Below are 72,089 nucleotides of genomic sequence, written 5' to 3' on the forward strand. Positions count from 1 at the left end.
ATGAAAATATACCCTCTGTGCATACATTGGGAGAATTATTGTTCAAATGTTTGTTCTACGTGAAGCTATCTATAGATTAAATGCAGTCTCTATCAAAATTTCAATAGTCTGTTTTTCACAAGTACAAAAACATTTAAAAATTCACCCAAAACCACAAAAATGCCAAACAGCTAAAGCAATCTTGGGGAAAAAGAACAAAGATGAAGATATCATCCTTCCAATCTCATAATACACTGCAAAGCTATAATAGTCCAAAAAACATGACACAGACCTAGAATCAGACATATCAAACCACAAAGCAGAATACAGAGCCCAGAAGTAAATCTACACATTTATGATCAAACAATAGTCTATAAAGTTGCCAAGAACACATGAGGAAAGAGCAGAGTCTTCCAAAAATGATGTAAGGACACTGAATATCCACATATAGGAGAATGAAATTGGGTCCCTATCTCACCCCATATACAAAACGTACCTCAAAGTGAATTAAAGATGTAAACATTAATCTCTGAAATTAAAAAACAGAAGAAAAGTTTCTTGATATTGGTCTCAGAAGAGATAGGGACTGGAAATATGTTTGTCAAAGGATATAAAATTCAGTTAGATGGGCTGGGGATTTAGCTCAGTGGTGTAAGTGCCTGCCTGGCAAGCATGAGGTTGTTGTGAGTTTGATCTCCAGCACAAAAAAAAAAAAAAAAATTCAGTTAGATGGCATCATTAGGAGCTCTTTTGAGCAGCATGTGGAGACAGATAATGCAGTGTATCTTTGAAAATTGCCAAGAGAGTAGATTAAATGTTCTTACCAACAAAGAATGATAAATACATGGTGTGATAGATCTGTGAACTAGTTTTATTCAATAATTTCACAAAGTGTACGTATATCAAAACATCACATTTTATACCATGGGTCTATATATAATTTTTATTTGCCAACTTACAAACATAAAGATTTAAGAAAGTTCTTAATTCCAAAGGATTTGAGGGTATAATCTTATGCATACTCCTTTTAATGCCAAATAACAGGAATGATCACTTATTAAAGTTTGAAGAAAATTACTCCTATATCTGCTATTCCATTGTCCAATACACTCTATTAAGAAATAACCCTTAAATTAGAATATGAGTAACTCGGCTCAAACTGAAAATGTGCTTACAGCTATCACAGAATGTTTTCTAAAATGTTTTTTAAAAATGATATTCTAGTCTTCCAGACATAAGCCAAGACAGAAAAAATAGGAATGACTCATTAAATAATCATGTGCTTAACAAGTGGTTATTGAGTTGTTACTTAGTACCCTAAATTAAGTCAGAATCTAGGGGTCTAACAACAATAGGAAAGTAAAAAAAGAAAGGAAAGGAAAAGAAGGGAGGGGAAGGAAGAAGAGGGGAGAGGAGGAAAGAAGAAGGGAAAAGAAGGAGAGAGGAGGGAAGGAAAGGCAGAATCACTGTAACACTGCTCCTATCCATGTGCAGTTTATAGTCTACTGACAAGTGTCAGCCTCAGCAGCATTTGTTACAATCTGATTTTTAGGTTATGGTCATGCTTTCCGGGATAAGATGCATTTGTCTCATCATCAGAGATGCCGAGCATCTTCATGTAGTATTTATTGGCCATTTGTACTTCTTCTCTGGTAACAGGAAGTAGGGAGCTAGAGCCTTGTTAGAGGGGAAGAGCATCAAGAGATGGAGGAAGCGAGGGAAAGAGGTAAGGAAAGGGACTGAGATGTTTTCTGTGCAGGTACCAACTCCCCACAAGGAATGGAAAGATTACATACTACAAACGTGTTAATAAAAATAAATCGGATGACAAATGCTGGCCACGCTATAGGGAAAAAGGAACCTTTCTATAAGGTTGGTAGGAGTGTAGACCAGTAAAGCCATCATGGAAATCAGCATGGAGCTTCCTCAGAACAACAACAAAACCTGAAATCAGAAATCCTATGTAGCCCAGCTTTTCCTCTTCTAGGTGTCTTCCCAAAAGAATTACAGACATCATGTTACACTCAGTGATATGTGCATACCCATGTTTATAGCAGCTCAGTTTAGGATAGCTAAATCTTGGAAGCAGCCTGTATGTACATCAGTGGATGAATGGATAAAGAAAAGGTGGTATTTACACAGAATGGAGTACTATACTGCCATAAGGAAATATAATTTCAGTCATTTTTTGGGAAAACAAATACACTTGGAGATCATAATGTTAAGTAAAATAAATTAGACACACAAGATTAAACATTGCGTGGGTTCTCCTCATGGTCTCTCTTATATGAGAAACCCAAAATATAAGTAAAGAGCAAAACAAAAACATGTCAGATGTTCCATTGTCCAGAACTATAAAAGACTAGATCTCTGTTGTTTAAAGGGGCCTAGAAAACAGATGTAGCCTCTACGCTTATGTATGATTGGATCTGGGTCATGGGCATTTTTCTTAATATCACGGGGCACCAGCAGGCCCCTGTGGTCAACAAATCCTGAACAATCTGTGATTTCTAACTAGAAATTAGACATTTTCATTCTTTGTGTTGTTTGTGATCCTCTCTATTCAGTGACATGGTGATTCGACACACTTTTATTACTAAGTGAAGGTAGCCAAAGGCAAGCTCAGCCCATAGGAAAAGAACAATCTTTAGTTTTTAGACGAGAATCAGTCAGAGAGGCAGAATAGCCAGTGTTTACTCTATTTTCATCCTGGAAGTCAGCACTCTTTTCTGGTGACAGAACGTGCCCATTCTGTGTACCAGAGGCTTTCTCCTTCGCACAGTGGTGTTGACACACCATGATTTAATGTTCCCATCCCCACTGATTGACTTGGCACAATCAGGACATTTAAGTGCCAATGAGTAAGACACAGCTACGTGACCCCTTTCACACATGGAGAAAACAAAATGTATCATTGTTGGGTACATGAACAAATATTAAGAATAATATTTTAATCAATCAATTACTTACTACCTCACTTTGTTACCCTAAAGACTCAGTGTCAGGGTATTCTTCTCGGCTTCATGAAAGTGATAGATTTTCAGTGGCCTTCAATTTTTGTTAGGTTTCAAGTTTACACAAATTATTTAAAATTCAAAGTCACACACAGTTTGTATATGTCATGAAAACCCTCAAGAGCTGGGGAGGTGATGAAAAGGCGTAGTGGGCCAGACTGTGTTCATGGGGTGTTATATTCACCCAGTAAATACACAGCTTCACGTTTACTGAGAATGTGTTTACTCCCACTTTTCTTGAAACAGAAGCCCCTGTTGAGTTTGTCTGTTTCTGATCTTTGTAACGACCTGGCTACACAATTATTTCACCAATAGACTAATTCTGAAAAATCAAGCAACAGGGCAGGCACCAGGACGACATGCAAAAACAGTGAAATGGTAGGAGGCACCTGTTCTATCTAGAGGTGGCTGTCCAGTTCCAGGTGATCAAGTCCAAGCAGAGAAGTGGGCTCCAGGTTACTAGGCAGTCTGGGGTTGATTTTTGTTTTAGCGTTTTCCGCCCCCAGTACTAGGGATTGGACCCAGGGCCTACACACTGAGCTATAACCTTTCATTTTGAGACAGGATCTGGCTAAGTTGCCTGGCTGGGTTCAAGCTTAACCACCCTACCCCTCCTGCTTCCCAGTATGTTGAATTGCAGCTGGCCTGTCCAGGTTTTTTCAAGGGATCTTTTCCTTTTTCTTTAAAAAAAAAAAAAAAAAAGTGATGCCCAAAGCAGTTTGAGGGCAAAACATGTCTGAGAAGGCATTCTGCCAATGAATTACTGCCTTACAGCCTTTGCTAACCACTTTTTTTTTTTTTTTTTGTCTTTTTCCTTTTTATCGGTACCGGGGATCGAACTCACAACTGCCTGCTTACAAGGCAGGCGCTTATGCCGCTGAGCTAAATCCCCAGCCCCAACCACCATATTTTGTAAGAATTGTGGTAAATCCAAAGTTACCATTTGTTATGGTCTAAATGTTGCCCCCTCTTCACACGTGGAAAGCTGATCAGCAATGTGAAGGGCAAGGAGGTGGGGACTTTAGGAAGTGATTAAGTTATAAGAGTGAGGCCCTCAAGGGCTGGGGATTTAGCTCAGCGGCATAAGCGCCTGCCTTGCAAATGCGCGATCTGAGTTTCATTCCCCTTGCGGATTTAAAACAAAAACGAACAAACAAAAAAAATAAAGGAGGGAGGCCCTCATGTAGGGATTAGGGGCCTTGTAAAAGAGACCCTGTGTTACAGAAAGGAAGGGGCTGGGGGAGGGGAGGCATGGGGCCAAGGTATTAGGGGCTGAAGATAAAATATGTTATATGCGTGTACCAGCAAAATGAAACGCCTCACTTTGTATTATAATATGCACTAAATAAGTAAAGAAGACCCCAGACTGCTCCCTCAGCGCTTCCCTCCTGTGAGGATGCAACAAGAGGCGCCATCTACAAAGCAGGAAATGGTTTCTCACCAGACCCAAAGCTGCTGTGCCTTAATTCCAGACTTCCAGCACGGTGAGAAATGAATGCCTATCGTTTAGAGACCTCCGGGCCCATATATGTCGCTACAGCAGGTAAAGCAGACCAAGGGAGCCTCTTCACCACTTCTCAGCATGTAACCCAGCACCACTGAATGCATTCACCACTCTGGGCTGTCATCACCACTGTCCAGTCCCGCAGCGTTCATCGCCCCAAACAGAAGCCTTGTATTCATTCATTTGTTCAGTACTAGTATCACCAATTTTAAGATGAAAAGACAAGTTTACAAATGGAAAATGTTTCCAAAAGTTACTGTAGTTATAGTTCAAAAAAAACCCCAAAACTTTAAGACTTAGTGTTAGGCCAAGTACTCACCTGCTTCCTAAAGCCCGTTGGGAGTAAACTCTCCGCCAGGCATCAGTCCTCCCAGAAATCCCCTATCCTGTCAACCTTCAGCCCAACCTACTTATCACACCCATCACTCACCTCAGATTTGGTAGTCAGGTCTCCGTTCGCCCACTTTCAGACATGTAATCTGCGTCTTGTAAATATTCCCTGTCCCTGAAGACTCATACCGTTCAGCTGAATCATACCTTCCTCCTCCTTATGGCTGTCATCAGCTGTCACCTCTCTTCATTTGTCTGAGTTTTCAGCACCTGTTTGGCAATCTTCCAGTGTACCGTAACTCCTGTCATCTTCTGGGGCAACATTAACACATCTTGAATGACCCATCGCAAACACAAAGCTGTTAGTGCATTGAACTCTCCACCTCTGATTCTGTGATTTATGGAAATCACAAAATCAGATGTCTTCAAAGTTACCTGACTCAAGCACGCTACTCGCCCACCACGTTTCCATCCTGTTAAGGTTACCAAGGCACCGCCCCATGCCCATCGGCCCTGTTTGCCTTCCATCCCTATTTACGCACATCCTGTCCCTCAGTGTAACTCCTGTGTGAACAGTACAGTAATTACCTTGCTTCTGTCTCCTCTGCCAAACATACCAAGCTCCAGCCCTCCGTGAACCCAGCCATCTGCTCGGGCTGGAGGACACACGCAGCTGAGCTGATTGGTTATTGTTGAAAATTCAACATCACTAACTCAGACATTGCTGGGCAACTGAATTGTGTGTCTCTAGTAAACTTGGTTAATCACGTTCCTCAATCATTATTTTGTAATTCTCACTGTTCGCAAATCGCTCTCTTTCTCTCACCAACCTAAAAGAGAATTCATTACTAGTTCTATAAATTTTACCCCAAATCTATCTCCTAACCTTTGTCTTCTCTCCCAAGCCACTGTCACCATTAGACTGGGTAACATTTATAGTCTTCTAAGAATGTTCGCTGTCATCTCACTGCTCCTGCCACAGATTCTCCACATAATGGCTGGAGTTAAGCATGTTATACTATTCACCTATTTTAAAATAAGTCCATGGCTTCACATTACATTTTAGGAGAGAAAAGCCCACCCTCCTTAATGAGACCCCATCCCATGTGTGGTCTGAGCCTATAACACTATGCTATTTTTATTTTCATTGTTCATTACACTCCAGGTACTAGTTTCACGGGCCAAGCCTTCCTGTCTCCTTCAGGCACATGCTTTTCCCTCTGCTTGGTACGAGTGCTGGCTCTCACACTCTCCCTGCCAGTCTGCAACTAGTCAGCTTCTATTTGTTCTTGCAGGCTCACATTTAATGACCCAGTCTCCAAGTCTTCCCCGACTAACCCCACCTTATTAAGTTGTATCACCTAATTACTTTGATCTTGTTACTAGCACCTTGTTGTGTTTTTATCAAAAATAAACTCACAGTCTACCTTCAGTACGTTAAAAACAATCACACTGTATCTGGACTGGAAGATGCCTTACAGCTATTACCACAAATTAACAGAAGAAATCATTTTATTTCCAGAGTTGAAGAGTTGTGAAAGAGAATACAGTTTGCAAGCCTAAAAGATTTACTACTGGACCCTTCACTGAACATATCCGCTGATTCCTGCTTTGAAGTATTGAAAAGTGGGGTTCTGTTGTGGTTTGAATGTGGTTGAATGCGTTCCCCAATGGTCTTAAGCTAGAGCTTGGGCCCTACATTGGTGGTGCTGAGCAAAGGTGCAAGCTTTAAGCAGTAGACCTAAGAAGATGCGGTTGGGTCAAAGGTGTACCTCCCTCAAAGGGGATTTTGTGCAGCTCTTGCAGTTAGTTCCCAAAACAGCACCTTGTTAGGTAATAAGTGTGCCTGGCCCTGAGTGTCTCTGGCTTCCTCTCTCACCATGTAATTACTCTCTCTGGCACTCTCACCACTGTGATGTTATGTCCTGTGGGACCCTCACCAGAGGCCAAAAGACGAGGTGGTGCAATCTTAGGCTTTTGGCCTCCAAAACTATGAGCTAAGTAGATCTCTTTATTTATAAAATACTCAGTCAAAATGTCTTGTTATAGCAGCAGAAAATGGACTAACACAAAATTTTAAAAATATCCTCATCTTTCTCTGATACGCTTTGTTTTTTGTAGACTAAAGACATAACAGCACTGCTCTTTAATGTACTGCTTGATAAATTTCTACTGAATATTTTAAATGTTTCAGAAGATTTTTTCATACCTATCTCCAGCCAACGTCTCATGGACAGATAACTACTATTGTAACTTCAAGCATAACAATTAGATTTGCCTGTTCTTGAGTTTCAAACGAAAAGAATCATAAAACACATACTCCTTTTGTGCTAGCTTCTTTTGCTGAATATACTTTATGTTCTTTAATTTCTGTGTAGCATTCCACTATAGGAAAATGCTGCAATTTATTTATCTACTCTTCTTAATGGACATTTGGATCGTCTCCAGGTTGGGGCATGAACATTCTTGCATGTGCCTTTGGGTGGAGATATACACTCATGTCTTTGGAGCACAACTTAGGGGTGAGGTTGCTGGATATATTAGCTCAGTAAGTAATGACAGTCTGCCACTGTGCTCCACCAACGCACAAGCCCACCACATGCTTAGAATTCCAGACACTCCCTATGTGTGCCAATGTTTTATTTTATATTATTACTCTTTTAATTTTAGCTATCCTTTTGGTGCATTTTGTGTTTCCCCAGTACATATATTTTTGTATGACTAATGGGCTTTTGAATAGCTTTTCTTTTGAGGTTCCTGTTAAGACTTTTGCCTATTTTTTCCAATGGAAAAATGTCTTTCATCAGATACAAGTATGTATTATGAAGGTTTTATAGTAGGTGGTTTCTTTGATGCTTAATGTTTTTGTGTGCTGTAAGAAACCTTTGCAACTCCAAGATCATAAAGATAACCTAGTATGTTTTCCAAGCTCATTTAAGGCTGTGATATATGGTGAATTATTTTCCATATATGGCGTAAGTAGAGGTTAAGGCTCATTTTTTTCTCAATGTGAATATACAGTTGCTCCAGGATTATATATTAGAAAAAAAAAAAAACGCTCTATAGTTTCCCCCACAAAATTGCAGTCATGTTTCTGTTACTAATGAAGTAACTCTATAAGCCTATTTCTTTTTTTTTTTTTTTTTTTTTTTTTTTTTGTCATTTTTCGTTTTTGTCAGTACCAGGGATCGAACTCACGACTGCCTGCTTGCAAGGCAGGTGCTTATGCTGCTGAGCTAAATCCCCAGCCCTATAAGCCTATTTCTGACCATCCCTTTCTATTTGCTTGATCTATAAATTAGTCTTATACCAATATCACCCCATGTTAGTTACTGTAGCTCTGTTAGGTCTTTTTTTTTTTTTTTTTTTTTATTATTTTTTTACTCCTCCCTCCTCCATCACCAGGTCTTATATCCAAATATTTCCCAAGATCCTCCTGTGCTCAGAAGCAGCCTTCCGGAAGGTGACAGATCCTGGAAGCACTTCAGTATATCTGAATTGCTTTTAGGAGGTGGCATCTGGTGGGAAGAGGTGACTAGCTGGGGACATGGCCAGGAAATGTATATCTCCCTTTCCTTGCTGTCATGACATGAAGAGTTTTCCTCTGCTCGGGCCCTTCCACCTTTTGGTTGCTATGTTTGAGCCTGCTGAATATGGACTGAAACTTCTAAAATGTGAGCCAAAATAAACTTCTCCTCCTTTATGTTGTGGCTGTTGGGGATTGTGTTCCCAGCAACGAGAAACTAAGATAAGCTCTTAGAATTCAGTAATGTAAAAAATTTTCCACCTTTTTTCTTCTCCAGAATTATTTTTACTATTTTAGGTTCATTGGATTTTTATTTGATTTTATAATCAGCTTGAATATTTCCAACAAAACAATGCAAATGAACAATCTGTGGATCAGTGGAGAGGTATCACATCACGATAGGAATACTGCTCATCTAATAGCCAGGATATAGAGAGGAAGAAGAATCTTGTGTCCCACAATTCCCTCTGAGGGCCTTTCCCCCAATGACCTAAAGACCTCCCACTATGCTCCACCTCTATAATGTCCTACCACCTACCAATAGTGCCAACCTAGAGACCAACCCTTCAACACATGGAACTGTGAATGACGTTTCAAATCTAAGCTATCATGTAGATTCTTTAGATTTTCCTTTGTGTACAATCGTATCACCTATAAATAAAAGCAATTATATTCTTTCTAGTCTTATATTTTATTACTGCTTCTTGCCTTCTTATATAGAGTAGGATCTTCAATTCAATAACTGAATGTAGGTGGCAAGAGTGTACAACCTTGCATTATTCTCCACTTGGACCAAAAAATGATCCAACTTCCACTAGATGGAATATTCTAGGTTGTCAGATTTGTTGAGAATTTTTACTCTAATTGAATGTGTCTTTTATCAAATGCTTTTTATTAGTCTACTGAGATAGCCATATGGCTTTCCTCTCTTATTCTGTTAATGTGATGAATTATATTGATTTATTTTTTGGTGTTCAATCAGTTTTGCATTCCTGGAGGGAACTTTACTTGATCATGATATATTATGCTTTCACATACTGTTAGATTTCATTTATTAATGTTTTGTTTGAAGTTTTGCATCAATGTACACGAGTAATTTTCTCTTTCCATAATATTTTTTACCAATTTGGATTTGAAATTATGTGGCCTAAAAATGAATTTTGAAGCATCTCCTTTTTCTCTAGTCTTTAAATTGTTTCTTGTAAAAACTGAAATTATTTCTCCCTTAAATTTTTGGATAATGAACCAAGAAAGTCAGATGAGGTCTAGGAAAGATTTTAAGTTATATATTCCAACTAAATAAATACAGAGTAACTGGGGCTGGGGATTTAGCTCAGCGGCATAAGCACCTGCCTTGCAAGCAGGTGGTTGTGAGTTTGATCCCTGGTACCGATAAAAATTTAAAAAAAAATTTTTAAATAGAAAAAAAAAATATACAGAGTAATTTATATTTTCTCCCTTTTTTGTAAACTGAGTTTTCTAGGGATTTGGTACATAGATAATTATCATATTTTGTCATCTTTTTAATGTCTATATAATCTATTTGGAAGCACTCTTTCCAGTCATGATACTGGCAATTTTGTGCTGTGTGTATATGTGTTTTCTTAATTTGTCTCGCTAAGGATATTAATCACGTTCAAGAAGCAACGTACTTTTCTCTGTACTACGTCTGCTCTTTCACTGATTTCTACACTTACCTCTTTATAATTGTTCTTTTCATTTTCATTGGGTTTAACTTGCTCTTTTTAGTTTCTTCAGTTAGAACTTGAGATTTAAAAAGAATTTTTTCTCATATACATGCAAAGCTGTTTAGGTACATATATGTTGCTATATCATATTTTGTTTTAAATTGTTTGAAATAATTTCTAATGTGAGTTCTCCTTTGAAGTGTATGTTAAAGTATGTTGCTTCATTTTAAAACGTTATGGGATGTTTTGATAATCTTTTAATTGTTGATTTTTAATTTAATTCTATTATGACTAGAAATATATTTTATGAAATACTAGTCTTTTAAAATTTACTAACATTCAATTTAAGACACAAAGTCTGCTAAGAACTTTGTTGCTGCAATATTGGGAATATTATTTTATCCATGTCCATTAGGCCAAATTAGTATTTTTCAAATCTTTTGTATCCTTCATGGTGTTTTGTTTCTGGTTTTGTTTGTTTTGCAGTACTGGGATTAAACCTGGGGCCTGCACAGTTGTCTTAGTTTAGGCTGATATAACAGAATACCTTAAGCCAGATGATTTATAAACAGAAATTTATTTTCTACAGTTCTGGGGACTAGGAAGTCCCAGATCAAGGTGTCACCAGACCCCTTACCTGCTGAAGGCACATTTTTTTTTTTTCCTTTTTTATCAGTACCGGGGATCGAACTCATAACCACCACTTGCAAGGCAGGCGCTTATGCCACTGAGCTAAATCCCCAGCCCCTGAAGGCACATTTCTTACTGAGTCCTGACAAGACAGAAGGTGGAGGACAGGCAAACAGCCCCTCTCCAGCCCTTCCCCAGGCAGTAATTCCATTCTTGTGGGTGGAGCCTGCCTGACCTGATCATCTCCCATCTGCCTTTTGATTTCCATAGTTTCTGTTGAAAAGTTCTCTGAAGTCTAACATTTTCTTCTATGACTTGGTAACAACTTTAATTACTTTTATTGGTACACTTTAGAAATACATAACGATCACACTCATCATAGGGAATTTGTACCTGTACATGATATATCTGGATTCTTCTCTTTGCCCCATTCCTTTCCCCTCCCTTCAACCTCTCTTCCCCTCCTGATTTACAAAAGCTTTCTTTCCATTTTTTCCTTTCTGTTCTCTTTTTTTCTATTCTGTTTCTTCCTTTCCCCCTCGTCCCATATTTTCTTCTTTTTTTAAGTTTCTTGTACTTAACGTACTAAACTGGAGTTATGTATTTCTCTCTGTTGGCAGTTTACAACATTTTCCCTCTCATATTGAATATCAGAAATGTACCAAGGAATAATTTTCTTTGATTGTTAGTTAATCCCATTTTATTAAGACTCTTGAGCCTATACTATACTTAGTAATACTCTTGATTAGTTTTATAAAGTTATTAGCAGCCACATCACCACACTCTGCTTCCGATTCATTCTCTCCTCTCTGTACCATGTGGCAGCGGCACAGGTGTCAGCTATGTGTTTGTATGGAACAGGCCTCTTGTGCTCTGCTTTAGTCTTTCCATTTCCTCCCCTACACTTAAATTTGATATTTCCTATTTGCTATCTTTAGATTCACTTGTCTTTTCCTTTTTCTAGTTTTTCTTTTTTTTTCTTTCTTTTTTTTTTGAAAAGCTCATTCAATGAGTTTAAGATGCCGTTCTATTTATGGAATGCCTTTTTCTCCTTTTCTCCTGGGGTTTGAACCCTGGGGTGTGTATATGCTAAGAAAGCACTCCACACTGGAGACTTTCTTAGTTTTCATTTTGAGACATGTTCTTACTTAATCGACCAGGCTGGCCTCAAATTTGTGACCCTCCTGCCTCAACCATCACAACCAGCTTCTCTTCATTTTTTTTTTTTTATTACGATGGCAGAGAATTAGAAAATCGAAATCCAGGGCTGGAGATTTAGCTCAGTGGCATGAGCGCCTGCCAGATAAGCACAAGGTCATGAGTGTGATCCCCGGTACCAAAAAGAAAAAGAAAATCAAAATCTATCCAAACCAATAAATGCTAAGAAAAACAAAACAAAGCCATGTGACCACATCTTCCCTCTTAACTGTCATATTTTCTGCAAGTTCTCCAATCTTTCCACATGCACCTGTGAATTGTCTTTGGTTTGCTGTCCAAGTCGCTAGGGAAGTTTTGTGGGGCTTTTATTTTTTAATTAAATTTGGGCCAGGGATATAGCTCAGTGGTGCAGCACCTGCCTGGCAAGCGTGAGGTCCTGAGTTTGATTACTAGTACCAAAAGTTAATTAATTAAAGTTAATGAGTTAAGTTTACTGCATCTGGTTTATCTGTCCTGTGACAAGCAATGGGCTACACAGCAGTAGTACTCAACATATACGCTGCAGGGACTTTTTTTCTTGGTACCAGGGATCAAACTCATGACCTCACACTTGCCAAGCAGGTGCTGTGCCACTGGGCTATATCCCTGGCCCTCTTGTAAGTATCATCTGATGAAGCTATAGATCACCATTTGTCCATAGCAGCCCACACTGCCTAAAAGATTCTGTATTTCCCCTTTATTCTAGTTGCCAGCTCAATCTATGAAAAACTTGTGCTCAGAATCAGCCAGTGGGCATGGGAAACAAAATGGCCAGCAGCCTCAACTCAGGTAGCAAATCTTTGTCTCTAGAAGCTGTTTTAGTCTCATGTGCTTCTACAGATCTTTACTATCTTTAGAAATGATTTTTTAATCTGTGATTTTTCTGTGATCATTTTCCGCTACTAGCACAGCATTCTAAGAAGTAACCTGGCATTGTGGCACATGCTGGGGGTGCTAGCATCCAGGAGGCTGAGGCAAGAGCCTCACTGAGTCCAGCCTGAGGTACTAGTGAACTTAAGGCTGGCTGGAACGACCTAGCAAGACCTTATCCAAAAAAGAAAAAAAAGTGACAGTGTTCGTGTCTGTAGTGGTTTTTAAAATAAGTAATATTCTAAGATATTAGTCTATAAAAAGAATTTTCCTGGAAGAGCAAAAGTTTGGCTTTTATATTACAGCTAAGAAGAGAATAGTCTTTACTTAAATTCACTTATATTTCAGCAAAACTATTTATGTATCTATTCCATAGGTAATGTGGAATGAATTTCTAGTATTTACCAATACTCATTTCTCTCTTTCTTGGGACACAGAAGTGAATCATATTTCAAAGTCTTTGGGTAGGCAATGAGTCTTATTATGATGTGTGATTGAAATGAATATTTAAATTTTTAGAAAAATTTTACAGTAAAAGACCCAGTGCATTAATTCCCCTTGAAATATTTCCCCTCTTTGAAAACTTGTCTGTCATTCTGGTCACTTGCTCAACAGTTCTGGAAGTCCTCTCTTGTCTATATGCTACCATGGCTGCCTCAGTGTCCTGAATCAATTCAAAATATTTACCTCTCATGGGCATTTTGACTTTGGGGAAGAGCCAGGTGTCACACGGTGTCAGATTCAGGGGATAGGGTGGATGAAGACACACCGTGATGTTTTTATGACCCTGACTCTGTGCTGGATGACACTTGGCAGCAGCATTCAGTGTATTTCCACCATGCTTCACTATACTCTTTTGAAAGACACTCACAAAAGGATGCTTCCAGAACTGCTTTGGAAAGCGGCAACCACGATGGGGTCGGTATGTTCAAAGCAACAGGGATGATTAACAGTTATCTTTTACTATTCTGAGGATGATTAATAGTAAGTTATCTTTTACTCTATGTGTCTTTGAACATTCTTTGTATATTTTGATTAGCCCTTGTATGTCCAGCAGGTATGAATATAAATAATATGTTACTACCAACAAGAGGCATTTAAGGGTGACAGTGGAGATAGAGGTGTGGGTTAGTGTGTGTGTCCCGGGATTCTATCTCCAGAGAATGGCAGGATGAGAGTTCTCTACATCTTCTTCATGACAACGAAAGTTACATGCTTAACTATGGAGCCACTGCTGGGAAAGGGATCAATCTGAAGACCTGCAAGGGCATCAGTGTGATGCTTTCAATCTAAAAAGTCCCTCAAAGCCTCAGGAGTTTGGAAGGTGACTTGACTATGGGGGTTTACAGCTGACTTGCTGTTAAGAGGCAAGATCTGTTCAAAAGAGGCCGCTGTGGGTGTGACCTGGAAGGTTTATCTCCCTCTGGGCTCCCCCCTGGACTTTCTGCTTCCAGGCTACTGAGATGTGAGCACTGCTCCTTTGCCAGACCCTCCCACCATGCCTTCCAAACCACTCAATTCTGGACTAAAAATGTGAGCTAAAATAAATCTCCCTTCCTTTAAACTGGGTATTATGTCCCAGTGAGGGGAAAGTGACTAAGACAGTCATTAAGAAATACTTTACACGGGGGCTGGGGATTTAGCTCAGTGGCATAAGCGTCTGCCTTGCAAGCAGGCAGTCATGAGTTCGATCCCTGGTACCGAAAAAGACCAAAAAAAAAAAAAAAGAAATACTTTACACATGTTGAGTCCCTGAGCTCTGAGGCCATGGCCAGAGTCCATCCCATCCAGGCACATATAACGGAGAAGACCTGAACCAACACAGAGACATTGTGTTTTCTCCAATTAATCTTTTACTTTTAAAGCTCCAAATTCTACTAATATAGAAACTGTTATTTGAACTACTAGATATAACAAGCAATAGCCATCATCATAAAATTATGAAAAGTTGGTGAAAAATAACTTTAAATCTCTTTGCTTGGTGTTTCCTAAAGAGTCTTTTTTCCCCCTTTTTTCTTTTTTTCTCTTTTTCCCTTTGAGGCATATACATGAAAAGGAAAGCTGTATCTATTCTGAGTTAAGCTATAACATACCTTAAACCCTAAGTAATTTTAATGATACTATCTTGCATATTTACATCAGGGACTTTCCAGGTTCAAGAAATGAAAGCTATATGTTTAAAGAGGACAGAAAATTTTAATCCTTGGTTCTGCCTTTTCTCATCCGTCTTATAGTATCTTTCAGCTCAGAGCACGATACTTACATGACCCCTTGTCAAAATGAGCTTCTCTCTTTACCAGTGTGACCTGGTGTGACTCTCATTCACACCAACGCACTCTTGAACCTACTGGAAAGGTTATAAAGAACTGCACTGTGGGCTACTATGGAGTAATGGTAACACAACAGAGTAACCTGGATCACATACATTGCCTGGCACCCACAATGCTTAACTCCCACCTTGACAGTAGCACTCCTTGGGGGAGAATCTTGGAATGTTTAGACGTTTTGGGTGTTCTACTGAAATATGCACCTACCATGCACATTTGAAATGTGTAGTTTCATTACAGATTGTGTAGAGTGTACGTCTCCATTGTACTGTAGTTTAAGCACCGCTTGTTTTATTATGTGCATGTTGTATCTCCCATGAATTTTATTAAAGTTTTTATCATGATATCTGTTGTAAGAGAGTAGTAGTTCGGGTCTCAGGTTTGTGAGAGTTACGAGGACGATCTTTAAGTTATTTGTCCTGAGAGCCACATAAAGTATCACTAACTTACTTTTTAACCTACTTTAAGTTTTGAGCTGTGTTTCGTCAAGAGTGTGAAACAGGAAACATTGAGTTTCGTGCTTTAGGAAGCAGTAAAAAAAATAATAAATCAAAAACCTTCATCGGCTCCTCTGCCAGACTCAACACTCCAAAGCCCCAACTGTCTCAGTCACTCTGGCTGGCATGGTGAATTTGCTTATGCATTATAATTCGAGGTTTCAACTTATTTTACAATATACACAGAATTCGTTTCCAGTTTGCGGGATAGCAGAACAGATGGTGCAGTTCCTGCTCCCAGCAGCTGGAGGGGCACACAGCAGGAGCACGATCAACGCGGCTTGACTGGGTTCACTGTGGCAGTTGACGCGAGTCGTCCACACCCGCGCCGCGCTCTTATCTGTCTCCAGGCCCACGCCCAGGGCCCCTGGGCGGGAGCTCAGCAGATGGCGAGTCCAGGCGCCAGGTGCGCCGCGCGCCCTCCGCGGTGTGGGGCGCTGAGTTCTTTGGTTCCTGCCCCGCCCGGCCCCGAGAGCACCCTCTGCACGGCCTGCACCCCGAGTGACGCTGGCCCGCGGCGGCAGCGGGGGAGGAAAGGGCGGGAGAAACGCGCCGGCGCCGCGGAGCTAGCTGCCCGCCACACGCGCGCCTTCTCCCCCTGGCCGCGTCCCCTGGCGGCCCGCGCCGTCTCCGAGCGAGCCTCCGTCTCCGCAATCCCGCGCCCCTCGTCTCCGTGCCCCCGGCCTCCCCCTCCCACCCCCGGCAGGTTTCCCTCCCGGACCGCCCCTCCCCGCCACCTCCACGGCAGGGCCGTGCCTTGGCTTTGCTAACGCTGCTGGGCTCGCGCACGTTTCAGCGTTTTCTCTTAAGTGACATCAGCCTCTGCTCTCGCCGGACCGCCACAATAACTGCCTCTCTCTGGCTGTCGGGCTGGGGGCGGGGCGCCCAAGAGACGTGTCGCACCCACGCGGTGCGTGGGGCGGCGGATTGAGCTGTGCGAGCTAACAGGCACCGGGCCCAGCGGGTCCCGGGGGACAAAGCGAGCCCTGCGGCGGGGCCTGGCCTCCGAGCTCAGGGTCTCCAAGCCACGTGCTTGCTAGCCCAGACCCGCCTCCGCCTCCTCCAGGTGCAGGGGCCGGGTGCCCCGGGAAGGGGGCGCGACTTTGGCAAGGGCTCCCAGCCCGCGGGGGCAGCTTTCCCAAGCGAGCACTGAATGAGAGCGGGCGCCTAGGCAGGCTCTCAGGTGCCCGAGGAAGGGACGCTTGAGAATTCGGGTGCAAACTGTCAGCCTCCCCGCGGCTCTAAGCCTTTTTCCTCCCGCTGCGCACACCCCACCCCCCGCGGTGCCTCCTGATGGAGACCCCACAGCCGCGTGCCACGGGGGGCTCAGCCTGCAGGCCGGGGGGGGGGGCGTCGGACCAGGCACGGAGGTCAAGTGCAGGCCGACTCGTGCCCCCCGGCACGCAAGGCGAGCATCGAGTGGTCCCAGTGCGGCACACAGGGCGCGTGGGTGTCTGCGGCCAGGGGTGCTGGGCACCACGGAGGCGGCGGCCAAGTGGCCGTCAGTTCCGGTCAGTGGCGGAACTGGGCACCAGCGCCAAGGGCCGAGTTGGCTCGGAATGGGGGTGGGAAAGGAGGAGCCGATCGCTCGCGAAGCGACCCCTGGCTGGCCGCGGAGGGTGGCGACTCCAAAAGCGGTCGGGGACCCGGCGGAGGCAGCATGGGCGCGTGCGCGTGCGCGCGCGGCCTCAACTCCTTCCCTGGCCGTAAAACCTACACCGAAGACGAGTGTTAAAATGCTGCTGACAGGATCGCCTGAAACATGTTTACAGCAGGAAAGACGATCCTCCAATAGCACAGCCTGAGTCGATTGCAGTTTATTTCCTCCCGGGAACTCGACGCACAGGCGAGGCTGAGCACCCTGGACTCTGGGCAGGCGGAGTGCCCGAGGCGCTGCGCTTGGTTCGGTGCGCGCTCAGGTCCGGGAAAACTTGTCTTTGAGTTTAGTTTTTATTTTTATTATTTTGAATAAGGGCGGCCTTGGGTAGTAACTTAGTAAGGGGCGTCTTTTCTCTGCCACCGCTCTCGGAAGCCGGGAGAAGCTGGTGGAGAAACTGCATGCTAACTCACGCCCGCCTCCGCAGGATGACACTCGCACGGGAATGGGTCACCTCCGGCGAAGGGGCGTGAGTGCTGGCTTCCCAGACACCGAGAGCTTCCGACCAGAGACCAGGAGGTGGAGGGTTGTGACCCTACACTTAGTCATGAAAAAAAAAAAAAAAAACCGATCAGAATTACAGCCGATTACCCGCCGGCCCTTAAGCCGCTACCTATAGAAGGTGAAGGGGAGGGTGGGAGCGGCTCGGGAGAGGGAGGCGGGAGAGAAAGGAGTTTGACCAACCCCACGCTGTCCCGTCTCCTCGCCCGCGAAGGGAGGCTCAGCGCTGCCACCTGGCGGCCACTTCTTCCCACATTGGGCCGGCCGCAGGGCAAATCCAGGCGCTGGGTGGGTGTGTCTTGCCCCGCCTGCAAAAAGACAGCAGGAGCCATACTTAGGATTCAATCTTAGGGGGCCCGTGCACATACTGGCCTTTTGCTTGTCCTCCCGGGAAAACCAATCGAGCAGAAAGGAATGCTGAATTGGCATTGATTGCCTTTGGTTTGAATAGCTTACCTGAGCCTACTATGTGCTAGTGAGTGGTAACAAGGGAAGAAAAAGTGGGACAAATTACCAGACAGGTAGGGTTTTTATTATCCTAAGAGTAAAAATGAATCACAGATTTCACTTATTCCAGAAGACTGTTTTGCTATTTTGCAGATAACAATTACATATTTTTCCCCTCCCCTGGTCCAGTTCTGATACCTCAGCAGCCTGCGTTTGTCAGTCTTAGCTAGAGGGTCTTTATTCGTGAAATGTGGAACCAAAAGCCCGAGGCCTTTCAGCTGATAAAGGAATGACACTGTATTTCCCGGGGGCTTCGGGCCTGTCAACTAAAGTAACCACAATAAGGTTTCCCCTTGTCTTTATTTGAACTGAGTCCCCAGTAAGGTCAGACTAGCTCCTACAAATCAGTTTCCACAACCAAGGCAAGGCAAAAATCTTGCAAATCAGTGCAAATTTAGGCGATTTGTTAAACTAATTTCCATTGAGGCTTTCCTCTCCTCTATGCTTTAAGGACATATTAAGCAGTGGAATGCAATCTTACAGTCCACCTCTACCCATACCATTTCATGCATGTGAGGTTTTATGTTGGGCAGGTGTGTAAGAAGCAGGAGAAATCCCTGAGCAGAGATTACACTCGCAGTGCAAATGGCTTCCATTATTTAATGAAATCAAGTAAGATAAAATATTTACCTTAATTCAAAATTTGGAATGCCTAACGTCATTGCTGGTAAGGCTAATTTATTATTCTGAAACAAGATTCTTTTGTTGTTGTTGCAAAATTATCTTAGCTTTTTGCTAATACAGCTAAAAGAGTGGCATTAAGAATTACTTCATGTACTGTAGAGCCAGCAGAGGGATCACTGAGTACTGCTTTACTAGGGGCCACCACAGAGCTGTATTTGGGGGAAATGTTAGTAATGGAGAACTGATTACAAAATATATGAAGTTAGGTAATCAAAACATAAAAATATTTTCTCATTATTTGATTTTGAAGCACAATACGTTCCAATATGCTTACTCACAGTTTACTCATTTGAAAGATGACTTTAATAAATGGGCATTTGTCACATTTTCTTCCCTTCTACAAGATCTAACTCCTAAGAGCTGACCTATTTCAGAAGACAAACCACTCCTATATGTATTATTATCTTCTACTACCGTCATTGAAAGTTACTAATACCTTATTTCATCAATTCTAATGCAAACATTTTCCTTTCAACATCTCTGAGACAAGGAAGGATCTTACAATAAGAAAGATGGAAAGGGGTTTTTTAATTGGCATTTTTCTTAGCTAGCAATGTGTAATATAATGATGTATCTTAAAATGTGTTGGATTAGCCTGGCGTGGAGGTGCATGCTTATAATCTCAGCCCTTGGGAGGTTAAGGCAGGAGGATTGCTGTGAGTTCGAGACCAGCCTGGGCTACAAACTGAGTTCAAGGCCAGCCTGAACTGCATAGTTCAGTGAAAGCCTATCTCAAAAAAAAAAAAAAAAAAAAAAAGTGTTGAAATTTTTGAAATACAGGGACATAGGGATTACACATTAGTATACTTTTTTAAAAAAATGTATGCTTTAAGCATAAACATAATTACTATGACTACCTTAATTAACTTCTACTTTCCCCCATCATACTCAGTGGTAGAAGCATAAATGTTGATATAATCAATTATATTTATACACACTTTGTATTATCAAAGTATCCTCCGGACACTAGCATTGGTATAAATCCCAAAATGAATATATTTCTTCTTTTATCCTATAGAAAATACTGATATCATAAATAACTGCTTGGAAAAAAATTGCATCAGGTTGTTTCTATTTAGGGCAAGTGGGGCCAGGGATATACCTCAGTGGCACAATGCCTGTGTGGCAAGCACAAGGTCCTGAGTTCAATTCTTAGTCCCCCCCCCCAAAAAAAAGAAAACAAATTTACATTTAGGGCAAGTTTCTATGCATACTGGAAAAAATGAAATGTATGATGTCACACTGACTATTTTTTTACACTAACTTTATTATTATAACAAAAAAATGTGTTTGTGTTTTTGTTTTATAGGGTTTCTGGTTTTGCTTTAGGTTTGTACCTTCTAGGAAAAAAGAAGTAAATAACTTGAGTAGCTAATAGTAAAAAAAATGCTTTCACCTATGAAAAAATTCTGGCTTATGCATGATCCAATCAGCTGTCTCCATAGGGTGTTCTTTGCAGTGAAATTCTACATCCCATAACTTGGGTCTGTCTCCAACCTACACACTATAACAGTTCGACAGAATAAAAGAAATATACTACTTATAGTACTAGTCTGAAAGCTGATTTTATGCTGGACTGGTCCTATCTACCTATCACTGGCCTGTAAAAAACCAGTTTCCTGTTACAGTGTAAAAGGACAGCTTTTACTAAAGTAATTTTCAAAAAGAGGTGACCTGTGTGGCCACATTCGTATATTCTGAATTCTTTGCCACACTGTTCACAGTATTCTTCAGGAAGTTCCTTCTTTTAAAATCATTAGAATAGCAGAGTTGCCACTAGCGTCCCTGGATGGGTTGCATCTATGACCTGTAATTTCTTTTTCACACCATGGGCCATCCTCAGTGTCAGCAGCCTCTTGAAGCCCCTGCTTGTACTAGAATGGACATTTGGGTTACCAAGGAAAGGGAAGTGGCATTCCTGGAGTGCTTGTCTGTCACAGACTCCTGGGACTCTCACAACAATCCTCTGGAAAGGAGATCCCATATCCCAGATGAGGACAGCGGAGACTTAGTCACACCCCACAGTTACAAAACCACTAAGCAGAACTAGCAGCTGGTCTCAAGATAATTCAAAGACTTCATTCTCTTCGGTCCCCAGTTAATCGCCTCCCTTTTGCCTTGGTCTTTCAGTCCCACTTGAACCAAGCAACACACACATAGGAATATAAGGCAAAGAGGAAGACTTTGGGAGGCGGACTTTGGAAAATGTGGGAAACAAATGTTTAAAAAGTAAAGTTGGTTTCCATCCTGTGACCACCACCTCATCCTGTACAAAACTCTAGGGAGAATTTTCCTACCTGAGTAATTATGGAGTGCTTCCTAAGGTGTTTCAAGGGAAAGCTGCTCTGTTTAGGCTGTTCCGGATTCATAAAGGAGTTTCAATCATTAAATAACCATAGTTAACACTTGTTTGGTTAAGAGAGTAAGCGATTACTGCAAAAAGTCCTTTTTTCTGCCTTCCACAAACAGCGCAGAAATTATTCTGAGGGATTTACACAATACACCAACATCTGCGCTGTACCTAGAGTTGTTAAAATAATTGTGATGACAGGTGTCTAGGTACCACTTTCTTAATGGTTTTCAATATCCATTGATTTATTGTTGTGGCTTTACCTCCCCTTTACATCGCTGGCTTTAAGAAGGGGCCGAGGAACAGATTTTGCACTAGAGGCTGATTCTTTATTCCAATGTTGAAAAGAACTAATAAAAATAATCACTTGGCTTTTAAGCAGAAAGCTTCCATTTACAGTGTTTCACCCTTACTCCCCCTCCAAGCCCCTTGTTATCTAACATAATGGTTAGAATACATTTCCGTCTCTCCCCTTCATAATTTCAGGCATTAACATTCTCTTCACACAAATACACACACGCGCGCACACGCACACACTGAGCAAAAGGAAAAAAGAAGCAGCAGAAATCTCAGCTGTACTTCTAGCCCTTTTAAAAAGTTTGCTCTGTAAATTGGAATGAGGTCAGATTTGGAGCTTCTCATTGCACGCGGAGATTATTATTGCATCGGGTTCCAAGCCAATAGGAAGGGCGGGGGCGGGGCTTGGCACGAGGAAGCGTTAGTTACAGCGGCTGATTGGCTGCGGCCAAAGGATAAAGAGGCGCGAGGCGGAATTGGGGTCTGCTCTAAGCTGCAGCAAGAGAAACAGTGTGTGCGGGAAAGAGGCCTATCTCACTCCCAGGTCTCTAGTTCTTGCACGCTCTTTAAGAGTCTGCACTAGAGGAACTCTGCCATTACCAGCTCCCTTCTTGCAGAGGGGAGGGAGAAACATACATTTATTCATGCCAGTCTGTTGCATGCAGGCTTTCTGGCTTCCTACCTTGCAACAAATTGCACAAACTCCTCAGTGCCGATTCCGCCCACAGAGAGTCCTGGAGCCAGACTCGCATTTGCTTTGCATGGTAGGAAAGGGACTAAGTGATAGAGACGATGTCGCTTTCCTGAGCTACGGAGAGTGCTCGTGAACTGGAACCAACTGCTTCAGGGTGGGGGGGAAGAAAAAAAAGCAAAAAAGACTTGCCCAGGAGACGGCGAGAAACTTGCACTGGAAGACAGGCGAGCAGCAGCAGCAGCAGCACTGAAGAAACTCCTCTCCACCTCACTTAGCGCGGTCCCCTCTGGACTCTGCCGACGGCCAGAGCAGGCTGCAGCGCGGTGAGAGGCCGAGCGCGGGGCAGGCAGGCGCTCCAGCCTGGGAACTACAACTCCTCGCCCGCGTCTCCCGGGGACCTCACCCCCAGCGCCCTCCTCCACCCGGCCGCCAGTGGAGGGGCCCGCCCGGCGTGTGCTTGGCCCGAGGAGCCGGCAGGGCCCGGCGATCGCGCCGCGGCCGCCGCGAGCGAGGGGGTGAGCGCGCGTGGGCGCCCGCCGTGCCGGGGCCATGGTGCAGCAGACCAACAACGCGGAGAACACGGAAGCGCTGCTGGCCGGCGAGAGCTCAGACTCGGGCGCCGGCCTGGAGCTGGGCATCGCCTCCTCGCCTACGCCCGGCTCCACCGCGTCCACGGGCGGCAAGGCCGACGACCCGAGCTGGTGCAAGACGCCGAGCGGGCACATCAAGCGGCCCATGAATGCCTTCATGGTGTGGTCGCAGATCGAGCGGCGCAAGATCATGGAGCAGTCGCCCGACATGCACAACGCCGAGATCTCCAAGCGGCTGGGCAAACGCTGGAAGCTGCTCAAGGACAGCGACAAGATCCCTTTCATTCGGGAGGCGGAGCGGCTGCGGCTCAAGCACATGGCTGACTACCCCGACTACAAGTACCGGCCCAGGAAGAAGGTGAAGTCGGGCAACGCCGGCTCGGGCTCCTCGGCTGCCGCCACCGCCGCCGCCTCCAAGCCCGGGGACAAGGGCGACAAAGTCGGTGGCGGCAGCGGGGGAAGCGGCGGCGGGAGTACGACCTCCGGGGGCGGCGGCGGCAGCAGCGCCAAGCCCGCGCCCAAGAAGAGCTGCGGTTCCAAGGTGGCAGGCGGCACCGGGGTCCCCAAGCCCCACGCCAAGCTCGTGCTGGCCGGGGGCGGCGGGAAGGCTGCGGCGGCGGCGGCCTCGTCGTCCTTCGCGGCCGAGCAGGCAGGAGCGGCCGCGCTGCTGCCTCTGGGCGCCGCCGCGGACCCCCACGCGCTGTTCAAGGCGCGGACTCCGGGCGCGCCCGCCGCCGCCGCCGCCCTGGCCAAGCACCCGGCCGAGAAGAAGGCGAAGCGCGTGTACCTGTTCGGGGGCCTGGGTGCGCCCGCCTCGCCCGCCGACCCCAGCGACCCCCTGGGGCTGTACGAGGATGCGGGCGCCGGCCGATCGCCCGCCGCGCCCAGCCTGAGCGCGCGCAGCAGCCCCGCGTCCTCGCCAGCGCCCGCGCGCTCGCCCGCCGGCCCCCGCGCCCCCGCCGGCCTGCGCGCCGCCTCGCCCGCGCCCTCCTGCGCGCCCTCGTCCGCCTCGTCCCTGCACTCCTCGTCCGCCTGCTCCTCCGCCTCCTCGTCCTCAGGCTCAGCGTCCTCCGACGACGAATTCGACGACGACCTGCTCGACCTGCACCCCAGCGCAAACTTTGAGAGCATGTCGCTGGGCAGCTTGAGCTCGTCGTCGGCGCTGGACCGGGACCTGGATTTTAACTTCGAGCCTGGTTCCGGCTCGCACTTCGAGTTCCCGGACTACTGCACGCCCGAGGTGAGCGAGATGATCTCGGGAGACTGGCTAGAGTCCAGTATCTCCAACTTAGTCTTCACCTACTGAGGGGCGCGCGGGGCGTGGGAGGCGAGAAGAGAAGAAGACGGAGAAAGAGAAAAGAAAAGAAAGAAAAAAGAAAAAAAAAAAGCAAGAACACATGAAGAGTTGGAAGAGAAAAGGGAAAAAAAAAAAAAAGAGAAAATTCGAAAAAAAAAGTGAACAGGGCTGGCTTGGGCCGCATCCGGTTGCAGAGGAGCGCGGGGGCGTCTGGATGCACCGGCCAGCCCGGGGGACGCGCAGGATAGACAGGGGCGACCTTTTATTGTTGTGATTGGTGTTGTTGTTGATGGCAAAAAAAGCTATTTGAGTTTCCTCCCCTTTGCTTGAAGAGGCCCCCCTCCCTTCCCAACGAGCTTCCGGACTGGGGTGCGCCCCGATCCCCCCCACCCCCCAGCAAGTTAGAAACCAGGTCTGTGCCAGAGACTGATGGAATCCGCCCTCGCGCGCTGCCACCTTGCTGGGCTTTTTAGTTTATTTTGCTTCTTGGTTGTGGGGTGGGCGATCCAGCAGCACCGCTCCCTCTCATGCCTACTGAAGACACAAGGCTCCGGATGCTGAGTGTGGACGACGGCAGATGTTTTGGGGGAGCGCTGGGACTGAGAAACTCCATGCTGGCGAATTCCAGTTTTGGGTTTGGTTTGGTTTGGTTTTGTTCCCCTTCCCTCCCCTTTTTCTCCTTGTTTCCTTGCCCCTGCAGTCATAGGAGGAGATGTGGAGGGGAGGAGGCCAGCCAGAGTGACCGGCGCTAGGAAGTGACCTGAGGACCTCGTTGGAAGCCGCGGCGCCCGGGCGAGGGGCGGGGGTGGAGGAGGACGCGCGCCTGGAAGGCGCACTGATCAAACTGCAGAGGGTTTGCAAGCTCGCTGGCCTCCGCCGTCAGGCTGTGAAATCAGCGAGGTGAGACTCCCCAGACCCGGAGGCGCGGAGGAGAGGAGACTTTTGATGTGGTCTAGGGGCCGTGGAGGGCGAGTGGTTTGGGGGGGAAAAAAGGTTTTTTCTTCTCTTAATTGGAATCGTGATGGTGTTGGATTATTTCACTGGTGGGGTTAATATAGCATGTTATCCTGTCTATCTTTTAAAGATTTCTGTATAAGACTGTTGAGCAGTTTTGAAAATAGTGTAGGATAATATAAAAAGCAGATAGATGGCGCTATGTTTGATTCCTACAACAAAATTATCACCAGCTTCTTTTCATTCTTAACTCTTTAAAAGGATTCAAACGCAACTCAAATCTGTGCTGGACTTTTAAAAAACAATTCAGGACCAAATTTTTCCTCCGTGTGTATGTGTTTCTTCCTTCTAGGTGTAAATGAGAAGACGTGTTTTTTTCCTCCACCGATGTTTCATCCTCGTATATTTTTTTTTTCTTGTAAATGTAATCAGATGCCATTTTATATGTGGACATATTTATACTGGCCAAACATTTGTTTTCTTGTGTTGTCCCTTTTTTTTTTCTTTTCTTTCCTTGGCTTTCTTTTCTTTCTTTTGACTTCCTTTATTCCTTTTTGTTTTCTTTTGCTTTATTTTTATTTTATTTTTTTGGTAGTTGTTCTGACCCACGCCATTTTACGTCTCCTTCACTGAAGGGCTAGAGTTTTAACTTTTAATTTTTTATATTTAAATGTAGACTTTTGACACTTTTAAAAAAACAAAAAAAGACAAGAGAGATGAAAACGTTTGATTATTTTCTCAGTGTATTTTTGTAAAAAATATATAAAGGGGGTGTTAATCGGTGTAAATCGCTGTTTGGATTTCCTGATTTTATAATAGGGTGGCTGGTTAATATCTCACACAGTTGGAAAAATCAGCCCCTAATTTATCCATGTTTACAGTTCAATCTGCAGGCTTCTTAAAGTGACAGTATCCCTTCACCTGCCACCAGTGTCGACCTTTAACCCCAGTCTGGTAAGATGGGGAGGAGATTCAGCCAAGCACTGTACGTTTTCAAGAAAAACACATTTTTAAAAGAAATACTGTTTTGTTCTAGAGGCTTTAAACCTGGTGCATTTACAGCAAAAACAGAAAAAGGGATCCTGTAGCTTTAACTTGTAAACCACATCTTTTTTGCACTTTTTTTTATAAGCAAAAACGTGCCGTTTAAACCACTGGATCTATCTAAATGCCGATTTGAGTTCGCGACACTATGTACTGCGTTTTTCATTCTTGTATTTGACTATTTAATCCTTTCTACTTGTCGCTAAATATAATTGTTTTAGTCTTATGGCATGATGATAGCTTATGTGTTCAGGTTTATAGCTGTTGTGTTTAAAGATTGAAAAAAAGTGGAAAACATCTTTGTACATTTAAGTCTGTATTATAATAAGCAAAAAGATTGTGTGTATGTATGTTTAATATAACATGACAGGCACTAGACGTCTGCCTTTTTAAAGGCAGTTCCGTTAAGGGTTTTTTGTTTTTAAACTTTTTTTTTTTTTTTTTTGCCATCCATCCTGTGCAATATGCCGTGTAGAATATTTGTCTTAAAATTCAAGGCCACACAAACAATGTTTGGGGGAAAAGAGAAAAAGAAAAAATCATGCCAGCTAATCATGTCAAGTTCACTGCCTGTCAGATTGTTGATATATACCTTCTGTAAATAACTTTTTTTGAGAAGGAAATAAAATCAGCTGGAACTGAACCCTAAATCTTGACTTTTGTCGTCATTGTGCCCAATGCTTGAGATTGGCAAGGCCCTGAAGCCTCTGGAGACTTAGCTTTGGGACAGGGAGCTCTCCCCGCCTAGCTTCACCTCGTTGACAAATGCTGAGTTCCTCTTGGCCAGATTTGGCAGCTCGCACCCCAAAATGATGGCATCAGCTGAATATGTGTCAACTCTACAAGCGCTTTCGAGGAATTTTTTAAGCTTGCTGCATTTCAATAGGCTCCCTTTGTCTTGCAGTTTTTATGGGGGGAGGGGCATAGAAGACAGAATTCCAAAATCCAACTGGCTGGCTCACCCTGGTTTTTTTTTTTTTTTTTTAAATCTTAGGCTCCCAAAGCTGCTTTCTCCTTAACTTGCCAATACTTCTTACCATGTAGTAGTAGCTCGGATTTATTCCCTACACACTAAGATCAAAAAGCCTGTTAAATTCTGAATGTAAAACCAAAGGCCTTCCCCAGTTAGGAATCCCAAAAGGTGTAGTTTTTTTGTTTTTGTTTTCATAAAACAGGTTCACAGGATGCTAAGATCTCCATCTCAAGTGCCATGCCCAGCATAGCATTCCTGTCACAAAAGTACAACAGTAGGTTTCTCAGCCTTGAATCGCACTGCCTTCAGCTAGTGAGGAACAGAAGCATTAGGCATGGGCCATGGAGACCTGTCTGCAAAGAGAAAAATTACCCTGAATTTCCTAAGGCCCAGGACTGCGTGGCTTCAGAATATGCGACTTGTGAAGCAGCTCTTCTTCCTGTTTATTTTGAGGGTTAACCATTCCTACTCACAAAAGCTACCTTAACTTCTAAATGCCTAGTATAAATAATGTTTTCACATGGCTTCTGGTTTTGCAGCCTGGAGAGGAAGGGTTAATGTGCATTCCTGTTTGGAACTAGTGCCCTAATCTGAATCCCTTGTAGGTAATTGTGTCCTGCATCCTGGAATGTGTAGCTAGGAGAGGAGACTCGCAGTCCAATCTGAAACAATTTTTGCTCAAAAATAGTAACTTTCCTCTGTCCAAAATCCAACTATTGTGTTTCAGTGTAATTGCCTCTCAATGCTGTTAGTTTCTGAATTTTTCTTGTGCGCACCTAATACATTTTTAAATTGCATATATTTAGTGGTTGTAATATCTTAAAACAACGTGGCATCTTGTATTTCTTTAAAGGTCTTTGCTGAAGGAGGGACTCTTATGGAATAAGTGCTTAATGTTTGTTCATTGTAGTGGTGATGGTATGCCTTAGTTTTATTTTGAAATCCAGAACATCAAATACAACTTTGGTGTGAATGAGGCAAAGCCTCTATGAGACATTTTTAAATGATGCATGTCTTTTTTTTTTTTTTATTGATGCATGTCTTTTTAAATCTGTTCTTATTTTTAGGCTTCTGCTAGAACTATGTGTATTTTCACTTTTAACTTCATTGTAAGAAAAGATGCTTCAGTATTTTCTAAGAATTTTAGGGTTGCAGGTACAGCCTAGTGGTGAAGCACTTGCCTAGCTTGTGTGAGGCCCTAAATTTGATTACTGAGCATCACAAAAGAAAACATTTTTTGATACACCTTTAAGCTTTCATTTTAAAAGCAATGTTATGCCCTCCCTAGCAGGTGGTAGAGAAAATGTGACACATTTTGTACTTGTTTTTTATTTTGAGTAATTTCCATTCAGCGATGATGCTTTGGTGGTTAAAAGGCCTAATAAACATGAGAAACCAGTTGAGTGTGACATTACCTTTCAAATGATTTGAATCAATAGGCTGGAGTTAAGTTTCAGATATCCTTTTAAGAATATCAAGCAATTTTTCGTAAAACACGCTGCCTTTGTCCCTGTGCTCCATCAGAAATGAGAATTGGTGATACTTAAGTATTGGTTCCTAGCTGAATCTCTTTAAGGTGCCAAGAAAAAATAGAGCTTGCAAACCAGTGGGGTGGGCCCACTGGATTCTGCTGACAAAGCTGGGGGAGGTTCCAAGAAGCCTAAAGAATTCTCAGAAAAAGGAGAAAGCCTGACCCTAGGGTATACACCTCAATCTTTACCAGGTGTTCCCAGTGTTCTGGGGGCTCACCTAAATTAGGAAGCATCCTTTGGTGAATGATGTGGATTATAATGCTTAATCAGACATTCTGAACAACCTGGGAATCCCAGGGAGGTATTTGGAAAGATGCACATATCCAGGAAAACTAAGAATTCTGGAAATAGAAATCCACCTTGCCTATTTGGATTTTGGAAGTTTCCTATGCTTTGTTTTTCTTGCTGATGGCTATTTACCTCACCCCCACCCCCATTCGGTACCCCCAGGAGGCCTGTGACAGCCCTTTCTAGCTCATATTTACCCAATCCCTGTTAATTCATCTGGGAAAAGTACCTGCATACATGTTTCTGGATTTTCTTTTGGTATCATTGGGAGGCTCCAGTGGACAGGGAGGTTTGGTGTTTCAAACTGCTAATTAACTATCCACCACAATTCTGTGCGTCCAGAATAAAAGGGCAAAATTCACAGATAGCCAGTCAAGTCCCCAGCACAAAATGATGTTAGCCTTACCCATCTTGTCTCTAAAACCCCTGTATAACAAACCAGAAATTCCCAGTAGCCTGAAATTCTTGGAAGACAGGAACTAAGCCTTGAATACTTCGTGCAAACCCAAATTTGCATTCCTTGGTCCACTGTACATAATAAGTATTTAATTCTTATTTGTCGACTTAACATTTGCATTGTTTTTGTGGGGCCTGAAGAGCTTCCAAAATTCATTTGCATTTTATGCTGATGGATTTAAGTAGGGAGCTCTGGACTTAGGGAAAACCTGAGCAAAATGCTGGCTCCAAAACCCACTGGCTGGAGGAACTTGGTCACATTTCTTAGAATCTTCAAATCTTGTTGATGTAAAACATTAAGAAGAAGGATGATCAGCTGATGGCCCAGGCTGTTGTGAGAATCAAGTGAAATTGCACAGGTCACAGTATCTGCTGCCTGGCCCGGGCTTCTCAAATACCAACTAGTCCCTGGCCTTGTGGGCTGTTATTAAAAGGTAATGCCCTAAGGGCCTAGCATGGGGAAGAAACTAAGTTATTAAAAAATAACACTGCTACTAACTGTTTCGCAGTCTGGTACCTGAATCTCCAGCCTCAGACCTGCTTGGGATTTTTAAGATTTCCAGCAGGCAGGCAGGCAGCGGGACAAGGACCCAATAAGCTCCCCATGTATTTCCAGGGCTCAATAAGGTTTGAAAGTTAACTCGTGGTATTTTAACATATTTTCTCAGTAGATACAAAGCAAGGGATTGTTAGCTATCTTATATGGAGAACTGGCATTGAGAATGGTTGGTCCAAGGTTGCAGATTCAGAAGATTCAAAAAGGGGATGGGGTGTGAGTCTGGGGTAGAGATCTTACCTGGTTTGTTCAAGGGCAGCACCCATGAGATCAGTCCTATTTCCTGAGTGGATTTCTTAGCATAGATCTCTCCATTTGAGTAAGAAATAAAACTTGCGCAAATCTGGGGTCCCTAATGAGGATGACTCTGCCCCACCTTCCCTCAACTCCCCAACTTCCTGCCCATCTTCCCAAAGATGTCTTCCTGCCATTCCCAGGGAAAAGTGTGAGTTTAAATAATTAGTTGGAGATATAAATGCATATTTCAGTTCAACAAATGTGGCTGCAAGATGAACACAGGCACTGAATTTAGGCGCAATTAAGGCCCGGAGGGGATTAGAAATGGTCTACATGTAGGGAGTGCAGCTTCTGCTTTGTTATCCAAAAGACAGAGCTGCCAGCAAGTGTAAAAATTGGAAATTATTGGGAGGCTTGTGCGCTGGGTCTTTATGGAGAGGCCACAGTCTACCCATTATATCCTAATGAGATTGACCGTTGGCTACAGTTAACTTGAAGGGTTTTATGGTTTCCTGCATGTGTTGTTTTCCTGTCTAATGTTAAAAAGAAGAAGAAGAAGAAAAAAACCCTCACTTCAACCTCCTGCACCAAACGGTATTTCCCAGGGGTCTGTTGAACCAGGCTGCTACATCTTGCCTTGTGCCTTAGCTAACAGAGCGCCTCTGAGTTTGTGTGTATGCGCGTGTGTGGATACAGATGATAATAAATTTCTCCCATTTTATTTTCTTGTGACAGTTCCAACTCAGGGCAATTGACTTATGGAATCCTGCCAGAGGAGCCAGGCCTAAGTCAAGTCGTGGCAGGAACCTTCAAGTAGGGACTTCCTCTACCCTGCAGGTTTTTAAGGCCGAAGCTGTAACTCAGTTGGGCACTGAGACACAAAATTGCTTTGTGTTACACATAAGACGTTCAAATGATATTCCACCTCCAGCTTTTTGTTTTATTTTTAATGGGTGGGACATAATAGTGAAATAATGAATTAATGAATAATAATGAAACAATGGATTTCATAATAAATGAGATACCATTGACCTTGACTTAGGCTGTTTGGTTCTTTAGATGTTTTCCCAAAAATACATAATTCTAGTTTTTTTGTTTTTTGTTTTTAAATGTTGGGACAGGGTCCCTCTAAGTTGTTCAGGCTGGTCTTGAACACAGAATTGTCCTGGTGTAGCTTCCTAATAGCTGAGATTGAATAAGTCACCACGCCTAGCTGTAATTCATGGTTGTTTTGTTTTGATTTGTCTTTTTGAGACAGGATTTTACTGTACAGCTCTGGCTGTCCGTAAACTCACTTTACAGTCCAGTCTGGCCTCAAACTTGCCCCAGTCCTCTTGTCTCAGCCTCCTGAGTGCTGGGATTACAGGCATGCTCCACAATGCTGAGTGTTCATAATTCTAGCTTTGAAACTCAGTATACTTACTATTTCCTGCAGTTGGAAGGCAAGAGGCAAGTGAAATCACTGTTAACCTTAGTCGTCAGCTCTCTCTGTAGCAAATGCCCTGTGGTGTGGGGTGATGGTTGGGGAATGTGCCTGCTGCTGGAAACTGCTTTTAGAAGACCTGAGTAGCCAGGCCCTGTTTAATGATCTATTAATCCATTTCCTCCCCTTGTACCTAAGGCTGTTACCACTGCCTACCCTCACTTCCCCAGCTCCAGCACCTAAACCTGTGAAAATCCAGTCTTCAGCAACTTGTGACCTTCAGTCCCTGCCTCTGCTCCCTCCCCTTCCCACACTTCCCTGGGAGAGCCTTTATCTCTCCTGTTAGCCAGTCCCTGGAGAGAACAGGCTCTGAATAATTTATTTAAAATTCCTGAGAAGTTGGGCTGTAGGCTCAAAGCACCGCGCACTTTGCCACTCCCCAGGCAGGAGGAAGTTCAGAAAGCCTGCCTTTCATGGAGGGTGTGCTGGCTGGGGGTGCGGAGGGACTAACAGTTTTAGTTTAATTTTTTTGAATTTTTTTTAAATCTAAAAGTTTTTAAATCTAAAAGTTTTTTAAATCTAAAAGGAAAAGAAAGTGAGGGAAAAATATTAAAATTTTTATATTTCCTAAAAATGTCACCCTAAGATTGTTATCAAATAGTATCTCTTAAGATATTCATAAGTGGGGTCAGGGTATAGCTCAGAGGCACAGCACCTGCCTGGCTAGCTTGAGGTCCTGAGTTTGATTGTCAGTGCAAAAAAAAAAATCCTATATATTCTGTAAACAAATAAAGGAAATTAAATAAACCAAAGTAAATTAAGGAAACATTTGCTACAATTAGCAGTTTTTTGTTTGTTTGTTTGTTTTGTCTTTTTAGTTTTTTATCGGTATGGAAGGGATCGAACTCACAACTGCCTACTTGCAAGGCAGGCGCTTACGCCGCTGAGCTAAATCACTAGCCCCCAGTTAGCAGTTTTTAATCATTATAAGAATGTACAGTAATACTTTTTTTATGTGTATGACTTTTTCCTGGGTGGCTACTAGAAGTAGATATTGTGGGTGTTGGTGTTACAGGCTTTTGACAGTTTTTCTGACCTGGAGATGATTAAGTATAAAGTGGATGTTGGAGAGAAAAATTAGAGCTCTGTGTATATAAACTAAGCTTAAAAATTAAAACAAACAATTTTATCCCCTAGAAAAAGTGAACAGATTATTTTAGCACAAAATAGAGACATCTACAAATCATGGTCAGATGACTTCTATCCCATCTGTGATAGACAGGATAGGCTCAACACTGACATGCTGAGAAAGCATTGAAAGTTTTTTTGTCTGTTTTTTTATTTATTTTTTGAAAGTTTTGTTTGTTTCTTTGTTTTTTGAGACAAAGCCTCTCTGTGTAGCCCATATTGGTCTCGAACTCATGGTGATCCTCCCTGCGTCATCCTCCCAAGGGCTGGGATTACAGGTGGGTGCCACAAAGTATTGGGATTTTAACATTACTGAAATGAACATTAGGACAGAGATCAGATCCTTTGGGTCTGTTTTTCCATTGGAACATTACAACACATTAGGTTGATTCTCTTTTCTGTGTTGTTGGTCCTTTTTTTTTTTTTCTTATGGATTTTGATTAATTCAAGTAACTTGAAATCACAGTGTTTTACTGCAAAGAACATGGGACTCTAAGGGAGCTGGAGCTTATGGGCGTTCTGGGAAGAGGACATTCAAAATCTTTGGGAGCCCAAGTGAGCAGGTGGAGTACATGGTTGCCAACCTAGCATGAAGACTGCAGATATTAGGAGTGCTTGGGGATTCGTTTAGTTTTCAACTATAGCCTGACTTACTCCCAATAACAAATGTTCTTTTCCTCTGCCTTTTACCCTGTAAGTCTCTTAGGACATTTCTGCAACTTGGTTACCAATCCCTTAGCTAGGCAATAAACTCAGTATTCTGTGTTATGTGCCCACTTCTGGACTGAGCATTGAGTATCTATGAACTATATAATTTAGTGTATTCTTCATACTCCTGTCCCTCATTTTTGCCTTTGCTCTTGGGGTCTGGTGGCCTTCATCCTTCTTACACTCTTCCTTTGCTTTTATCTGTTTAGTATAATGATTTTTCCCCCCTGTACTCCTACTGTTGGCTTTAAGGTTCCAGTGGTACCAAGAGCAGGATCTGAATACACTACCTTTAAAGCCAATGTGCAGGGATTGGGGCCAAAGACTTTATCTACTCTTTCAGAGCACATCTGACCCTACCATGCTCGGTATTCTCCCTGACTCTGCCAGCTCCACTCCAGATAAGCAAGAACGGGAAAAGAAGGAAGAGTGTTGAGAGCATCTTCAAGGAAGCTATATAGATCCTTGCCTCATTCCAGGGCCAACTAATGGAGCGTTTCAAGGGATTCTCCAAGACAGCAGCTGCCAGAGACTAGAGGGTCCACAAGAAGAGCAGACCATTATTCAGTTTGCAGTGAGTCATCTGCTTTGGCAGCTGGGTGGTTCTGCTAGAGGAAGCTGGGGAGGGGGAGGCTGGTTAGAGGGGAAGGTTGGTCAGAAGGGTTTGTTATCTGCTTTTTTCCACTTGACATAGCAAGGTGACGAGTCTCCATGGGTCGAGTACACTGAGATAGGAATCCAAGAAAGATATGGAGAGTTCTTTGGGGAGCAGAAATTAGAGAAGAATGTAGGCTGGTATCTTCTAAGACAGAATGGAGCTCTCAAAACTGACACAAGCAATTTGGGAGAACCAGCATTTGTGTGCCTGCCTCTGAGAAGGCCATTGGAGGGGATTAGATGATTGTTGGGGGGATCAACTCGAAGCGCAGACACTGGACTGTGACAGTGGCCAGTTAAATAGAGGCATCCTGGCCTTAGTCCCACTCCCTGATTGCTTTCCCCAACACACTTGGAAGAGCTAAGTTTTGAAGAGAGGCATAGAGAAAGGTACCTTTCTACTTCAAACAAGTCTAGCCCATTTGGAAGGGAGAAGGGAGGGGAGAGGAGGAAGGAAAGGAGATTTAAGTCATATCTGAATGTCACTTAAAACTAGGTGGGAGGATGAGGCAGAAGGATCGAAAGTTCAAATTTAGCCTCAGTGATTTAAAGACTTCGCAAGACTTTGTCTCAAAATAAAGAAGGGCTAGGGATGTAGCTCAGTGTAAAGGCCCTGGGCTTAACCCCCAGTACCAAAAGCAAGCGAACGATCAAGCACACACTTAGGTCGACTTTTTAAAATAACTGAAACTTGACCAGAAAATTATAACCTCATACCACAGTGTCTTTGGGTAGTCTTGTTTGTTTTTCATCCTGTACCATGCGGCCTATCTTATCACACCATATTCTACTGGCACAACTTCCATCTGGCAAACTGGCAGAAGATATTTGGGGTAGGCTAAGGGCTACTTTAAGTCTGCAAAAGGGATTTTATACTAATCTAGTCATTACAGAGCCCAGGATATACCAGCACCCCTTCTTTCTCCTTGAGACAGATGTGCTCCAAAAAGAAAAAAAAAGCTCACAAACACACCACCATAGCAGTTCCTCTTTCATCTATTTATAAAAGATTCTGCTTTTAAAATGAAAAGAAAAAAACTTACCCTGTAGTTTAGGATATCATCATAGACTCCCTCATCATGGAATTTTAAACTCTCCAGATTATAAAGGAAATTTAGAGGCCACTTAAACCATTTCTGTAGATTGATCCTACCAAGTCCAGCAATCTTTATGTAACATTTGGGGGCTTTTCTGCCCTGAAAAGTCACCTGGGATCCAAAATGAAATATGATTGTCAAAGTCATTGTCAAATAATGACTCAAAAACAAAACCCACTTTCTTTGGGAACAGTGGTCCTTAGCCTTGTAAATTCTAGAGAAATATCTCTGTTTTCAATCAAGGATGCTAGTGAAATTCAGTAAAAGCTGTCCATTTGTAGAAAGCTGAGTAGTTTGACAAAACAAAATATGAAGACTAGGGAAATGCAGGAGAAGATTCCTTTAGCTGTAGCTGCTCGTAGAGTGGGCAGGCTGACAGGACAGGCCTTGGGTATCTGCTGGAGAGTCCACTCCTCTCTGTCATTTCCATTTCTCCCTTTTCCATTAATTCCCCTTCCTCTTCCAAACCCACATGCACTCTAAAAAGTGTGGAAGGCAGTTTCGAGGACATATTACTAGCAGAATTGGCTGTAAGACCTTCTTAAAACAAAAACAAAACAAAACAAAAAAACCATAAAACCTCATTTTATGAACAAAACATATCCCTAAATATTGGGGGAGTGGAGAAATTCCAAAATACTCTCATTTCCAACGTTTGCACTTGAAAGAAGAATGTGCAAAGCAGGAACTGCTTTCTAGTCTTTGCTATCATAAACAAAGACCTTACCAACTGTGGAACAATAAAAAATAAATGCAATAAAATATCTGAAACTATTCACTTCTGTTCTCCTTAATATAAGTAGCTGGAGCCCAGGGTTGCTGTCTACCCTGAGCACACTTGGTGAAACCCCTGTGGGAAAGCACTTCTGCCCCGTGATTCTTACACTTGGCCTCATTTGGAGGGAAAGAGCAGATTTTCCTCTACTTTATTTCATTTCTGATTCAACTTGGTCCATCTGGAAAAATACTATTTATACTCTGAGCCTTGCTCCCCACAAGTGCCTGCATGTTTCCTGAAACCAGCGATTGGCAGCAGTTACATAGATGTTTTCTCCTTTCTAGATACCTACAATTATGGCAATCATTGATGTTTATAAAGGACTTTAAATTTTACACATCCAGAAGAGTCTGTTGGAGAGCAGCATCCAAGGAGAGGAAGGGCTCATTTGGCCTTCACAACTGCTGCCGAGGGTCCCTAAATTGAGTGTCAGCATAGGAAGAAGGCTTCTTAGGAGTCTGTTTGCTTTAGATACATTAATTTTATCACTGGAATAAAATCCTGTTTGGTAAAGAACCACAGAACTCAATTTAACTTTTCTTTGCACAGGAAAGAACAAGGTGTCCCAAGTTAATGGAATTAGGCTTTTCCAGCCCTCTGAGCTGTGACATGAAGAGAAGGGTGGTTGGCCTCCCTCTGTCCCAGGCTTTACCTTCAAAAAGAAGACCAGGTGTAACTGCTGAGCCTTCCTGACAGGGCTGGGCTGAGCCTTAGATGGAGGCCAAAGGAAAGCTTGAGTAGCCCTGATCCTGTCTGTTTAAAAAGTTTGGTCTCCATGGACTTTTCCATGCCTCTCCTCCTCCTCCTTCTTCTTCTTCTCCTTGTTTTTGTTCTTGTTTTTCTTGTCCTTGTTCTTCCTCTTTTTCGTACTGAGAACTGAACACAGGACCTTCACACTGAGCCACATCCCCTGCCCTTTTTTATGTATTTATTTTATTTTGAGATAGGATTTTGCCAAGTTGCTGAGTTGCCCAGGCCATGCTTGAACTTGGGATCCTCCTGCTTCATCCTCCCAGAATGCTGGGATTGTAGGCATGTGCCACTATGCTTGGATCATGCATTAATTTTGATTTTAAAAAATACTGCAAAGAGATTGGGAGTGTAGCTGTGTAACAGTATAGCTTACTTAGCATGTGTGAGGCCCTGGGTTCAAAATTGAACTTCCCATTTTTTTTTGCATGTGGTTACATTCCCGCAATAAGTTGTCACAATGATTGTCATTCTGGCCTCCCCTTCAAACTCCACACCCTGTCAAACCTAGTAAAATCCCGCAGCTTTTCCTTCTGCCTCAAGAATCTCTCACCCTTCCCTTAGGCTCAGTAAAGGCCTTTTTCCCTTTTCCTTTTTCTGCCTTTGCTTCTCTGCCACACAAAGGAAAGAGCTAACACTGAGCTTTGGGGCTCTTTCTTAAATTTTGTGCCTATCCAATGCCACATTCCCAGTGGTAGATGTGGTGTGCAGTTTTGCTGCCTCAGAACTGACTCCATGCATCTGAGTCCATTCTTTATACCTGCATTTTAGATATTTGCTCAGTCCAGCAGGCTGCTGGGAAGCCTGGATTTTCACTGGCCTCCTGAAATTTGAGATGGTTTTCCTCTATCATTAGCGTCTATAAGGATCATTTAGAATGCTTGTTAGAAGGACTTAGGCCAAGTACTCATACTTTTTTTTTTTTCTTTTTTTTTTTGTCTTTTTGAGGCAGACTTTCCCTCTGCAGTTTAGGTCAGCCTTGGTCTCACTTTGTAACTTTGTAACCCAGGCCGGTCTGAAACTTGCAAGGATCCTTCAGGCTCAGCCTCCCCAGTGCTGGGATTATAGGCGGGTGTGTCACCACACCCAGCTTGCATATCTACATTTTTAAGCAAACAATAATGTTTCTGATGTAAGTGGTTTGCAAACTACATTTGAGAAATTTATTCTAAGTATATTTAAAAGCCTCTTTCAGGTTTGTGGGTTATACTCTGTTCCATTAGGGGTAAAAGAAGTTAATGGGTATGACAGCGGCCTAGGCTCAGTCACCGAAAACTAACAGTGACAAACTTGTCCTCCTGTGAGCCAATCCTGTGGAAAACAGAAAGCAAAACCAGAGCATTGGTTTCAGTAGGTTGGCAGCAACTCCCAGCAAGTAGAATTTTCTGGTAATTTTGCAGACAGTAATTAAAACAACGCATGTAAGCACTAGTGTCTACAGGCAGCTCAAAATTGGAAGGAGTTATTGTTATTAGATTTATTCAGTGTTTTTAGAGACACTTAACATCCCTTAGAATGTTATATTCCTTTACAAATCCCCATTCTACCAAACTCTCTGAATTTAATAGGATTATCCCCTAATGGACTGCTTTCACAATATTTCTTAAATTGAGGTCTGAGTACTACCTACTTATTATGCAATCCACAAACCATATGGTGACCTTTCCTAAGAATGTTATCTGGAGCTCCCCCAAACGCTTCTTTACAGCCTCGGGCTCTTTATAGCCTCAGGCACTTGCAGCAGAATTATCTAAATCAAGATGGGAGGAACTTAATAATAGAAGCTCACACAGTTCCTACAGGCAGATGCTTTGCATTTTCGCGGATTCCCTACCCCACTTCTCACAAAGCCAGTAGTAACTTGGAGGTCACGGATATCAACAGGCAACAGGCACAAAGAGCTCCCAGTAAGTAGGACACAGGGACAGAGAATGGGACCACGGCACTGGACCTGCAGGGGATGGAGTGTGAGTGCCTTTGAGTCTAGGCCCTCCTCTTCCTGCTCGCCTTCCTGCTCCTCCTTCTCCTCCTGCTCCTCCTCCTCTTCCTTCTCTGCCTAGGGTAACATTCATAACCAACTTTATCAGCGCTTCCTCACAGGTTGATAGGTTAAGCAACGCCCTTCTGAGTTTTGTGGGTTCTGGTCTAAGGCCTTTGAGGACTGTTGACCAGACTCTGCATAAAACCTGTATGGGTCTTAGCAGCCTCTTCTCCTGAGTCACCCTGTCTTCTGGGAAGTTTCCTGTTAATGCTGCCTTCCAGCTTCCTGTCACATGAACACTTTTCTGCTTTGTGGCTGTGGTGCCTCAACATCTTTCCCAGAGACATGGAGGACTTACTACTTAAATACTGTTTCATGCTGGCTTGGCCTGGTACAGGATGATGATTTTGACCCCATTTCTAAAATGTGCATAACCATTGACCAACTTTCTCCAGCCAGACTCCATTTGACAGGCCCAAGCCAGCTGGGCCAGAGGCACCTCCAGTGTTTGGGACTCTTTATCGGTCTTTATCCAGGGCAGCTGGTTAGGTGAGTCCCATAATGAGGGAAAGGGAGCCACGTGCTTCCTTTGAAAAGCAGGTAGCAGGAGAGCGCTTTGCTCTTTCCCCGCTGGGTACTGTGCCTTAGTCAGCGGGCTTCGGGCTCTAATGATTTCTGCTTTACTTTTTCAGCAGCCGGAGATCTTTTTAATCCTCTTCTGTCTTCTTTTTTGGCAGCTAAGAAGCTGGAGCTGTTGGGGAGGGGAGGGAGTGGTCCTTACCCAGGAATTACCAGAAAGATGTTGACTTTCTTTTTTTACTTTTGGACATGCATGGGTGAAGTTAAAAAGCAAATCTTGTTTCTCTCTGTCCATATTCACACACACACACACATGCACATGCGCGCACACACGTGCACACACACTCAGTTCCTCTTTTCCTATTCTTTCTACCACCATTCTCATTCTCCTGCTGTTGCCTTGCTAGAAGAGAAAAGTGATATTCTGAAAGACATTTGATCCAGCTAATGGAAGAGGAAGAAAACAAGCAGATGAGATCAGGGGGATTTCTGAGAAAGAAACTCTGAGACACAGGGGACAAAAGAGTGAGTCATTGGGCCAAAAACAATGAGAGTCCATCTGGCTCAGGGCTTCCCAGAGTTTTTAGGGATGATGGTAAATCTCTGAATTGGTTGACAATGACCTGTTCTACTACAGTTGGCAAAGTGAGGGGTGTTTATGTATTTCTTTTGCTCCAACAATGAGCGTTGGTATTGGAGTTGAGGTAGGGCACTGCTATCTTGGCCTCGGTGTCTGCAGTGAGCCTTTGAAGGCAGAGCAGTGCACCAGGTCAATAATAAAAAAGGACAACAAAGGCAAAGCGAGGAGGCGAATGTTAGTTCAACTTTTTCCTTGTTGGCGGATCCCCTTTCCTACTGTTTTGACCCAAAACAGCAGTCCAGCTGTCACTGCCAGGCAGATGACCTAGGGCAGGTCTGAGGGGAAGAGGACATGGAGCGATCTGCCTGCTGATAACGGTAAGAGCTGATTCCTGTTTCCTTCCTGCCTCGCCTGTGGAGGCTGGGAGGTCTCTGACAGCTGCCCCAGTCCTGTGGACAGGAGGAAAAGCTGGAGGCTGGCCGGGGGCCTCGACTCGGAGCTATGGGCAGCCAGGTCAAGAGCAGCACCACCAAACTTGTCAAGTGGGAAAGACAAAATTCATATGAGCCAAATGCTTTCAGTCAGGTGGTCTTTGGCTTGCAAATTCTTACCTACCTGCTACTGTTAGAGAAGACAACTTGCACACAGAAACATTTTTTTGTTTGTTTGAAACACAGCCTTGTCCCATCAAGCTGTGGTACATCTGTTTCCACTGGCTTTAACATGTCATATCTTACTATATCTCACTATATGTGATAGTATAAAGGCAAAGAGATAATATAGAAACCGTTGTTCGTTTTCTATTAGCTGGTTCTAAATACCCTGTAATTCTTTCATTCTCTTGAAGGGCTTCACACTGTCTTGATATGCTTGATGCTATAGCATATGAAGTTACACTCAATTCAAGGAAAGAGGCACTATGGCAACTACTATTATGTTAGATTATCTGGTGGTGAAACACAATGATGCTTAAATTGTTTGGTTCTGATCTGTGTTGTTCTGTTACAATGTCCTCTTTTATCTCAATCTCCCCCTCTTTTTTAAATTAATCTATTTTCTCTCATTTTTTTTAATTAAGGGAAAACTAAATTAAAAAATAGTGGGACATATTATAGTAACTTTTTTGTTTTCCTGTTAATCTGATTTGAACCCCAGTATCGCTCTCCTCATCTTGTTCTGTCTGATTATTCCATATTCTATTTTGTTTGATAGTATCAAGTTTGAGGGTATAGGCAACCACTTTGAAGGCAATAAGATATACTATGATGCCCATTATGGTTTGACTATTATCTTCTTTTGAAGTCCTGTAAGGTCTCCAGTGTAGGTTTTATTGGTAGTATCTGTACTGTTTTGTTCAATTCTATTATACCTGATGATATAGGCAACTCTTTTCAAGATAGCAAGAGGCATAATGGTAATCATTTTTGATCACTTGGTATTCTATTTTTGCATCATATACTATGTCCATCCTTCTGTTCTAACTGACTCTGTTTTGCTTAGTCACGTTTGGTTTTATTCTCTTCAAAAAAAGTAATAACTGTGGGAGTAATAAAACCCAAAAGGGGCTGGGGATTTAGCTCAGCGGCATAAGCGCCTGCCTTGTAAGGAGGCAGTCGTGAGTTCGATCCCCGGTACCAATAAAAAGGGAAAAAAAAAAAAAAGAGGCAAAAGAAAAAAAAAAAAAAAACCCAAAAGTGTAATTGTTATTGTAAAAAAGAGAGGAAAGGAAGGTGAACTAAGGGATATAACCGCAGATATGTTTGAGTGGGTAGGATGAAAACCATATTACTGAGCTTTTGTTGGATCCTTGAATGGAACTGTCTCTAATATCACTGTATGAATGTCCACTTTATATGCTTTAATTTTATAAGTTGGACAACTGTTTCTAGGAAGACAATATGTAACCTATTAACTAGTGATTTCTTACTGTATGTATTTTTTTCTTAAAATTCTGTATTACTTGTACCCTTTTGCTGCTTTTTTATGTCCTTTGTTTTTTCTCTTTAAATAAAAAAAAAAAAAAAAAAAAAGAAACAGAGCCTTGGGCTGGGGATTTAGCTCAGCAGCATAAGCACCTGCTTTGCAAGTGCATGGTCATGAGTTCGATTCCTGGTACCGATAAAGAAAAAAAAGAAAAAAGAAAAAAGAAAGAGAGCCTTGTTATATAACCTCAGAGCTTGAGGAGCCCAGGCTGGCCTTGGATTCTCAATCTGCCTGTCTCAGCCTCCTGAGTGCTGGAATTACAGGAGTGTGCCACCATACCAGGCATATAGAAAGGTCCTGATTGGCTTGCTCTAAGGCAAATGAAATCACTACTTTAAACTTTATCATCACCTTGACCATTATGAATGTCATCAACAGCAACATTTATTAAGCACTTATATACTTGCATTTTATCCATTTGTACTGTTTTATTTTTTGTGTGGGTTCTTTTTTGGTAATTTTTATTTTAAAGAGAATAAAATCAAGCAAAATAAAACAATAAATCAATCAAAACTGTACTGTTTTATTTAATACTAATTTTTTTTTTTTTTTTTTTGGTACCGGGGATTGAACTCATGATCTAGCACTTGCCAGGCAGGTGCTTATGCCGCTGAGCTAAACTGCTGGCCTTTTAATACTAGTCTTATGAGATAATTATTATCACTCCCATTTATAGATAGAAAAATAAAGACAGGTTAACTGATTTGCCCCAGATAACAGCTAACAAGAAGTAGTACCTAGACAGTCTGATTTCATAACTTACTGTATTAGGTGTAAGACAGATATTTAAAACACGGTTTATACTTTAAAGCAATTTTTTTCAAACAGTGAGTAGTGACATGTATTGTTCATATACAGCAATATTTATGCAACCATAATGTATTGACCTGTATGTTCATTTTTATAAATATGGCAAAAAGCAGTTTTTTCAAATTGATTTGTAAGATTTATCAAGTGATGAAGGAAGAAAAGTTTCTCTAGAATGAAGTTATGATGTGGGGCTGGGGATTTAGCTCAGTGGCATAAGTACCTGCCTTGCTAGCAGGCGGTCGCCAGTACGATCCCCAGTACTGATAAAAATGAAAAAGACAAAAAAAAAAAAAAAAAAAAAAGAATGAAGTTATGAGCCGGGTGTGGTGGTGCACACCTGTAATCACAGCACTCTAGAGGCTGAGGCAGGACGATAGTTGCAAATTTGAGACCAACCAGGGTCCCAAAATGAGCTCAGGCCAGCCTGAACTACATGGTGAGACCCTGTCTCAAAAAAATAAACACACACACACACATAGAAAGAAAGAAAGAAAGAAAGAAAGAAAGAAAGAAAGAAAGGAAAAAGAGATCTAAAGGCATTTTTGAAGGTTCAACAAGTCTCAACCGTGAGACTTAGAGAGTGCCATGCAACTTTATGAAATGTTTTAGTGAAAGCAGAATCTGCCATTACATGTAATATCTGCCAGTTTGGTGGCCCCTATTTGGAAAAAAAGGAACAGGCCAGCGGTGATTTTATTCAATGTAATCTCTCTCTATGGTATCGCTCATTTATTTTCTCACTGATCACACTTGGCTCGAGGGAAAGCAAACCTTGGTTTTTTTCTGGCACTTACAGCGAAGCACTCTGGTCTGTGGTTAACCTTACTCCTTCCCTTCCGCTTGAGAAAAAATGACGTTCACCTTGCCTGCCTGCACCGGGATTGCACCTAGAAGCCCCAGAGCCGCCCCTTCTGTCATCTGTCAGTCTGGCTGGACACCGGGACTTTATTCCCCCAAGACCCCCGATCTGGAGACCTGCCTCTCTGAGTTGCAGACCTTGCTGGCGCCAGGAGCTAGCACAGAGGCTGGGACACATCACTGTCTGACTCGGGTTCAGTTCAGCGACCTTCTCCAAAGCCCTCTCTAGCAGACACTGATTTCTGAAATCCTGCACCGCAAACTTCTGCCTTCCGCTTTCCTTCCTCAGGTGGCTTCTGGTAACTGTCACAGCGATTCTGCTATCACACGCCTGTTTTCCACGGGCTGGCCTCTAACTGAAGAGTGATTATTTGGAAACCTGCTTTCCTGATCTCTTGAAGAGTGTGCTGAACTCTACTTCGCTTTTCCTTCCTTTGGAGGAAAATTTTGATTCCATGGGCCTCTTTCATAAAGTTTCTTGTCGTGTCTGCTCTACGAAAGGATTCTTTTCTGGACCAGCATTAAGCCCACGAGGAACAGCCAAATTCACTTTAGAAGGGTAAAATTGTCTCAAAATTAATTTAAAAGGCTGAGAGTATAGCTCAGTGGCACAGTGCTTGCCTGACAAGTTCAAGGTCATGGGTTTGATTCCTGGTAATTCCCCCAATTAATTAAAATGTCAAATTGAAGGAATTTTCTTCTCTCTCTCTCTCTCTTTCTTTCTTTCTTTTTGTCCTGAAGATTGAACCTAGGATCTTTGCACTGAGTTACAGCCCCTAACTTTTCATTTTTTATTTTAAGACAGGATCTTGCAAAATTTCTCAGGCTGGCTCTCAACATACAACTCTCTTGCCTCGGCCTCCAGAATAATTGGGATTACAGGTACAACCTGCTGTATTAGGCAAAACATTCTTCTTTATTCTTAAATCAATTCTGTATTCTCCCTCTTACTGAGAATACTTTAACTGTGTTCCTTCTAGGATGCTATAATTCATAATTATGAACCAAAACCATGCATAATTGTGTTGATCTAATTCAAAGACTGAAATAAATTTTTTCCTTGAAAATGCAGTGAACACAGAACTTTAATGCTTGATGCACCTTTTATTGCTAGCTATAACTGATTTTTTTAAAAGTAGCGCAGGCACTGGGAGTGTAACCCTGTGATAGAGCACTTGCCTAGCATGCACAAAACTTTGGGTAGGTGTGCTGCACACAAATCATGCTTACTATTATTATTATTTTGTCTTTTTCCTTTTTATCGGTACCAGGGATCGAACTCACAACTGCCTGCTTGGAAGGCAGGCGCTTATGCCGCTGAGCTAAATCCCCAGCCCCAATCATGCTTATTTTTAAGAATCCTAATTTGATTATTATCTGCTACTTTTTAATGGAAGCTGCTTTCCCGTTTTATTGTTTTCATCAAATTGACCTTTGCTGCCTTTATGCCAAAACAACCTAGCCTTCTCCAAACTCTGTAGAGAAATCGATTTTGACTAAATGGTGCATCTACGTGGTATCACTTAAACCCCTTGTTTATTAAATTCCAAGTGAAATTCTCGCTCTTCCAGAGCCAAATGTGCCGTCTCGCAGAGTGTCCTAACTCTGGGTGTGTGTCTGTGTGTGCATGTGTGTGTGCTGTATAAAATCAGTTCCCTCCCTACTGAACGGAAAAAAATACTACTAAAAACGGGTTTAGTTATCAGGCTGCTGTTGCACCCAGCAAGAAGTCAGTGAGCAGTGTCTGCTGACCGAACAGCTCTGGAGGATCATGAATGCACTGTTCCTCTCCTTCATATCGCTCTGCGTGTCAGCGCCCAGTGAAGCGGTCATCGACTTTGGCATCTTACTCTTACCTAAATTCAGAGGCAGGATAGAAGGAGGGTGTTTTTTGTTTTTTGTTTTTGTTTTTGTTTTTGAGACAGGGTCTCACTCTACAGGCTGGCCTTGAACTTGCACAATGATCCTCCTGCTTCAGCCTCCTGAGTGCTGGGATTATAGGTATGTGCCACCATTCCCGGCTCACCTGTATTGATTATTTTGAAAATTAAGCCAGGGGGCTAGGGATTTAGCTCAGCGGCATAAGCGCCTGCTTTGCAAGCAGGCAGTTGTGAGTTTGATCCCCAGTACCGATAAAAACGAAAAAGACAAAAAAAAAAAAAAAAAAAAAAAAAAAAGAAAGAAAGAAAGAAAATTAAGCCTGGCATGGTGGGTCACGCCTATAATCCCAGCACTCAGGAGGCGGAGGTTAGGAGGATCGTTTCGAGTTCTAGACCAGCCTGGGCTATAAAGTGGGCTCAAGGCCAGCCTGAACTGCATAGCAAGACCCCATCTCAAAGAACAAAAAAAAAAAAAAAAAAAAAAAAAGAAAATTAGATGAATAAAGTGGGAAGGAATTTTGAGACAGTCTTGGCAGTGAAGGTCATTATTACTTCGATGTAGGAATGCTTGCTGATAAATCATATTCTCTTAAAAAAAAAAAACCTCTTATCAGTAGAAACCTCAATGATAAACTATACATTACAGATTAATTCTAACTTCTGGTTCAGTTAATTTATTACCATAAGCTTCTAAGATGTGTGTCTATACAGAAGAAAACAGAACATTTCAGGACCGAACTTTAGAATAAATCACTGGACTGTGTCCCCAAACTATGAGAATTGGAATTCTGTTCTACATTTCTTAGAAGTATATGTCATTTAAGCAAGCTGGGTGAACACAGATCAAATTCACAGTAGCTTTAGCAGGGACCTGATTTTCACCCAGTGCTGCAGCAAACACATCTTACAGCTGAGGCTGCTTGTATCTAATAATATGTTATGAAAGTTGTAATTACGAAAAGGACGTGGAAAAGTCAACTAACAGAGAGCTTGAAAAAAAGTGTAAATTTTACAGTTTGTGCCCCTCCTTTAGTAAAGAAGAGTTGTAGGTTCTTTCTTTCTTTCTTTCTTTCTTTTTTTTTTTTTTTTTTTTTTTTTTTTTTTTTTTTGGTATGGGAATTGAACTCATGACCTCATGCTTGCCCAGCAGGACTGAGTTAAATTCCTGACCTCTTCCCTCTCTCTCTCTCTCTTCCTTCCTTTTGGGAAATTCTGTTGGATGAGAACTTTGGCCTGGTGTCTGTTCCTACAATTCAGCTGATCCAGCTCTTGCCAAGTTAGTCGAGGTCATCTTTGTTGCTAAACCCACTGTGTGTGCCGTCGAGTCTTTGTCAGACTGACCTGCCTGAAGAACTGGACAGTGATGATCCTGGGCTCCTGCTTGAAACTCTTGGCTTTTGTGATGCCACAGTCCCCTAGCTTTGCATTTCTCTCAGCTTGTGTGAGATTCTTTTGTTGCTGACTGCTCCTTAAATGTTGGTATTTGGGGATTCTGTCTCTGGACCTTCATCTTCTCTAGGTAAGAAGAGCAGCCGAGGGACACATTCTCACTTGCTTCATGGGTTTAAAAGCCATGTATACACTTCAGACTCCTGGAATCTGTGTCTTACTGCTCCGGCCACCCTCCGGGCCTCCAGACTACTAAAGGTCTCCCTTCAGATGTCTGGCATGGATCTCAAACTCTCATGTCTGAACATGGACTTCTAGGCTTCCGTCTTCTATGGATAGTGGCACTTTCTGATGAATGACACTGTTGTCAGCTCACTGGTGAGCATCAAGAAAGGACCATTGAGACTACTACTTCAGCTGTCATCCACTCGGGGCCCAGTGGTTCACAAAGCCTGCTCCTTTATACTCTGTCAGTGTCTCTGGACTTTGCATCTTTGACTCCATTCCTTCTGCCACTGAGGAGGCTGTTTCACAGCCCGGGACATGGTCACAGTCTCCTAATCATCTGCTCATCTGGTCTTGCTCTGCTTGGGTCCGCTCATCACACTGCTCCCCGTGACTCCATTCAAAACACAAATCCGGGGCTGGGGGAGCTCAGTGGCAGGGGTGTGTCCTTAGTGTGTGTGAGGCTCTAATTTGATCCCCAAAGGTAAGATAAAAGCAAATCAAAACAGGTAAGGAGTGAGGATTTAGCTCAGTGGCATAAGCACCTGCCTTGCAAGCCTGAGGTGAATTGATCCCTGGTACCAAAAACAAACAAACAAAACAATACAAATCCAACCATTTTGTTCCCTTGGTCAACACCTTTAAAGGCCTTCACATCCCTTGAGGGAGGTTTAAATGCTGATGCCTAAACTTAGGCCTGGCAGTTGACCCTGACTGTTTCCTACGGTCCTTTGCAGTCATCTCTCCCTCTGTATTTACTTGCCACTTGTGTTTTGTATTTTACCAGAATACCCCACACCCTCTCCTTTCTTTGGTCCCGGACATCCCCTGGCTTCCTGATGTCCTGTTTTCCCACCTTGTCTTCTGACTGTCACATTTCCTGCAGGCAGCTGCACGGGCTGTGCCTTCTGAGCAGCCTTCCCACCCGCACTCGTCTGGGTTGAGCCACGTCAGATGCCACGCCTTTAACTCTGGGAACATCAGAACGTTTCTTTCATAGCCATCTGTTTGCCTGCCCTTCTTGTGCACCATAAGGCCTGTGCAAAGGAGTCGCCCTTCTTGACTCCTACCAACCACTGTCCTATGTAACTATTAATAAACGCTTGCTGAATATTGTATGTAGGAATCAGCAAATCAGCTACGACAGTAAAGAAATTGAGCAGTGTTTTTGGAAGAAAAGGAAAAAAACTTAAAGGTGCTTGCAAGTGACTCTTTGAAGTCCTTTATATTTTAGTAGGGGATATGCTTGTTTTGATGGTAATAGAACACAATTTCATTGTTTTTGTTTAGTTAAAAAATACCTTACGGTAAAGTGAAATAACCATGGTATTGGTGGGTCCAATCTGTCTTCAAACCTCACTCAGCAGTCTCTCCTTGCTTATTCTTTGGCGAATTACTTTCACTGCACGAAGTCATTTTGCGCATCTGTTAAATGTGGATTACATTCATTTTAGAAGTGCATTGTAAAGGTTGAATAAGGGACTTATAAAGAGAATCTAGATATAGTAAGTGTTCAGTAAATATTGATTATCTTTCCCTTCTTGGAGTAGCTTATTAACCTAGTGGGTTAATAAATTCTGTCATTTTCATATGAAAGAAACACATCATTTGGCCTTTAGATAATATGGATTATAGAATATAAATATCTAAAAATTGGGTCAATTTGTTTAATTCTTTCATATGTTAACTTTGTAAGCTGTGGAGTAAGTTCATATAAAAATAATTTAAATTTACAAATTATTTTATCAGTACTATAACAGAAGAATCATCTATAATTTTACTGATTATTATGATAACTAGTCTATTATATTGACTAGCACATTAATAAAAGTGGCCTGGCTTCATCTCTTTCTTGAAAACATAAAGCATTTTAAGTGTACTAAATCATGTAAAAGAACGCAGAGTTAAAATAAGTTCAAATGATAATCCATGTGCTGCAAATTACTGTGGGGGAAGTCATACATTTTATAATAAAACTCTTTGGTAATGCAAATAATGTACAGCACTGTTGATAATTCTGGCAAGTAAATCACTTTAATGGTTGATCCTGGATTAAAGAGAGACTATAATTTAGATGTTATTAAAATAAACTTTCAGATAGATGAGCTGGATCTAGGATGTAAGTTAGAAAATTTAACATTTTTAAATGTTCTACAAATTGCATGTGTTGGGAGCACAGTGGTGGCACCCAGGTCCTGCCACATTCTAGTCAAGTTCTCTACCAGTGAACTATGTCTCCAGCCCTGTGATGTTCTATAAATATGTGAGATAGCTTTTGAAAATGTTCCTGAAGTCAACTGTGTCCTTTATGTAGAGTAAATAATTGCTTGAGTTGAAAACTTTGGCCAAGGAGACAAGGCTCCTACTCCAAAACTGTTCTCACTTTGTGAGTTCTTGCACTCACAATTTCTAGCAGGTTAAACAGGCTACACTTTGGCTTCTTTTCACAAGATATGACTAATTACTTTAAATTGCTCTGGTTTATTAAATGAAATCCAAAGTAGCTTCTGTGCCTACCTGACATTTAGTTAATGAGCTCAGTGGTACCTCCAGGAGATTAATAGACCTTTGATAAAGGGGTAGTTTAATTGGCAAAATAGTGTATCTGGATTTTATTGGCAAAAAAGTGAGATAATCCATATATTTGAATGCAATTTAATGTAATTACATTATAATTTCAGTTATTGCCAGAAGGTGGTTTGTCATTTGAGATGAGAACGGAGGTTAACTAATATATGTAATTAAAATCTACCAACAAATGTTAATTGAAAACCTACTATGTTCAGGCTGGGGATGTAGCTCAGTAGCACAGTGCTGCCTGGCAAGTGCAAGACCCTGAATTTGATTCCTGGTACAAAAGAAAGAAAGAAAGAAAGAAAGAAAGAAAGAAAGAAAGAAAAGAAAACCTACTATGTTCAAGGCTCTGGACATATACATTATTACAGATTCGAAGAAAAATAGGGTAGAGCTTAGCATCTGTTCCCAAGTAACATACACTATAGTAAAAGATTAATGGGAAGATGTGTAGGTATCCATCACCTTGGACACTTGCATCTGTTTTGATTTTATATTTTATTAATCAAGTTTTGACTGATCTCGCTGTGTTAGACAAAAGAAATACTAAACATGCTTTATTATTTCCCTTGGAGTTTGTGTAGGAATCGGGCATTGAAGTGAAAAGAAATAAACAAAAGAGAGCATATGACAGGGTCAAATCATCTCTTGTATTTGCACAATACTTTAAAAATGCTTTCCCATATGGAACGTATTGACAGTGTTCTTCTTGGTCCTGCTTCCCCGTTCAGCCACAAACCTCCATCTTTGTATTCTGCTCATGCTGCCTGAAGGTCTGACCTGTGCTTCCATCCCTATGCTTCACCTGTAATCTTGGAGTGCAATGCTAGACCAACTTGTCTTCCTGTCTCTGTATGAAGCTCAGTTCAATGGCCCTTTTCGGTTCTTTTCCTTCTGGATCTCTCCACCCTGGTTGACACCAGAAAGCAGTCCTCTTCCGCCTTCTCTGACACCCTGAGCGTCGCATGAGGGACGGAAGGAATGACCTAGGGAAACATTCTGCAAAGTGGTCCGAAAGCTCTGGCGTTCCTGCGATGCTCAGAGGACTTCCTGTGGTCCACAGACCCACACAGAGGCTGGGCGAGTACTAAGGCAGGCCTTGAGGGACAGGAGAAAGGCAGTTGGGGATGTGGAGTGAGAATCCTAGGACAGTAAAGATGGGGAAGGCAAAGGGTTCAGATTTCTTTCCCTGATATCAGGGCTTCTGTCATGGGGCCTTTGCATATTTTCAACACCAGTCCTAGATTTCCTCCTCTCTGGTTGCTCTGATAATGCACATCCTGAGCAGACCAAGAGCTTGCAGCAGCCTTATGATGTACCAGGTTTGGGAGTAAGCAGTTGGGGAAGACTCAGAAGCTGTCATCTTGGGTTTCTGCTCTGCAATTACCAAAAGAAAGAAGACAGGCCTAGTCTTGGGTTTAAATTTTACTCTTTCTAGGCTACGAAACTGGAGGAGATGTGTTTATGCCAGGACCAAGAACCTTCTCATTCACCCTAAGCCATCCTAGTCCACTGTAGTTCAAATCCATTCTTTTTCCTCTATCTCTAGCACTGGCATTCAAACCAGGCCTCTGTCCCTTTTGACTGAGTCAGTACGCAGATGCCCCTCAGTTTGTGATGGGGTTACACCCTTGAGAGCCCATAATAAACCGAAAGTACTGTAAGTTGAAAATGCACGGAATCCAGCAGACCTCCTGACCACCCTAGCTTACTGACACAGGCCACTCTAGTGGCGGTTGCTTCCCCTCATGACTGCAGGCTGGATAGGAGCTGTGACCTTAGTGTCACTGCCCAGCATCCAGCAAGGACTGGACCCCAACTGGGGAGCCCAGGGAAGGCCTAAAGTCAAAACTTAAATTGTGATTTCTACTGTTTGTAAAACACTTGCACCCATTGTAACAACAGGAAAAAAAAAACCCAAAACAAACAAACAAACAAACAAAAAAAAACAAGTCAAACCACCATAAATTGGAGATCTTCTGTATAAGCTTTTGACTTTGTGTTTTTCTCTTTTTGTCCTCTCTCTCTCTCTCTCTCTCTCTCTCTCTCTCTCTCTCTGTCTCTCTCTCTCTCGGTCTCTCTCTGTCTCTCTGTCTCTCCGTCTCTCCGTCTCTCTCTCTCTCTCTCTCTCTCTCTCTCTCTCTCTCTCTCTCTGTCCTGGATATTGAATCCAGGGCCTCTGCATACTAAATTCACACTCTACCACTAAGCTACACTTCCAGCGCTAGAGAGATATTTTTGAAATGAAATCAGATTATGTCACTCATCTAATTAAAACCCTCCAAGTATTTTCCATTGCAGCGATAAATTCCAAATTCCTCAGCATAGCTGCAGGGCCTTATGTGACAGGGATCACAGAGTTCTCCAGTGTTCCAGAGGCTCCAGCCATGCGTTCTTACTTCCCAAATGTGCCACGTTTGTTCTTATCTTAAGGGTTTTGCAGTAGCTGCTTCTTCTCTTTCTCTTTCTCCTCCTCTTTCTTCTTTTCCTTCTTCTCCTCTTTTTTCTTCTTCATATTTTCTTTTTATTTCATTTTACTTTTTTCTTTTTCAGTCTTTTTTGAGACAGAGTCTTGCCATGCAGTTCAGGCTGGCCTTGAGCTCACTTTGTAATCCAGGTTGATCTTGCACTCTGCTTCAGCTTCCCTAGTGCTGGAACGACAGGTGCGCACCCCCACGCCCGGCAGTCGCTGCTTCTTACACCTGCAGTGTTCCTTCTCAGTTTGTATCAGGCTGTTTGTTGCTGCTCATTCCCATCTCAGCTCAAATGGCCCCTGTCACCATTTCTTTGAGCGCCCTCCCGGGTTCTTTTCATAGCTGTCAGTATTGGGAATTACCTTGCTTGTTTCCCCTCTTTCTAGCTATCACTTGGATGCAAATGTACACTTATATGTACTATGTATGTGTATTTAATGTACACACACACATGTAAAAGCAAAAGTGCCCAGCCCACATCAGAGTGCAATAATTGGTGGCTGTTATGTCTTCCACATGTAAGGCATGGTAACCTGAGAATCCTGAGGGCAAGCTCTGAAACTCATATTCATCCCCCTAATACTGTGACTTTTTTTACAACTTGAAAAAATGTGTACTTTCTTGTAAAATTTCATCTGAAGAATTTGTTGAACATAGTTTTGAAATTACGAAGAGGCCATTTGATAAAAGGTCTTCATAAATATTTTCTCAAACTAGTTATTAGTGATGCAGGGCAGGGAAAGTCTCTGTAAATCATTCTTTCTGGCGTTATCAAATAACTTTACTAATTCAAAAGAAGCAGATTCGGGGTCTGGGGGAACAGCTTACTGTGGAATGTTGCTTAGCATGTACAGTGTCCTGGGTTCAAACCTCAGCATATCTCCCTCCAAAAAAAAAATCTTTTTTTTCTTTTTTCTTTTAATTTTATTTAAAGAAAGACTAAATAAAACAGAAAATGGGTGGAAATGATACATAATTTCAAAGAAAAAAATAAACAATAAGAAATCACTGGTTGATGATTTCAGATTGTTTTCTTACAAATAGTTAGTTATTCAAGATACTAAAGTGGAGCATATAAAGTAGGGATTCAACCAGTGAGATTGCAACCAGTTCTGTTGAACTATCCAACAAAAACTTAGAAATATGATTATCAATCCTATACACTTAAACATACATGCAGTTATCCATATCTTCAATTATGTTGAGATGGAACAAACCCAAGCAATCTAATATCACTCTGAACAAAGAATAATACTATTGCTGGGTTTCACATTATGACACTCCAGGATCAGCACTGGGTACTTTAGTGTCTTCTTTTCTTCAAAGTATCTGTTCATTTCATCATGTGTCATAAGGTCAGTTCTCATAAACTGTTTATAGATTCTACACATGCATGAGTCTTAACATGTATTTCTATCCTTTCTATATTAGAGGGAGAAACAAAACAAAGCTAGACAAAACAAAACATATTCCTATAAACACATGAAACAAAAAAAATATAAGACCTTTGTACAAAGAGTTCTACCACGGTTCCTGTGGAAAAAAACAGTCTTAAGAGTACACTTCAGAAAGATACTGGGACAAGCAGCCTGTACAGCCATCGAGGGTCAACTGGATAATGAAAATGTGGTGTCTATATATAAAGGAATACTCTTGGCTAAAAAGAATGACAAACTTGAAACATCGGTAGGAACATGAATGCATGTGAAAAAAGCAATGTTGAATGAAATAAACCAGAAACAAAGCTCAAGTATTATACAGTATCTCTCATTTGAAAAAGGCAAAGTACAAAGAGAATGATAAGGACAGATAGAAGGAGACAGGGGGATGGATCTCTTACATAGGGAAGTGATCTGAGGGAACTAGTTTGATGGGTGTTGAGGAGAAATAAGTAGGAAAAAGATAAGCCATGGACAGGAACCCAGGAACCTCAATAAATGTAAGCATTATATACAGTAATACAAGGTAAGATGAATAACATCAGCAAGAATGAAAACCAGAAACTAGAGGGGGAGGAGTGGGATGGAGGAGGAAGGAGATTTTTAAAAAAAGGCACAAACTGCAGTGGGCACATGTGCCCGCCCCCTCAGATGATTGTACACTGTGTGTACTAAGAAAATAAAAATAACTAAATAAACCTAACTTCACTTAAAAATAAAAAAAAAAAAAAGAAGAAAGACATCGGGAAAAATAAGATTGAAAAATTGCCTAGCCAGGCATGGTGGCACATGCCTGTAATCCCAGCACTATGGAGGCTGAGGCAGGAGGACTGCTGACAATTCAAGGCCAGCTTGGCCCCATAGTGAGTGCAAGGACAACTTGATCTACATAGCTAGACTCTGTCTTGAGATTAAGAGAAAGAAAAATGAATACCAATCAATTTGATTAGGATTGATTAATTTATTATCATTTTTATCTTTGTCTTGAATTGAGAAACATTAAGCTAACTATTTTAAACTGATAAGAAAGACAAAAACTGTTCATATTTTCCATTTATTTTCAAGTGTGCACTTTTGCAAACCAATCAGGCTTGTCATTACTTGAAAATAGTTATTTTATTTTTATTTTCTATTTTTTGTAGTGCTGGGATTGGAACCCAGAGCTTCACACAGTTAAGCATATACTTTTACCCTGAACTACCTCCTCTATCCTGTATTTTTTTTTAAACTGAGTGTAACTAGTTTGTTTTCATCGTATTTGATTTTGATACTGTTTGCTATATGCAATAGTGATACAGGACATCTGGTGCTGATATCATTTAAAAATTATTTAAATAACAAAGCAATTTTGGTTTTAAAAATGTGTTGTATAATTGTTGAAGCTAGTATACAATCATGAGAGAGAAGTTTATATGTTCTCCTGAGTTTTGAGAATTGGAGTTGCTTTGTTAACTTTTCTTGTTGCTGGAACAAAATATCAGACACTCACAAGTTTAAAGAGGAAAGGTTGTTTTTGGCTTGCAGTTTGTAGAAGTTTCAGTCTGTAGTCAGCTGGCTCCAAGGCAGGGTGCGATGGCAGAAGGGCATCACAGAGGAGCACCAGGCCTTGATAGGGCAGGCAGGAGGCAGCAGCAGGCTCCCTTTCCCTTTTGTGCCGTCCAGATTACAGCCTTCTGGGTGGTGGTACCCACACCTAGGACATCCCTTCCCAGTATCCACACCCAGAACTACTCTTAGCCAATTAGAGGGTAAACTTAGTTTTCACACCCTTAATCTATATACACACCCTCCTAGATCCAACCACCTCAAAAAAGCCCCACCTATGCGTGCATGAGAATTTGTGGGAGGACATCTAGGTGAATGTCATAACCTAAGGTCCTTTCAGTGCTTGATCTGTGGTTAAGGACTAATTTGGCTTTAAAAATTTCTAATTACGGGAATCTTCTTTCATAACCTACAATGGGGCCGGCAGTATAGCTCAGGGGCACAGCACCTGCCTGGCAAGTGTGTGGTCTTGAGCTCATTCCTGACACTAAAATAAAAGAAATTAAAAAAAAAACAAACTGATAACATATAATGAAGATGAATTACCAGAAAAAAATACAATTAAATAAATTGTTGATTTCAAAAGGGAAAACTTCAATTTTAAATTATTAGATTGAGTATTTATAAAGTAGTTCTGTCAAACTACTATACAGATTTTAAATTCAGTTTCTAAGCTGACCTCCTTGTATATCAGTAACATTGTATGGGTCAGCATTTAGTCCACGGACTAAACTCTGAATATGACCTGTCTAGAGAAAGGGCACAGACTAGAGGAAGAAGTGGAACAGGAGGAAAGGTTTCGGAGCTTTTCAAATCTTTACTTGCATTTAGTCATGACTAATTCCCACCATGCTCCCCTGTCCACTCATGTTGCCTGAGGACTAGCCCAACCTTATAAGTTGAATATAAATGTATGATTTTGTAAAGTTTCCTTATTATCAAGTTGTTTAAAAAGTGAGACCCATATAGGTTAACTAAATTACCCAGCTCAGCAGTGAGACTCTGCTGTGCCACAAAAAATAACAAAGCCAAGAAAAACAAGCCAAGAAAATCCAGTGATCATCCTGTCTATAGTTTAAAATTTCTTTGAAGATGGATCCGTAAATTTTCTTTTTTAGTGCCAAGAAAAAATTCTTTTCTTAAGAATTAATCTTCCTTTTACCAAACAATTACTATTATATAACACATCCTGTTACACACCTCATGGTGTTTTTTTTTTTTTTTTTTGCAGGAAGAATCAAGGATAGATTTAATAAATAATCACAATAATTATATTGCTATTTCATATGTTCAGGTTCCTCTTTTTTTTTTTTTTTTTAACAGAAGATCCCTATAATGTCCTATAATGTGAGTCCTCAAATTGGAAAAAGAATAGCCTTTAAAAATGAATGATATGGCCGGACATGGTGGCTCATGCCTGTAATCCCAGCACTCCGGAGGCTGAGGCAGGAGGATCTTTGTGAGTTCGAGAACAGTCTGGGCTACAAAGTGAGCTCAAGGCCAGCCTGAACTGCATAGCGCGAGACCCTGTCTTAAAAAAGACAAAAAAAAAAAAAAAGAATGATACGATTATTTCTTAAATATTTCAATTTAAATAGCAGAGGTTAAAAAAATGAAAAAAATAAAAAACCTTAAATTTTGAGAAAGAATTGGGATGGGGCTGTAGCTGGGTAGTAGAGTACTTGTCAAGTATGTGTAAGGCCTTAGGTTTGACCCCCAGCTCAACAGCAAAAACAAGAGTTGCTAGACAGTGAGCTGACCCGGTATTCTTCCTATTTTGGGGTGTTTCTCATGTCCTCCACGATCCTGGAGCAGACATAGGCTATCGACAGAGGTTTAAGCGTGTGTGTATGTGCATAGGCGTGTATATTTCATAGGCATGGAATTTAACTCCCCCTGTGAGATTAAAAGAGTTAACGAGAAGGCTCATGATGCAGACTGTTCTGCATGTACTTTCTGGTTATTGTTGGCAAATCGTTGGAAGTGGACCTAAACTTGTTCAGGATGTGAAGTAGGCATGATTCATCTCATCATTTTGAAAGGCTTGTCTGTCCCAGTTCCCGGAGAAGTGCTGTTGTTTCCCAGCCCCACTGAGGAGGAAGCAGACACCAAGTGCACTGTATGACTTCGTGATTACTGGCCCTCGGGAAGGGGTAGAAACTACAGAGTCAAATCAAGGGCATCCAAAGGAAAGTGGGGAGTGGCATTTGGAAATACCAGGAAGCAAGTCCCTGACCTAGAGTTAGCTTAAACCTGTCTTCCTTTAGGTACATGCCTTTTCAAAGTCTGTTTTCTTTCCTCCGTGGGTTCACTTTGACACATTCTCAAGGGAAGTCTACCATGTCTTTAGTCATGCCATGTTCTCCGCGCTAGCCTCTGTAGAGTCACAGCTCCAGGCTGCCTGGTAAGGCAGCCAGAAAGAATCCAGTGGGCTGAGTGTCTTCGGGTGATGCAGGGGACTCGGTGATGAGGTGGAGAAAAGTGGAGAAATACTGTGATTTTGGTGGCAGTGGTGAATACATTGCAAATTGAATTGCTGTTTAGATTTGTCACCCATCAAGAACACCATGAGTCAGGAGCAGAGTGTAACATCAGGTTATCATGGTTTACTGGTGATGTAATCACCAGCTGGTCTGGGAAGTCTTTGGTATGCTGCTCAGTTGAGTTAATGGAGAGGAGAGGAAACAAACTCGTGAAACTTTTACCCTCAAAGAAAGTTCCAGCTCCTTGGTCATATACAAGAATGCTGGCAAGTACGAATTGTGCTGCTATAAACATGGTTGCACATATATGCTGTAACATGACCTTTTCAATTTTTTCTGGGAAAATACCCAGGAGGAGAATAGCTGGACTGAATGGAACTTCCAATCCTAGTTCTTTGAGGAATCTCCATACTGATTTCCACAGTATGGGAGGCCCCAGTCTGCACTCCCACCAACAGTGGGGCAGTGTTCCTTCCCCCCCTCCCCAGCTTCACCAACATTTGTTAATCAGTTAATTTGTTGATGGCAGCCATTTTTTCTGGAGTAAGATGAAATCTCAACACTTGTTTGATTGTCCACTTTTTATGCTTTGATTTTGTAACTTAAACAACTTCTTCTATGACAACAATATGTAATTTATCAACTAAAAAAAAAAGAATGCTGGCAATAATGCATGTAAGACATCTCTAGAGAAGTTACTTCAAGGTATCACATGTGAATCTTTGCTGCATGAAATGAATGGCCATTTTTTTTGTGTGTGTGGGATGTTTGTGTGTTTGTTTGTTTGAGACAAGGTCTCACTATCTCTTTCAGGCTGGCCTTGCACTCACTGTGTAGCCCACACTGATTCTCCTACCTCAGCCTCCCAAATGCTAAGATCACAGGTATCTGCCAGAAGGCTGGGGCATGAATATCCATTTTTATGGCAAAGAGCATTAGTACATAAAATGGCTAAATTAATTGTTTACTCAGGATGATTCAGATAAAGGTGAGTGAGACAATGTCCACCAGCTTTCTCTAAGGGAAGGAAATCTTCTCCAGCTATATTAGGGCTTTCTGAAATAGTCACCACAAAATACCAAGAAGTCCTGACCATAAGACTAAGCATCCTTTTTTATAATTTTAAAAAGTATGATAAATAGTGGTGAATTTGTCAAAGTAGTAGTACTATTTGTTGCAAACAAAACAAAATCAAAACCAAAATCAGAGCAAAGATGTCAAGTAATTGTGAACAGAAAGTGCATGCTAGGGCTGGAGATTTAGCTCAGCAGCATAAGCACCTGCCTTGCAAGAAGGCAGTCGTGAGTTCGATCCCTGGTACCGATAAAAAGGAAAAAGACAAAAAAAAAAAAAGTGCATGCTAGATAAATTAGTAAATAAGACATTTTTAAATAATACAAACACACCTTATGGAAAGAGAATATCCTTAATATTTTGGAAATAATGTTAAAAGCAGCACATTTAAACACTTACTGTAACTCCAAACTATTTGATATATTTCCAGAATATTTATATTGTCTAAGTCTATTGGTTGGACTAAAGCAAATGATTGTACTGATATAATTTAATTTTAAAGAACTATGTGATTTTTTAGGGCTATGTGATTTGAATATTTAAAAAACAACAAAATAGTAATTGTCCTTTCTGGCTACAATGAAAATGATTCATATTTCATAATCTTGTGATTTTATGTTCCAAGAACAGATACATTCCTTTCAAGCTAAACTATTACCATGTTTTTACATTTTTTAAGGTAACTAATTTACAGCTTAACATTTGTTTGGCTGCCAAGGAATTCTAGGGTTTTTTTTTCTTTGTACCAGGGATCGAACTCATGACCTTATGCCTGCCAGGCAGGTGCTAAGCCTCTGAGCTAAACCCTCAGCCCAAATTCAAGTATTAAATACTTAATCACTGGGAAACTAGGGCTTCCAAAATATATTTTTATCTTTTTCTTACTTAGATGAAATATTTCAAAAGCATAAGAGAAAAATAACTTTATAAATGAATTCTAGTGTTTCCAATGAATTTTTAAAAATATGCTTTGGGGGGCTGGGGATTTAGCTCAGAGGCATAAGCACCTACCTTGCAAGCAGGCGGCCGTGAGTTCAATCCCCGGTACCGATAAAAAAAAGAAAAAGACAAAAAACAAAAACAAAAACAAAAATATGCTTTGGAACTTTTTCTTTCATCCTGTCATGTAGCTTGGCAACAGAGGAGAGACTATCAGCCTTACAACCAATAGGAATCAGAGGATAAATTGTTTTGTTTTGTTTTCCCTGTGTATGTTGGAGGAGACCTAGAACCTGGAACCTTCAAACCTGGAACCTGGTCTGTGCTAGGTAAGTGCTTTACTACTGAAATGTATCCCTAGCACCTGGATGGCAATTTTTTTTTTTTTTTTTTTTTTTTTTTTTGGTACCAGGGTGTTGAACTCACGACTGTGCGCTTGCAAGGCAGGTGCTTATGCCACTGAGCTAAATCCCCAGCCCATGGATGGCAAATCTTATATTTTCTGTGTAAAAAAATTTTTAGACACATTTGCTGCCACAGCAGTATGGTTTTCTAGACCCTTAATATCTTCATTGTTTTTTGAATCTCTAGCACATGTCCTTTGCTTTATCATATAGTATGTAGTATATAATATGTACTATATACTATACAATAATGCCTTAGATTTTTGTGACTTTTGAGGGAGTTTTCTCTGGCATTGCAGTTTTTTTGTGTTGTTTTTGATTGACCACTATCCATGCTTATGTTTTTCCTGCTCTTACCTTACTGAGCCAAATAGGATATGCATACTTGGTGGGTTCTTTTTGTTTGTTTGTTTTGGTTTTTAAGTTCCACCAAAAAAGGGGCTGGGGATATAGCTTAGCAGTACAGCCCCTGCCTGGCAAGCATGAGGTCATGAGTTTGATCCCCTATACCAAAAATGAAACAAAGCAAAGCAAACAAAACAAAACCCATTTTAATGTTTCCTGGAGTCCCACCAAAAATTACATAAATAAAGTGAAAAATAATATTATTCCCAGAAGGTGTAGAGTTTTTTCCTGAAGGTTGTATGACAGCAGACTTACTCATGGGACACAGACTTCTTACAATGGAAGTCAGGAACATGCAAGCCCAAGATCTTTGTGCCTTTGTGCCCTTTATGAATGTGACCTTCACACCCAGAAGCAAGAGCTTCCTTGGCCTCTCTCGGGTCTCACTTTCTCAAACACTTCATTTCAAACAAACAAAGGGTTGCTGGACTTCATCAGGACTGACACACACTTCCCCACTAGTGATATAGTAAGAAAATGTCCTAAAGAAGACAATGCTTTCTCTAAAACTGTTCACCCATCCTGTACTTATAGTAGTAGACCACAAAACGAAATTCCTCACCGTCTGATTTATTTTTCTTCCTTATTGTTCTGAGTAGGACAACCAGTACTATGTTGAAAGGAAACTGTGAGATTGGCTATTTCACCCTTTCTTCCTGACAATCAAGAATAATGCCTAGCATTTCATCATTATATGTGGTGTAAATATAGTTTTTGTTTTTAGAATATCATTTATTATATTAAGAAAGGGCCAATCGGGGCTGGGGATTTAGCTCAGCGGCATAAGCGCCTGCCTTGCAAGCAGGCAGTCGTGAGTTCAATCCCTGGTACCGATAAAAATGAAAAAGACAAAAAAGAAAATGAAAAAAAAAAAAAGAAAGGGCCAATCCATTCCTAATTTGCTAAGTTTGCTTTATCATCAATAGGTCTATAATTTTTGTAATTATTTTCCTGAAATCAGTTTTATAGTCAATTATTTTCTGAAAATGTTTCTCCTTTAACCTGTTACTTTGTTAAATAACTCTAATAGATTTTTGTAATAGTAAACAATTTATGTGTCCTTAGGATGTATGACACCTGCTCATGATTTATTACTTTTCAAAGTACAGTGATAAATTAAGTTTTATAATATTTCTTTGGGGTTTTTAGATTTATATTGGTAAATGAGATTATAGTTTTTCTTATATTGTCCTTTGTCAGTTTGAGTATTGAGGCAGTGTTATTTTCATAAAACAAAGTGGGAAATTGCCTCATCTTTTCCAGTTACAGTTTTGGAATGGTTCATGAAAGAACTTTCTTTCTTTCTTTCTTTTTCTTAATTTCTTCCTTCCTTCCTTCTTTCCTTCCTTTATTTTCTATTCTTTTTTATGAAATTCTAAAAATATCCCTTTCCTCTTTCTGAACATACTAGAATGTTCTAATTTCCATCTCATCTGACACTTGATATTATAGTTTCTCTGTCTTTACTCCTCCTATACAATCGTTACTGTTATTTTTAGTTTTTATTGGTTTTATAGTCAATGTTTATATTTCTCAGGACTTAGCATCTGCTTTGCTTATTATTGTTACTTGAATCTTAGTCCTTTTTTTTTTCTTTTTTGAAGAGTAGAATATATTTATTGAGAGAAAGAAAGTTTCTTTCTGAAGATAGACAGAAGGGGGTCCCAAGTGGGTTGCCCCATCTTAGTCCTTTTGTCACGTAACATTTCTTTCTTGCCAAAGTTGATGAATGGCAAAGTATCTATGTTTGTTTTTGTTTTTTACTGTTTTTTGTTATCAGTGTTAGGATTGAACCCAAGACCTCACACATGCTGGACAAATGCTCTACCACTGAGCTCAACCCCTTACCCACTAGGCCTTTGTAGGTTTCAAACACCTTTATGATGCCCTCATTTCTGAATGATAGTTAAACTGCACATGTATCTTGGTTACTGTTGTAGTTAGGGGTTGTGCAGAGAACAATCGGAATCAGGACAAAGAGTTTATAATTTTTTTTTTTTTTTTTTTTGTCTTTTTCATTTTTATCGGTACCAGGGATCGAACTCACGACTGCCTGCTTGCAAGGCAGGCACTTATGCCGCTGAGCTAAATCCCCAGCCCCGAGTTTATAATATTTTTATAATGGTCACCTGGAGTTAACACAAGAAACTGCAGGAAATCTATCCACAACACCAAAGGCATAGAACATTTAGTCAAGGGCCTGAATCCCACAGCAGTACCCCACATGAGTCCAGATGAAAACCCAGAGGTCTTTATAATGCCTCCCACGAGTCCAACTGGAGGTCCAGAGCCCACAGGAAGGACTCACGCCAGTCTCTTTTACAGATCCGTGTCAAAAAGTCCAAAGAAGCCTGAAAGTCTATGCCAACGGGGTGAAGGAGCTGTGCTGGTAGGTTGAGGGTTCTATGCTGGAGCTGAGAAGTCACACTCACAACAAGGACCAGGGCTGCCCTGAAAAGCACTAGAGCCATCCTCAGCGACATAGAGGTCCTGAGCTTCTCTGACAACAAGCACAGTCGAGTACATGCCAGGAAGCCAGTGTGACGAGTTCATCCTGGAGACCAAGCAGCACACGTCTTCCCCTCCAGAGCCAGGAAGCAATGCTTGATGTGAGGACCAGAGCTTCTCCAGGAGAACCAACAGCTCAAACAGCAACTCATAGAACCCACAATGTCTCAGTGCAACAATGCATTAACGTCTCAATGCCTTAACACCCTCCTTCTTCTTCTTCACCTATTTATGCTGGCAACTTTCCTCAGGTGGAGCATCTTCACTCAGGGCCATGTTGATATAATCCAGCTGGCATTAAATTGACCACCAGTTCTTAATCCATAACAGTTACTTTTCTTATTGTGAGGGCAATATACCTGACACCTAAAGTTAAAGGAGGAAAGGCTTATTTTGGTTCACAGTTTGTGGAGGTTTCAGTTCACAGTCAGCTGGCATTAAGGCAAGGTGGTATGGCAGAGGGGCATCACAGAGGAGAAATAGTTGATGGTGTGGCAGGCAGAAGGCAGCAAAGCAGCCAGGAGCAGCAGCAAGCTTCCCTTTCCCTTTTATCCTATCTAGACTACAAGCCTTTTGGGTGGGGCCACACAGCTCAGTGTGGTCCTTTCCATTATCCAAATTCACAACTGTGCTAAGCCAATCAGTGGACTGATTTAGTTTCACACACCTTTAATCCCAGTATCACACAACCTAGGTACAGCCAGCTCTGAAAAGTTCCACGTGTGGGGGCGTGAATCTTTGACTAGCATCTAGATACAAGCCATAACAATTTGAAATTCTGTATTTTTCCTGAGCATTTTGATGGTATGACTTATCATCTTTTCATCTACATCATTACTAATGACAAGTTTGCTGCTGTTCTCTCTTTTCTGTCTCTCTCTCTCTCTCTCTCTCTCTCTCTCTCTCTCTCTCTGGTATTAGGGATGCATCTTAGTGGTAGAACCTTTGCCTAGCATGCATAAGACCCTGAGTTTGATCCCCCATACTAAAAAAAAAAAAAGCAGTTCACCCATTTTTTGGTAATATATGTACAGATTTTTGTCACTCTTCCAGTGGCCTTTCTGTTGTTTTCTCCAGTTTCATTGTGTTGTGTCTGAATATTTTTTTGTTTGTTTGTTTTTTTGAGACAGGGTCTCACTGTGCATTTTAGGCTGGACTTGAACTTATTTTGTAGCCCGGGCTGGTCTTGAACTTGCAACCATCTTCTTGCTTCAGCCTCCCGAGTGCTGAGATTCTGGACTTATTTTTATATATCTTGAGGATCTGACTCTTCAGTCTGTTATTCATGTCTTTCACCAAGTCGAAATTCTCAGAAATTTATGAATACATGTTTATATCAATAAATTGCCTTTCCTTTTTTCTCTTTGTACTTTCTTTCTGAAAAGTATACAATATATGATTTCCCTTCTCAGTCTAGCCTCTAAATCTTTTCTCTTTCAACCTTTTTCTTTTTATCTCTGTTTCAATCTGGGTATTTCTTTCCAGCGTCCAGTTTGTAACATCTGCCTTTGGCTGTGCTCTGGTCTGTGCCTTTCCTCGGTGTAGTGCCAGTGGACCTCTCCCTCCTGGGACCGTTCAGTATTTTCTGGCTGACTTCCAGCTGTGAGGATTGCAGGGTTTTTTGGAACTACACGCGGGAATTTTTGGAAAATAAATATTCCTTCCACCAGCACACACTCCGCAATTCCCAGGAGTTTTTGTATCAGTTCCCAACCCCCTGACTTCTCATATGGGAAGATTCTCTGGCCTGTTTTGTATCATATCTTGTTGTTTTCCACAGAATTGAGCTCACATAGAAATGCCTGCAATTTCATACACTTATATGCAAAACTATTCACTTATGTGTTTATCTGAGAATCTACTTCTGGGAGAACTCAAATGAGGACACCTGTGTATCCCGTGTGTGTGTGTGTGTGTGTGTGTGTGTGTGTGTGTGTGTGTTGGTACCGGAGACTGAATCCAGCATATGCACACTAAATTATATCCACAACTGTTTATTTTTCATACTGAGGCAAGTTCTCACTCAATCGCTAAGTTGCCCAGGCTGGAATCAAACTTGCCTTCTGCTTGTGTCCCCCACAACGCTCGGATTACAGGTATGTGCCACCAAGCCTGGTTCAGTCATCCACATTATTTTGCATTTTTTTTTTCATTATAGGGATTAAACTCAAGGCTTTCACATGGAGCTACATTTTTTTTTTTTTTTTTTTTTGGTCTTTTTCCTTTTTATCGGTACCGGGGATCGAACTCACGACTGCCTGCTTGCAAGGCAGGCGCTTATGCCTCTGAGCTAAATCCCCAGCCCCGGAGCTACATTTTTAATGCTTTATTTCGAGACAGAGTCTTGCTAAGTCATCAAGGTGCCCGGGCTGAGCTTGACTTTGCCATCCTTCTGCCTCAGCCTCCCACACTACTGGGATTATAGGCATGCACCACCCTGCCTATGTTTCACATTTTTTCTCATTTTATTTTGGACATAGTTACTTTGCAGCCTCTTTTAGTTTGTGAGTGCCTGTTCATTGAAGATTGTAATGCTGATGGGAGAGCTGTGTGCCTGTGAATGTCTATACAGGTTATGAGCATCTGTAGAGACAACAGTGCTGACTTATGCTAGAGTCCCAGGGTTTTACTGATTCAACACCCATTGTATGTTCATTTCTCAGTTTGGAATGCCTGCCCCATTAACATAATAGAAGTGTGAACTGTAGGGCTGGGACGCAGCTCAGTGATAGTGCATGCGAGACCTCAAGTTCAATCTCTGCACTGAAAAACCAAATGTGAACTCTGTATGCAGGTATGATGCAGTCTTGATGCTTTATTAGCCAGGTCTGTCAGCTGGTGACAAATGTCTCTTCTGTATCCTTTAAGGGGAGGGTGGAATTTTCTGCCTTTATTTTTATAAGATGAGCAGCTGCATGTTGTCATCTCAGTTGCACGTGCAGATGCAGTATTGCATGGTGAAAATCACATCTCCTGTCCTAGCACAGAGAAGCCCTATGGACTAGGTCCGCCGTGGGTATCAGTGATTCCTTTCGGTCTCTGCAGCCTTAAATTATGTCTTTATTGTCATCTTTCTCTCTGGTGCTTTGGAACTTCTCCTGGACTCTCTTAAGCCCTAAGCAGATGCATGGGTGTGTATAATTCTGTTTGTAATGGGGATTGGGAAGAGAGGGTTCCTCTCAGCTCAGTTTACCTGCCTGCTGTATTATTGGAAGTCTGGGATTGCCTGATTAAAATAGGCTGCTGTGACAGCCCTGCTGAGGGACTTTTCACAGTGCCTTGTCCATGGTGACTGTGTGACCTTCTGAGCTGTGAGAAGTAGCGATGGTCTTGATGTCACACAGGCTGACCCATGCATGCCTTGAGGTGCATGGGAAGCAAGACCATGTTTGAAATTTTAGAATTTTAATGGAATAAAAGCACTTTACCTCTGAGAAGGAAAATTTTCATATTTATAAGATACAGGAAAATTGTACAAATTGAAAACAGAGCCAAAGGGGCTGGGGATTTAGCTCAGCGGCATAAGCACCTGCCTTGCAAGCAGGTAGTCGTGAGTTCGATCCGCGGTACTGATAAAAAAAAGGAAAAAGACAAAAAAAAAAAAAAAAAAAAACCCCACCAAAAAACAAAACAAAATAACAAACAAACAAACAAAACAACAAACAAAACAAACAAACAAACAAAAACAAAGCCAAAGCCAGCAAGGCATGCTGATGGGTCTTTTTAAAAGAGGGCCACAGCAGATCTAGTCTTTGGTTTCTGCAGGTAAAAACAAAGGCTGTATCAGACCCACATTTAGCTGCACAAAGGGATTTCCTTGTAGCTGCAAATATCATTTTTTAAAACTTACAGTTTTATTTTTCTTTATGTAAAACTACAATCGTAGTGAATAATTGTAACTTTTGCTACAATCATATTGATTAATTTTAACTTTTGCAGAAGGTATTCACTGTCTTTATGCCCATACATTTGTAGAGTCTTAAGTTTGACATATACAGGAGTTTTCATTTGTTTTTTGGCACTTGAGATTGAAGCCAGGACCTTCACACTGAGCTACGTCTCCAGCCCTTTCTTAGTTTTTATCTGCAGACAAGGGTCTCAGTAAGTCACTAAGTTGCCAGGTTTGGGCTCAAACTTGTGATCCACCTGCCTCAGCTCCCTAGAGTGCTGGGATTACAGTTGTGCACCATTACCCCTGACAGTGCAAGAGTTTAAAATCGATGCAATACCGATAGTATTATATATTCTTCTACTTATTCTGAGTGTATTTAGAGTCATGTTTTTCTAAAACATTTTAAAAACCAAAACTACAGATTTCTTAACATACTTTATACTCTTTATTCTATGCCATGCTTCATGTGCTCATATTATTAATTTTTTTTATTTGGGGGGGGGCTGAGGATTTAATGGGGGGCTGGGGATTTAGCTCAGCGTCATAAGTGCCTGTCTTGCAGGCAGGCAGTCGTGAGTTCAATTCCCTCACGGATTGAAAAGGAAAAAGGAAAAAGGAAAAGGAAAGGAAAAAGACCAAAAAAAAAAAATTACAAAAACAAGAAAGAAAAAAAATTTTTTTTATTTTTTGGTGTCAGGGATTGAACTCATGACCTCGTGCTTGCCAGACAGGTGCTTATACTCCAGAGCTAAATTTCTGGCCCCATAGTATTACTTTTATCACTAGCCTTGCTGATATCAATGGATCTAAATGGTGGCCATTTTATTTATTCTGGAACAGGCCAGTCTCAGAAGTCATGTTAATATTATTCATTAAAAAGTCCAGAGATACAAGGATTGATTTCTCCTGGAATCTGGGGGTTGTGTATTAGTCATACTGGTTATAACTCTTTTTTTAAAAAAAATTTTATTTTTGGTAGTCGTGAGGATTGAACTCACAACCTCGCACTTGCCAAGCAAGAGCCTTACACCACTGAGCTAAATCCCTGGCCCCAAAGATTTTTTTTTTGTTTTCTTTTTGGTGATACTGTGGATTGAACTCAAGACTGCACTCGCCAGGCAGGCACTTATGCCACTGCCAGGTCCCATACCGGTATAACTCTTGAAGAGCTATCACAGACGGCCCAGAGCCAATGTTGGATATAAATCAACAGCATCTCTCCCTGAGGGGTTGGGGTACCACACAATCTCACCAGGAGGGGTTCAGGAGTGGAAGGTCTCCTCTCACTCCTGAATTTTCTGCGTTGTAATTAATCCACCATCCATTCGTTTTAGTTTCTTGAGCAAATTACATTCAGAACTCAAAGGCTAAGCGCTCATTTCACAGAAAAAAAAATTGAATGATACAGTGTGGATTTATGCTTTAGAGAGATTGTAATGATCTCACTACAGACATGAAAAATAGAGGGGACTTCAAGCAAGCATTTCTGAGTTTGCATCCAATTTGTCGCTACCTCTCTGTGAGCAAGAACGATTTGCTTGGTGCTGTGGTCTGGATCTAGAAGGTTCCCTAGAGTTTCACGAGACGGAGGTCCATCCCAGGATGATACCACAGGAAAGTAGTGGGACGTTTAAGAGGTGGGGAAGCATGAGTAGGTCTTTGGTCATTTTAGAGACATGCCCTTGAAGGGGACAGCAGAGTCCTAGCCCCTAGTCTTCCCCTCTTTCATTTCTCCACCAGGAAGTGAAGTTGTGCTCCACCGCACACTTCTTCCTGCCACGATGTATTGCCAGAGATCAAAATTAATGGAGCCAACCAGTCGTGGAGTGAAATGCACAAAATTATGAACCAGAACAAACCTTTTCCCTTTGTGATTCGCCTGTCTCAGGTGTTTGTTATGGTTACAGAAAGCTGACTCATATACTTAGCCTCTCCAAGGTGTGGGTATGACAGCTAACACCTACCTTATTCATGTAAGCAGGAAATGAAATCATGGCTGTTAATACAGCACAATTATCTGCTCCTAATAAACCTTTTCTTTCTCAGATTGCCAGCATATGTCTTATTTGTCTTATATAGTTAGGTTTTGTTACACATTCTGTCCAAAAGAAAGATTTTATTCTGAATTTATTTCAACCAAACATCTAATGGTACTTATCACCTGTCGGCACAGCCTACATGAGAGTAAATAATCCAGGTTCTCAGGGAGCTCATGTATGTGCCTGAAATTGATTTATATCTCTATTTAATTAGCCTCATAAATGAACTTGTGTTTCAAGTGAGTTTATATTGATTTGCTCATACTGTTTGGCTCTGCCCTCCGTGTGACCCAGGTCACATGTATTTCAGAATGGCCAAGACAGAAGCCAAAAGCAGAGCTCACTAGGGTGAGAGCCAAACACGGGCTCTGCGTAGGTGGTGAGAGTCAAGTCCATGAGATTAGGATACAGCGTGGCCATTCTCACTGGCAAAGCTAACATGTGAGTTCAGATGTGACATTTCCACTTATGCCCAAAGCATGCAAGTGACATTTTTAAATTTGAGAATTAAAAAAAAATAAAATTAGTAGCATAGGAAAAAAAAGCCATTACTTGGATAAAAAGCAACTTTTCATGAAAAGGAATATGAGAAGCCTATACAGAAGTAAATTTAATCCCATACCTGTACTAGATGTATGTGACCAAGGGCTGGACCATAGAAGTGTTAAAAGTGGGAGCTGACTGGGGAATTATTATATCAGAGTTTTTGTCTGAGATGAAGCAAGTGTTCTGCAAATAGAATACGGTCACACAATTTTGCACATGTAATTTTTCTGTGTGTAGTCCTGGGGCTTAAACCCAACATTTTTGCAGTCAACAACATTGCCAACCTATTTTTACTTTTTTTTTTTTTTTTTTTTTTTGAGACAGTCTTGCTAAATTGCCCAGCTGAGGCTTGAATTTGTAATCCTCCTGCCTCAGCACCCTAGAATTCTGAAACTATAGCTGTGGGCCACCATGCATGGCTCGTGAATGCACTTAAATGCCACTGACAAAAATATTTGAAATGGTATATTTTAAATTGTGTCAATTTTACCACAATAAAAAGAAAAAAGAAGCACAGAGGAGACACAGAAAAACAAAAGTGGAAGTTGGCTGGCTGAATCTGGATGTTGTTTAGGAAGCCACCCACTTCCTTATTTCTCTGGCCACCGTGGCAAGATGCCACGCTTTTATTTTAACTTGTAAACTTGCACATATATTTATTCTTCCTGTGACCTGCTCTCCTTTGAGAAGTCCAGAGCTTCGTGCTGGGGTTTTTATGGAGAGATGATAATGGTGTATTTTTGGACTCAGCACCATTCGCTAATAATCATATAGCACTTCTCACAGTGCATTTGTAACATCTCAACTGAGCTGCAGACATCAGGCGGCCCATTACCTTTGTGTTAGACATTTGAGGAAATGGAAATTCCAAAGGGCTAGTGACTCTCTGCAGTCTCAGAAGTAGAACTGGAACTTGTGGCTTCCGGTTCCGAGTTAAAATTCTTTAGACTTCATGATATTTGGTGTTTGATTTTTTCCTGGCATGGCATTAAAACTTGTGAAAAGAATGAAGAAAGTCATCAATCAAGAGGTGATGTTTTCTTTCTCTGTGGATATGAAGTAAGAATACGTATGACAACCATTAAGATAACTGAAAATTTGACTTTCTATTCAAATGTTTTGGTCTTTTTCAGAGCCGGAGTATAAAAAGAATGCATATACAAATGTTATTTTAAAATAATTCTTGGATTTGGGGGGATATAGCTGGCTGGCAGAACACATGCTTAGCATGCATGAGATCCTGGTTCAGTGCTCAACACCAAAGGAAAAGATTCTAAAACACACCATTCTTATCATCACAGCCTGCCAATGTAGGAGGACAAAAGGCAAACGAAGGTATTTCTGGGTTAGTCAGCCGTGTGCTCCTTCACCTCCGTCTATCAGTTTATTGTGGCATCCATTTCCCCATTTGTAAACAGACACTGAAAATTATTTATTCCCCGCTTCCTGTGCTATATTTTACATAAATGCAAAAGATAAATCTGACTTTTTGAGATAACTTTGTTGGGCAGGAAATAATGATAGGGAAACCAGAGCAAGGGATAAGATTAGCACACATAAAGTTATTTACCTTCTCGCCTCCCATAGGTTTGAGAGGAGAGCAGTAAATTTGGCTTTTAAAATGTTTCTGAGCAATGAAGCAAGGGGGGAACCTGCTCAATTATAAAATTTATCTGTAAGATTAAAGCCAAACTATAAACGAAACACTTTTTGATCTGAAAGCCTGTGAAATCATTCTCCTGCAGATTCTCATAAAGGGAACATGGCTTGCTATAGTGAGAAACACCCTTGGCAGCATCGCTTACAATAGATACAAAAATAGCCTTCATGCATCTGGTTCTTTGATATCATCAGTAAAGGCCGAGGGCATGGCATCAAGACCCCTACTGCAAAGGGTCACAGGGAATCTGTTCTGAAGATCTCATTTTGTGTGTGGTAACAATAATGGAAACATGGTAAACCCTGAGCTTAAACTCAATTTTAGACTATATCTAAGACACTTAAAACTTTTATAGAAAACTAAAATGCTAGTACAGGGGAGAAATAGCAGGGGACAGGGAGAGAACAATTACCACTAGAGTGGAACATAGTAAGCGAGGTGCTCTCGTGACCAGGTCAACCTTTAGTCAATGTAGTTAGGACAGAGGTTATGGAGGGCTGAGTGGCAGGAGGATAAGCAAACAGGTGAAATGTGAAAGTAATTAAATAAGGAATTTATATCAAAGAACAGGGAGATTTTGGGTATCCTTTTTCAGGGCTCTGTCTTGGATTTATTAATGAAATCAATAACATTTGAAGATAGAGAACCTGTGGTGATAGATCCATCATCGTATTAGATTGAAGTGAGTTTCCAAAGAAAAAATGAATCAACTGAGGAGCTAGTCCTAGTGCGATAAAGATCAATCGATGGGTGAAAGGGATTAGCAGGGGAAACCCTGTCTCCATATTTCCCCTGGCTTTTTCATGCCGTTTCCCCAGTTATACAGACCTTGAGTGCCTACTGTATGCCAGGCACTGATCTAGGTACCAGAAATTCATGAGTCAATAAGGGATGCAGCCTACTAGATCACATGGAGAAGGGGTACCGGCCTGTGTGTAGCTGTGACAAAGTCAGGAAGTAAATCTAGGCTGGGACACTCAGCTTCCTGCAGGTGGGAGATGAGGGAAGACCACAGTGAAAAGACAAGTTAAAAGATCAACTT

General features: G+C 41.7%; 1 protein-coding gene across 1 annotated transcript; it reads left to right on the plus strand.

Annotated features, from left to right (window-relative positions):
- The first annotated feature begins 21,559 nt into the window (after positions 1 to 21,559).
- Sox4 (SRY-box transcription factor 4) lies at positions 21,560 to 26,787 on the plus strand. The gene has a single exon (XM_063259951.1). The coding sequence runs from the start codon at positions 22,802 to 22,804 to the stop codon at positions 24,146 to 24,148; it is 1,347 nt and encodes a 448-aa protein (XP_063116021.1). The 5' UTR covers positions 21,560 to 22,801; the 3' UTR covers positions 24,149 to 26,787.
- Positions 26,788 to 72,089: the final 45,302 nt, after the last annotated feature.

Source organism: Cavia porcellus, unplaced genomic scaffold, assembly GCF_034190915.1.
Source record: "Cavia porcellus strain 051 isolate PalLab524CR breed Dunkin Hartley unplaced genomic scaffold, mCavPor4.1 scaffold_13, whole genome shotgun sequence".
Classification (NCBI taxonomy): Eukaryota; Metazoa; Chordata; class Mammalia; order Rodentia; family Caviidae; genus Cavia; species Cavia porcellus.

Bases quoted from the DNA above. Each gene is read 5' to 3' on its own strand.
- Sox4 (XM_063259951.1), top strand. From the start codon at position 22,802: ATGGTGCAGCAGACCAACAACGCGGAGAACACGGAAGCGCTGCTGGCC.